This window comes from Falco rusticolus, chromosome 3 (genome assembly GCF_015220075.1).
Source record: "Falco rusticolus isolate bFalRus1 chromosome 3, bFalRus1.pri, whole genome shotgun sequence".
In the NCBI taxonomy this organism is placed as follows: Eukaryota; Metazoa; Chordata; class Aves; order Falconiformes; family Falconidae; genus Falco; species Falco rusticolus.
The window spans coordinates 5,621,607-5,693,695 of record NC_051189.1 but is presented as its reverse complement, the minus strand read 5'-3'; positions in this window follow the sequence as shown (position 1 = coordinate 5,693,695).

Below are 72,089 nucleotides of genomic sequence, written 5' to 3'. Positions count from 1 at the left end.
ATCTGCTTTTCTACAACAAATGATTTTAAAGTCCAACCCACAACATACTAATGATGAAGCAGAACTAGATCAAGCTTAGGATTGATTCTGCTATGCTTTACATTGATATGAAACCTATATAACACTATTTGACATCAACAGAATTATTTCGGATTTGCAAAACTATATATCGGGGCTCAATAAGCAGAAAATTAGTAAAGCTAAGTGTTTTAAGTACTTTTTAAGTTCAATGAAAGGTCTGTTATCTCACAAAAGTGCTATTATCTATGAGCTTTGTCCAGTTCCACTTTAAAATTTGCTAGATCACAGATGTGGATTAAGACTACTTTGAAAACAGATCCATATTCATTGAAGAGACATTTTTAATTTCCTTCTTTTTAATGTATATTTTCATGTTCACATTATCTGAATCTCTTTTGTATAGTTTATTCTCAAGCAAATATTTATGAAAATACAGGAAATATTTGTGCTGTATGACAATAAAAAAAAGTGGTTGATTTTACATCAAGCAAGACTGTACAATTTTAGTATTAATCTAAAATGAATTCTTCCATGTGAAAACCAACTAAGCATATTCCCATTATAGTATTTATTCACAAAATGAAGGAATCAGTCATGCTAAGTATGATGTCTGCATTAATACAGAGAAGCTAACTCCAACTTCATTAATACCTTTCCTAACCTTTATAAAGGAAGGCTACATTTTTTCCCTAGAAACAGAATGCCACCTTTCTTTCCAAAGTAATTTAAAATCCATTCCTGTGTAAGAATTTATAAACATGGGGTTAAGTGTTCATGCAGAATTCTAGTGAATGAAGCTCAGGGAATTATACTGAGCACATTTTCTTTCAAGAGCTAGTGGATTCCAGTGTTACTGCTTGATATGTCCGTTTGTCCTGACATTTTGCTGTGTTGCAAAGCCAAATATAGATTGTTTTCAAAACTACCTTTGTTTCTTTTTCTTTCAGAAACTTTTAGGTCTCTCTCCATGTTTCCCACTCCTCTTCTCTTTCTTTCAATGACTTTTAATGACATTTCTAATTGGATTCTGATACTTTCCTCATAAATTCCAGGCAGATGTAACTACAAGACTTACTACAGGAAACTTGAATGCTTATGACATTGCCACGGGGTAAAGCCTGTCTAAAAGTATTGCTTGTGTGAGAGACACCTGGAGTACATCTGTTCATTATAAATATTACTCTAGTATGCAGAGGAAGGAAACAAAAGGAATTAAAGAAGCAGGAATGAATTTTGTTAAATAACCATTAGCATCATTATCTTCCTGTAACATCATTGATGTGGGAGGCCAGAGAGCAATAGTAACCCAAGTAAGAACTGCTGGTTGGCCTTAGAGATGGAAAGAATCGGAGAAATAGTGCTAGGACCACATGGATAGTGGGGTTATTCATGGTTTATGCTGAAATTCTATGTGTGTGTGTGTGGAAAAAAGTGATAAATAGTTGAAAAAGCAGCCCCTTCGGGGAGGTGGAATGTATCACTTGGTGTGGAACTGCCCTGGGCTGCCAGCCAGGAGTTTGAAACGTTGAAGTGGTCTAAACTGGGCTGGAAGTTCTGGGGTTTTTTTTGGTTTTGTTTGTGGGGTTTTTTTGTTGGTTTTTTTTGCTTTTTGGTTTGGTTTGGTTTGGTTTGGGTTTTTTTGGTCTAGGTTTTGTTGTTAGAATGTATGAAGACTGCAAGATAAAAATCTTAAAATAAAAATTGCTATGCACCTTTAACATCTATTCTGCTTAATAAATAAAATTTATATGACGTGCCATGGAGTGGTGTCATTCTGGTCTTGTGCCTGCTCCATCCGGATTTCCCTGTGTGAGACATTTTTGGAGTGTTTTTAATTAATACAGTTTTCGTGATTGGGAATGGATCCAACATTTGGTACAAGAATCAGACTAATAGTTGAGGCAAGGTCTTTTCCTACTATCAGTGTAGAGAAAAGACTTTAAAGAAAACATATGTTCCCCAGAGACCTACTAAGACAAAAAGCAGGTTCTACAAATAAGGACTGAAATACAAAGTGACCCTGACCTCATTCCAATATACAGTCACTATGGAATCAAAGTAAGACTAAGTCTATGTTTATTACTGGGTAAAATTAGAACTGGGTAGGAGCTTTTCTGATAAACTAGAGACAATTTTTCTTCATCTCTAAAGATGATAAAGAGAACTTAGGTTTTTTTATTTAAAGATCCTAAGTAGACAGGCATAACTGGTAATTTATTAGTTTGGACTAATTGATAGACTAAGAGCTTCATTTAGTTTAATATTTTATAATAAACCTTACTAGAAAAATCAAAGTACATGGTTTATTAGGAAAAACAAGTAGCTTTGAATATTTTCTCTGCTTTGCAACTATTGACATGCAAAAATAAATATCCTTATTTGGTTGTTTGGTCACAAAAAATAATGAAAAAACCATGCCATTTATTCAAGGCTTTGAATCACCTCCACTGAACAAGCATCTGCTGCTCTTTAAGGCAGCTCCCAGGCATTTGTTATTGCCCCTTTTTCAGATGTTACTGCACTAGTAGTAGAGTCAGCAAAACGGAGTATGTCGGTGTACTTCAGCTGTTCAATTTTAGTTCAGCAAATTAGCTTTAATCTTTGATTAGGGGACTTGGGGCAAGAATTTGGGCTGAGAATGGGCGTTGCTTTAGGGTTAGCATATGTTGAGTTCTTCCATAAGATGATAGTTTGTTACATAGATTCAGTAATGACTCAAACTACTATAAAAACATAACCAGATTTCTTCGGTCAAAGGTCTTACAATTTAGTGACCAATATTCTATCAAGATAAGCTTTATTAGTTTGGGATTACATACTTTAGTTTGTCGGGTTTTTTTAATGGGCAAAATGATCGTGACTTTATTAGGCAGAGCTGAAATGCTGTGATTCAAGAGTTTTATTCCACTTTTCTCAAGTGTTAACTTTTTGTGCTTCAGGTGTGGCCTGCTGCCAAGAAATCTGTAAAATAACTTTATAAGAGAGTTGTCATCTTTCGTGTGCCTGTGTTCTCTGTTGGTGCTGCTGCCCACTGAGTTTCCTTTACTCATCTGTTCTGCCTCCTGGAAATGTGGTAATCTTACCATACTTAAGATGAGAAATGAAGAGAAAGTGTAAAAAATTATTTTGTGGAACGCTGGAAAATTTTTGAAGCATTGTTACCGATTCCTCATCACTACTTTGCATTTTAGTAACATAAGAAAGTAATTTATAATTGCTGTTAGAAGTATGAAAATTATAAATTTACAAATGCATACATATATAATACATACATATATTACGTGTTTTACAAATGTGTAGGATAGGACTATTGGCTTTTTTGAAAACATGGGTACATATTAATGCAGTGGCCATTTAACTCAAAGTTACAATTGTTTAGCATAACAATGGAGGAAAACGGAGCAGCACCAACATGATCTGTTCAGGATTTAATAGGGTATTGCAGTTCTTACAGCCCAGTATATGAGAGCGTGCAAGCCAGCAATAAATACACAGTTTAAAAAACTCATAGATATTTCCAGATGGTGTGATTATGGTGGGTCTGGAAATTCTGCAATGAAGTAATCTGCAATGAAGTGTATTTATTTATTTTTTATACTAAAGTAAGTTCACTAACATATTATTTTCTAATTAATAAAGTAGTAATATGCTCTTCTAAAAAATAGATAATAAATGATTTAATAATAAAGTTGCAAATACATACCTGAAGTTTTGTAGAAGGTATGTTTTCAAGAACACTAGAAGTCAAGGGGAAGAATGTATTCCAAAAATTCTGCCTATACTGAATTAATGAATACATATGGTATTTCTGGGCATTTTTTACTACAATAGATGCCCATCTTGTAAGTGGTTAATTAAGGTATTTTTCTGTATAAATAATTATAGAGAATAATTTTATATATGCTGAAAATATTTTTATGTGTTTGTTAAAAATTTTAACATAATTTCACAGTTTTCCTTCTTACACATACCTGCCTTAGGCTATCAAATCCAACTATTAGAGGCAACCTCATTTTTTACAACTTCGAAAGAATGGTTAGTAATTATTGGGTTCTCAGTTGATTTCTGTGAGGAAAAAAGGATCAGGTGATACTCACTAAACTTTCTTGGTTTGTAATTGTATATGATCCTGTCCTGGTTTCAGCTGGGACAGTTAATTTTCTTCTTAGTAGTTAGTACAGTGCTGTGTTTTGGCTCTGATGTGAGAACTGTGTTGATAACCTCACTGATGTTCTTCGCTGTTGCTGGGTGATGATACTAAATCAGGGACTTTTCAGTTCCTTGGGCCCTGCCAGCCTGAGGGCTGGAGGGACATGGGAAATGGGGAGGGGACACAGCCAAGGCAGGTGACCCAAGCTAGCCAAAGAGGTATTCCATACCCTGTGACTTCATGCTGAGTATATAAACTGGGGGAAGAAGAAGGAAGTGTGTGTGGGACACATCTGGCATTATGGCGTGTGTCTTCCTGAGTAGCTGTTAGGTGTGCTGGAGCCCTGCTGTCCTGGGGATGGCTGAGCTCCTGCCTGCCCATGGGGAGTGGGGAATGAATTCCCTGCTTTGCTTTGCTTGTGTGTGTGGCTTTTGCTTTACCAATTAAATTGTTCTTATCTCAACCCTTGAGTTTTACATTCCTTTCTGATTCGCCTCCCCATCCCCTCTGGGTGGGGGGAGTGAGCATGCGGCTGCATGGGGCTATGTTGTTGGCCGGGGTTAAACCATGACAGAACCTTTAAAAAAATTGAAAATGTTGATCCAATCATTCATTATGGAATCATAAACTACAGGCAGCTCTGGATCACTTTAAGCTTCCCATTTGTCACTAAGATTAAAATACATAATATAATTCCTACTCCAGTTGGAATTACCTTATGATTATAACTACCCATCTGAAGTACTAATGTCTGAGCAACAGACCCAGAGCTAAAGATGACCTTTAGATGAACCTGCCAACTGAACATTTTATATATATATAATCCAATTATTAGCAACATATGCACAATCATTAGTGAAGGATGTAACTTAGATATATCTCAAATATAAAATATATTTTTTTTAAAATAGATAAAATCATTAGTAAAGATACAGTGCATCCTTCCTTGTTCAAAGGCAGGTGGTCAAGGCTGTGAAACCAGATATACGGTCTTGTTTGCAAACTGGTGGTTAAAATTAAGTAGATGAGGGAAACTCCATTGGTTCCTCCCTGAGCCCTGGCCAGGCTTCCGGTGGGATCTAAGAGGAGAGTGAAACCAGATGTTTCTGCATGTGGAATTAGGTGAGCTTGCTTATTCAATAGTATAAAAGCTGGGCCCTCTTGCAGCAACTTTGGAGACCTCACCTACAAGTGGATGCACTGTGTAGGACCTCCCAATTACTGGGAAAGGTTCTCCAAATCCTTGCTGTAACCTGGGCTGCCCAACAACTGTGGATCTGGATGATGGTAAAGTATTTTTTTGTGATTTGGCAATTGGTGATGTATCTTTCTTAACCACTATAGTTTGTCATATGTAGTAGTGATTAGATGTGTTACCTTGTCTTGTTTTATTCTTGTGTATTATTTCACTTACTATTTATTTTACTTACTATTCTATTGCTTTAAATGTAAGTAAAGATAAACTCACTTCTTTAACTAGGCGTCTGTGTCCTTTGTGCTAACCCTATCTATTGGCAAAACACCATCCCCAAGATATGATTCTTCTAGCTTGGAGCGATTGGGAGGCTGTATTAAGAACCTCCACTTTCCTCTGACTTACACTTAAGCCAAGGATTTAAAGATAATTTGCCATTAAGTCTGTGTAGCATGAAAACTTTTTCTTCCTTGTTTGTTCTAAGACAACGTTCAGTTAGTATTGCAAATATAGTGTGCTTATATTAGGTCTATTAGCTTGCTGTTCATGTAGCAATAAGTATTGGGAATGCTCTGTAATATCTTAGTCTGTAACTTGCAGCCAAATAGCAGGTGCAGTTGTCATCACACTGAAAATAAGTTTCTTCCTGCATTTACTGTAATTTTCTTCTCAGCTCAATCTTTATTTTCCATTTGCAGAATATCAGTCCTGTAAGGGTTAAAGTTCTTCCTATACCTTTGGCTGTGTTGCCAGTTACTACACATGGTTTGCCAAATTAAGAAATTTGTCCTACCCTACTCTGAACACATTTTTTTCCCCTGCATATTATAAGGCTTGGTACAAATCCAAAGGGCAAAATCTCTTTTGTTCAAAGTTGATTTTTGCATGACATTGAAGCTTGATGATGCTTTCTGTTTTATAATGCTGATGATCTTTAACTAAATTCTCCAGCTTACTGTTTTACACCAACACATTCTCTTTGTCCTATTTTTCAGATCTTTTCTTGAGGAAAACCCTGGTCTCTGAATTTTCTGCTGCTCTGCACTTGGTGTTTTTTCTGAGAGATGGTGCAGGGTTCCTTCTGGGTCTCAGTAAGAAAGGCCAGACAACAAATGATTTAATAAAGTAGCTGTTTAAATAAGGTAGAGTTAAAAAAAAAAAGGGGGGGGGCAAGTAAGTCTTACATCCCTTCAGATGCTGGGCACTCTGCATGCATGCAGCATTGGACAGAGCATGGATGTATTTCCCAATAGTATGCTGCATAGATCCCATCCATGGAGAATTGTTCTCCGTTTTGGCCATTCAAGCTGTTATATATAATTTCCTTAAAGAAAACAGTTCATCATTGGTAATGACAAACAGAATGGATGTTTGCTTGCTGCACAGTTGGCTAAAAGTGGGGCCGTGCAAGTGGCATATTTGCTGATACTGAGTGGGTGGGAGCTGCCTGCAGGCTCCTCAGTTGCAACCAGCTGTCTGAGTTCATCCTGCAGCCAAGAATCTGTGCAGCACAGCACAGCCTGAAGGCCGTGGTGGACGTGCAGTCCAGTGCAGCACAGGCCTGCGCCTGTTCAGGTTAACTGTGATGTAGATCACCAACTCCTCCATGGCCATCAGCCTCCAGATCAGATTGACTTCATTGCACCCTTGATCCACATAGGCTTTACTCTTCCCTAAGATACCACAAATTATTGATTATATTAGCAAACTGTTCAGCTAACAGAAAGTTCCCTGGCAGGCGGGGATGTTGTCTTTGTCATAATACTCACCAGCACAGCACAGGCTGCCATGGGGCACGCCAGCAGCTTCCCCTTGTGATGGTATACTCTGCCTCTCCAGTCCTGATCTTTATTTCCGTAATAATTCTCAAGTGATAACCACCAGTGGTGGTCATAATGGCTGCATTGACTTAATGTGGATTCTGGGGAGACTGATAACAACATGTTAGGCAAGGGCTAATGTGAACAATGTGCCCACCTAACAGTGCTGGTCAATGTTTGACTTAAGCCAAATTTGAAAGAAACTAACTTTTGTAGTTGGTATGCAAATACAACTATGAGTCAGTTATCTTATTCTGTAGTGGACAGCCCAGAGCCTGTTGAGCTGTCCTGCACAGTGGTGGGCTGCATGACAGGATCTCACCTTGAATAGGGATGCCTCTTAATGTTACTCCTCGAGGCTGAGAGATTCCTTGCTGCAACAGATTATCAGTAAGTGATTAATAGCATGCTAAATTTGAAATCTTAGCTAAGTGGCATAAAGGATTGATTGTGCAGATATAATCCTTTAGATATAAACCATTAACCAAGTCTGAGACTTAAGTCTGGATCTAGCCGCACCTAAACTCCCCTCTGAGAAGGAGTTTAGAACACAAGGGAGTCCTTTCTGAACTCATGACTCAATGGGTGGGTCTCCCTGACAGTTTTGTCTGATCCTGTCCTTTGTGCAGTAAATAGAGTACCTTGCTATTGAGTATTGTTAAACCGCTGTGATATTTACTATCATAATTAGCTAAACTGCTGTTTTATACCAATAAACATATTGCTGCTTCTCTGTCACGAGAGAAGTGCATCACTGCATCCATGACAACCTACAGTGGTTGCTCATGCCAACATACAGACTGCTCAAGCCCTAAGTATGAGGAACAACAGAGAAAACATGGTTGGTCCAAGGTCACTAACTCTCAGTATAATGTCTTCTGCAAGGCTCCCAATACAGCTACTGAGAAGGAATCTTTTATGTAGCATTTCCTCCCACACCGTACTCTGGTAACTTTAGGTTTGTACTTGCAGTATGAGGAGTGAAGACATCCTGTAAGGAGTACATATAAGGGAACAGTTATTGTAATGTCCCCAACCATACAGGGGAAGGAACACCAGGCTTATCTGAGAAAAAAAAAAAGAATTAAATGGACCCAGTAAAATATTTCTGTGATTATTTTTTTTTTTCTGTTGGAAAATCCTACTTCAATGAAACAAGGCGTGGAAACGTTTGCAGGGATGTTCCTGTGGGAACACGTCAATTGCAATAACATTATTTCTTTGGCAGGGAAAAAAAAAAAAGGCAAAACGGTAAATTTGAAACAGCCTCTTTCTACATATTTTGCTTGAATTGCATAGATTTCTCAAGCTTAAGAACACTTTCAAAATATTTCTGTGGATATCTAAAGATGAATCAGTACTATTGTCAAAATTCAGGAGTAACTGTATATAACTTGCCTTTAAATTCCCATTTTAAAGTGGTTTCAGAATTATTCCATTATGTTCTATTTTCTTCAAGAACAGTTGAGCAGGCACAGGTGTTGGCTAGATATGGAATTGTGTTATGGTACATGATGGACGCTGTCAGAAGGTCAGCCATTTTCATTAAGTTCAGATGCCTAAGCCAAGACTTGCCATGCTTTCTCCTAGACCTGTAATAGGCCAGAAATCTTACATGAGCAGGATCACGAGAGCCATTCAAAATATATTAAAAAACAAATTTGACTTAAGGATATAAAAAGTTATAAAAAGTGAAGACACCAACCAGCAGAAAGTAGAAGGGGAAGAAAATAGGTAAGCCCAAAATTTATGTACCAACCAAAAACCAGTGGAGAACTTCTGACATATCCCAAAATAAGTAAGAATCTCAAGAAGTTGGAAAATTATTAGCCTTAATATGGAACACTAACATTAGCAGCTCACTTACTTCATGGTAAGAGAACTTTTGAACATAGGATAAATGTATGGTTGTTTTAGAGGCATGTGATTTACATACAGAGATCTTGTTAAGTCCATACTACACTGGCAAGAAAATTCTGTAAAAGACTTCCTACACTTAAAGAGAAAAGGAAAGGAGGCATCTGTGAAAGATAATGTCTTTTTTTGTACTCCAAAAGGAAGACTTCCTTAAATTAGGCAAAGGACTGTTTGAAACGAAAGAAAGTTGCTTTGAAGGAATGTGCCAAAGCTGTTAAGGTGTGTTGACTCTCACAGATGTGGTCTATTGATGGAAACTTCAACCTGTACTTCAGCTTTCTGTATACCAAGGCACCCAGCCATTGTCACAGAAACAGTCAGGAGTGCAGATATTTTCAGCAGGATGATAGAGGTGACATACCAGCACAATGCTAAAAGGATGGCTGTTCCTAGCCACAGGCTATAGAGGTTGTTAACACCAAAACTGTCTTAGTGCTGTTAGAAGAGTTTTCTAAATGCCTTACAAAATGGAAGCACAGATTTGAAGCTTTCTGCAAAAGAAGGCTATTTTTTTTGTTCGTTTGTTTATTAGCCAGTAAGAAAACTGGAATGTATTATTAAAATATGAAGACTATGTTTTGAATGTGTGGTGGTACACTTCACCCCTTTCTCTGGGCCACTCTGACCTCAGGAATCCCAATTAGGCCTTGACATTTGTGTAGTGAGTTGGGCGCTCCTTGACCATACCAGCGTGGCTAAGGTGGGGAACAGCACTGTCTGTACCAGGAGTGCCTGTTGCCTAGCTAAGGTAGGGAATGACAGCAGGGATTATGAGTCATTCTCTGACAGTCCTGGAATAGTCCTGACCCAAACTGTAGCCTGAGTGGAATCGTAAATTAGAAAAAATATTACTGTCTCAGGTTATGGCCAGGATGGAATTTTACAGATGAGTAAAGCCAGTCATCTCATGGCCTTGTAAACAGCGGTCATAAGTGAGACCCTTTGAGCTCTCCTGATCCACAGCAGGCTGCAGCCAGCATCTCCCTCTGAGTGGGATGCCACTCAGGGCTTGCAGACTCCCAAGTGTGCAAAATTGAGGACCATCGCCAAAAAGTTAATGATGGAGCTTGGGCTGATACCCCAGGTCCTTGAGGCTGAGTGCTTTACCCATTGAGAAATGCAAAGGCATTACACACAAGTACTGGTGGGCAACTTTCAATGGGTATACCTTTGCACACTTTTATAGGTATATATACACACACACATTTCTTTGTGTTTGTATGCATGTGTGTGAATTTAATTAGCTACCTCATAGTAAGTATAGTGTATTACTATTGCGAATCCATAGTTAAATCGTTGTTATAACTGAAGTAAATCCTATTGATTCACTTGGTAAATGTTAAATTAATTAAAGATTAAATGCTGCTAAAATCTTATGATCAACCTCAAACTGTGAGTAAACCTTAGACATCCTTTAGATACGAAACTGTTGTCCAAGTCTGAGACTAAGATTGGACTAGTTGCAGCTAAACTCTTACTATGAGTTAAGAAAGCAAGGGGGTCTATTCTGAACCTTGTGACTCAGTGGGAGGGTCTCTCTTATCTATTTGTCCCACTCTCTGTATCCTTTAGACAAAACCTGTTGACTAGGTCTGAGACTCAAGATTAGACCTAGCTGCACCTTAGCTCTATGAAGAGTTTATAAAGCAAGAGGGTCTACTCTGAACCTTGTGACTCAACTGGAGGGTCTCCTTTACCCTTTAACATCTTCGGTATCTGTGTAAATCATTCTAGCTCAATTCTAATTTGATACTTCTTTGCATGTTTCATCCATGTAATCAGTAATAGAGTGAACTTTGCCATCGAACTTTGTGAAGTCACACTCCCACAAATTCTTGTTAAAACTATTTCACTAATACCTTTGGTAGTGATTCTTTATGGGACCTAAACCACTCATTTGTGACAGTAGGGAGTTCAGAGAAAAGTGTCGATGAGCAGGAGGCCAGAGAAACTGGGAATAAAGATTAAAAGAGGAATTGTAAACGTGCAGGTATCACCAAGAGACACTACACACTTGCATCCTTATAAAACAGTATTATCTCAAAGCTGCCATTACAGTCATGTGTAAAACAAAGGCTTGGTGTACACCTGATCCATGATGCTTGTAAGTACTTATTTTAGTAGCTTAGATTTTCTTTTAACCACTCTGATTTATCTATGGATTTGTGGAACTGAAAAGGAGCCTTTTGAAAACCTTTTATTTTCTTACATGTCCCTATAAAGCCTTACTTAGATATTATACTGCAGACCACTCTAGGAGAGGTATGTCCAGCAAGTAATGCAATTTAGTGAACCTGCTTGAAGGAGAGCTGTCCTTTCCCTCTTCATTCCACCAACTACAATCTTTGCACTAAAGTTCAACATTAATTTAAAGACTGGAGTTCTACATATGTGTTGAAAGCTTCTAATAAATATTTCTAAATTAAATATTAATGCCACATATGTTAGTTCAAAAAACAAGAGAGGCAAAGTGAAGCTTTAAAACTCTGCATTTCTGCAATACAAGCATCATGGGAAAGAGTTACCTGCTTTCTAACATCCCACCGAGTAGCCCCAACATATGGCATCAGGGGTTTTGGAAGGAATGTACAGTCATAAAAGATTCTCAACGGAGAGTCCAAGTAATGTTTCACATCACTTAGAGCCCTGAACAAGCCTGCCTAGCATGGATGAGCTTTCGGGATTGCTGAAGGTATATTGTCAAGTGGGAAGCAGACTAGACTGATTAAAAGGTATAAAAATGGCTTCAGATTTTGCTAGCTCTTATTTCCTTATGCATGTTTAGTTTCAGTTAGGCTATTACAGAACCTTCCTCACATGTATTTTGAATTTAACATGCATCCAGCTTTCCATTTGAGTAACTTATTTACTGAATATCTCTGTATGACGTCACAATGTCAGACATGGCATTTTCTATAAATAGCATTTTTAGAAAGGGTCAGAAATGTTCAGGTACAGATTCTTTTGATAATGTTATACATATAATATATAATTGCATAGAATTTTCAAAGTTTCATTTGTAGTTTTATGGTTTGGTTTTGGGTTGTTTTCCCCCAGCACAAATTAAAAAATATTAAGCTCTTTATTCTTTATTCTGTATTCACTTTCCTTATTCCCTTCTTCACCTCAGACTCAGGACATTGACTTCTGTACCAGAGTAAAGACAATACCTAGCAAACTGAAGGACATTCAGAGACTTTTTTTAAAAAAATATTTTTTATTAAAATTTTAATGTTTAATGAAACATCAAAACTTCTAGCTAGCTAGAAGTGTAAGGAGTTTCTAAGTAGATAAAGCTTTCAGAATCCCACATCTGTGTGACTTTAGCTCTAATTGTTTGTAATAAAGTGATTTTTACTGAAATCCACCACAATTTTAAGTTACTCAGTTCATAAGGCACATATGCTTCCTACCTCTGAAAAATAGATGTAAACACATTAGCTCTGGCAGGTTGTTATCAATGTTTCACAGAACCTAAAATCAACCTAAAAGATAACCTTCCAAATTTCAGAGGAAAAGACACACTTTTGAATTTGCCTGTCAGTCTATCTCAAAGGAGACAAAGCCAGAAAAAATGTCTCTAAAAGTGATGGACTTCTATGATCCATTTCTAAAATTGTGTTTCCCATTGGACAGATCTTTTATCAGAACAAGACAAAGCTTTGTGCTGTCATGTCTGACAGTGAAGCACATACTTTATACAACTTGCTGCAAGGGTTATCTCATTTAAGCTACTCTGTGATCAGTAACCTGTTTCTCCCATGGGGCTCTTCAGAGGTGGCTAGTACTCAAAACATGAGGGGAAAATAAAGCATTTGCAACTACTTTTTTGACATTTTTCTGTATTTCTTCCATCTCTCTCACCTGTCTATATATGGGGATAATAATTTCATACCACCCAGAATCTATAAGAGGCCAGTCTGTGGTTCAGCACATTCATAATTTGTAGTACATTTTGTACATACACCTCTTCACTGTGCATCCAAAGTGAAGCTAGAAAAACGTACTTTGGGATTACGTTCTTCAGAATGTTGGATGCTGAAGGAAACTGGACTGTAAAGAATCTTTCAAAATGAAGCAGAATTCAATATATGTCCCTGTTCTGTCTCCTAGGAAAGTTCCTCAATATAATATTGAATAATAAGGCTGCTTGTAATTTTAACTCATCAGAAGACAGTTGGGCCTTAATTAAAAAAAAAACAACAACCGAGCAAGATTTTCCTTTGTTCCTAAGCCACTCTCAGTGGAATAGATTTGGCTTATTTACTTTGGAGATAGAGGTTCAAGAAATGGGACAGAAGGGTTTATTGCAGTTCTGCATTGGTTGGGAATATGGGGAACTGGGTAGTGCCTCATGTCTGTAATACCAGTGATACAGAAAACAGGGCGCTCTAATCCTTCTGAACTCTCTGGTCTAGAGGTGTTACATGGTAACTTCAAAAAACTATTGGTATTTGTATTAGTAATTACAAGTTTTTTTATCTGCACTGAAATCAAAATTACCATCATTAGCAATACGCCACAGAACTTGGAGAATTTATTTTGAAAGGGATTCATCCTCTTTTTAGTCACAGTGTCACTGTTGGATATTTTCACTTCTGTAGGTCTCCAACTTCATGGCACCTAGACAGCTGTACGTAGGGTCAGGAAAATCTGGAACATCTGCAAGACTGCTCCATGCACTCACAGTTTCTTGCAGGACTTTGGAATGGGAGCTGATGGAAAGACTAGTGCTTGAGAGCTGGGCTGGTTTGAATGTGTTCAGGTAATGTGCTCTCATGGAACTGAATCTGAGACTAATGTTGCCAGGACAGTCTTTTGGGGACAGGCTTTTTAGCTGGGCCACTACTGGTAGGCCAAGGGGTAATGGTTTTAAACTGAAGGAGAGTAGATTTAGATCAGCTATTAAGAATAAATTCTTTACTGTGAGGGTGGTGAGGCACTGGAACAGATTTCCCAGAGAAGTTGTGGATGCCCCAGCCCTGGAAGTGTTTAAGACCAGGTTGGATGTGGCTTCGAGCTACCTGGTCTAGTGGAAGGGAGTTGGAACTAGATGATCTTTAAGGTGCCTTCCAACCCAAACCATTCTATAATTGTGTGATTCTGTGAAATAACACACTTCAACTGATGATGATCAAGCAATCCTGAATAATGGCTGCATAATGGGAAGAAGTCTGTGGAGTCTCAAATGATGCGAAATAATTTACAGTGCTCTGGAAGCGTGAAAGAGCCTGAAGTGAATGAGAAATACTCATATGTTAACAACACATTTATATATGTTATAACATATATATAACAAATAATAATAACAATATTGAGGCTTTCATTCCAACTGAACCACCTTTAGGACTTTAAAGCCACCTGTGCTATAGCGTATGGGGCTGCATTACAGGATTTTTTTGAATATGTTTGACATTCACTGCACTTTCCAAAGTCTAGATGGAGGATATTGGGAACCTTTGCAGCGTACCAGATGGTGCACTGAACAAATATCTCCACAGCCTCTCCTTTATTGTGATTATGGAATTGGCTTCTCTTACCATTAGAAAAACACGAAAATAACTGAAAATCAGGCTAACTCAAGGTAATTCAAGACTTCTGCCAAAATAAAGCAATCTTGTTTGCATCATATTTTGCAGTAAACAATTCTGTGAATCTAATCCTCTCCTCTCCTCGCTGTATCATCTTTCTCCATGCTAGTATCTTCAGTTTTCTACTCATTTCATTTTTATTGAAACAGTGTAAAATTATCAGATTTAAGTACCCATTAGCTACTAAAATTTGAAGCCAGCTATGGCACACAAAAAAAATAAAGTATCAGTCCCAATTTTCTTCTTATGGCTAGTGCTTCTGGCAATCCCTTGTGAGCTTTTAGTATGATGAATAAACACATGCTGAATTGGTTCATTAGGGTGGAACTATAGATCTCTCCTGATGCTTCCTTTATTTGTGGGGGGAAAAAAAACCGGCTTCATTGTTTCTATATATTTGGCTGTTACAGCTGTGATACTGCAAAGCAAAACGAAGTGCCATCCAACAAAATGCTTCTCCTTATAGAAAATGCAAAAATAGAAAGCAGAAAAGATAAACGTGATGCAAATTAAATGCTTTATCTTGCTGATTGCCAGCCATATTTTCTCGGAGGGAAATTCTTCCATCATATGTGGAGTTACAATGACTTATTGGAAATATGTTCTCATCAAAATCACAACTTAATATTTAAAGATTAAAGTGAGTGCTGCAGTTTAATATTTGTTCTGCCTGGAATCAGATACAATAGTATTAGTTCTGTATTGTATCTATCACTCCCCATCTGAAGCTGTCTAAAACATTTTAGTCAATTAAGCTTCACTGCACATCTACAATGACAAAGTTTACTCCAGCCATTGGGTAGATGAGGGAATGTTACTGACAAACATTAAAATGCCCTTACTTGAACATTCACTGACAATATCCTCTTTATTTCAGTGGTCTTTTTCATGAAGAGTGTTCTATGGCACTGCCTGTCTTTGAAATTAAAGTAACATTTTTTTTTCTTTTTACAGTGTTAGTAGATCACTATTACATTAATTATTTTGACTTATGTAGTGCCTAGATATCCCACTAGATGCATGACAGTCCCATTATTTGCCTAATCCATGCTGAGTGTCACTACCTCAAGACACCTTATTTGTTCAAATTAGAATCATTGAATCATTTAGGTTGGAAAAGAACTTTAAGATCAAGTCCAACCACTAACCCAGGACTGCCAAGTCCATCACTAAACTAAACCATGTCCCTAAGCACTGCATCTATGCATTGTTTAAACACCTCCAGGGATGGTGATTCCACCGCCTCCCTGGGCAGCCTGTTCCAATGCTTGACTACCCTTTCAGTGAGGAATTCTTTCCTAATATCCAATCTAAACCTTCCCTGACATAACTTGAGGCTGTTTTCTCTTGTCCTGTCACTAGTTATCTAGGAGAAGAGATCTACCTCCACCTGCCTACAACCTCCTTTCAGATAGCTGTAGAGTGCAATAAGATCTCCCTGAGTTTCCTCTTCTCCAGACTAGACAAGCCCAGTTCTCTCAGCTGCTCCTCGTAAGACTTGTGCTCCACACCCTTGACCAGCTGCTTTGTTCTTCTCTGGACATGCTCAAACACCTCTACATCCATCTTGAACTGAGGGGCCCAAAATTTAATACAATATTCAAGGTGAATTGAACACAGTATTCAATATGCAAAATAAGAGAGAATAAGTTTGTGAAATTGGAGAAGAAAATTTAAAAAGAAAATAAAATCTCCTGATGGTTTCATAGACAAGGAATGCATATATCCAAAGTGACCCAGAAAGTTGACTCAGTAGCCTGAGTCCAAAGCAGGTCCCATTATTCCCAGCTCAGCATTCTAGCCAGAAGACCACACATATGGATTCCAGGCCTTTTACTGATGTTTTGAACTAAATGTTTGCCAAGGTATGAAACCAGTCACACTGTCAAAGCAAGCGGTGTGTAATTTTTGAAACTCACAAGCATGACCAATATTTCAGGACAATCTCGTATAAGCATAAATGAGGACAGAATGTGTCCCTGTCCCTTTTTCTTTCCCTCAGGTAAAAAAATCGTGAGAACATAGTCTGGCTTTTCAGTTACTTGTGAGTGGAATTACAGAACACACCATAAACAATGCTTTTACCACAAAGGACTTTATGTAGTACTTCTGCTTTGAACAGGGATTTTTCGTTTAATGCTAAAAATGCCATACACATTTCCATGGCAAGGTATACAGCTTTGCTGCCAACATTGGATATATGTAGTTAATGAGTCCCAGTTCTTATATTTCAGTGCTCTTCATATTATTCTGCAGAAAGATATTCCCTAAAATGACTGAGCAACCTGCTGCAAGTGCTACAGTACTGCCAGAACTTTATAGGAGATTCTGTAGCGACAGGCCAGTATGCAAGGTCAATTAGTGAACAAATATCCATTCTAACATAAGAAGGTATTGTCCTTCATGGAGATTTTTGTCCTCATGGGAAGCTAAGCTGAAACCTAGTCATGTTCCCTGTTGAATGACCTGCTTCACAAATTCCAGGTAGATATCACTGTTCTGCCTAACTTTTCACACATAAATCCTATTTCAAGTGGACAGAGCCTTGCCTTAAATATTGTGTTGCATTAGCCATTGTGCTTCATTCCAGATATACTTACATTTTAGCTGATGAAAGACTACTTATTTATACTTTGAACAGTGCACCAGGCTGATGAAGTGCTCTTGTTTTTTTTCTGAAGTTTGTTGGCTGAACATAATAAAATTTTCACTTACACTTTTCCTTTACAAATATTTTCTATGAATACATAGAAAAAAGAACACAGAATCAGAGAACTGCTTGCAGAACAAACAGAAAGCTGGAAGCATATGTTGATAACAGTGGCTTTAAGTTTTCTGTTTATGAAATCCATATAGCAAACAAGCAACTGTAATGCAGTAATAAACATTTTAATGTCCCACTCTGACACTGCAAAAGATCGATTGAAAATATGCATATATATACAGTAGCTGTCAGAATTTTTTTCCTCTCGATTATCAAAAACAGTATTTACAATCATGTGATTATAAGCCTATGAATGCCAAAATGTGTTATTGTTGCTCTGAATTTTGTGAAGGCTTACTGTCCAAGAGAGATGATCCTTTTAATTTCTAAAATGGAAGTCTATTTTTGCTATTTCTGCAACTATAGTGAATTTATGAGGGGACCAAATCAACAATTTAATCTTCACAATAAAAAAAATGTTGTCACCAAGAGACAATGATCTTTAACAGCAAATAAAATACCCAAAGGGAACCTAATGTTTGGTCTAGTCCCTGATACTTGCTTGTCCATTTCAGCACTATTTGTAACCTTTACAAACTTTTTTGTATACTGGCATTACATGACTGTGTGTTTCACTCATTAATGATTGCTGTTGACTGTTGGAAACCAGAACAATGTAGAACTTAGTATTTCTGCATACATTAGTATCTAAAGTTTCAGTTCTAAATTGCACATTCAGTCTTTGATGCAGTTCGTGTAGGGTCAAGTGACACAGCCTGATTATGGTATTTCAACAGAAGGCTTATTCAGATGCGTTTGGACATTGTAAGAAACAAAAGCATTTTAGAAAGACATCACAGTTTACTAAACAGTGTGCAAAACCAAGTGTCATTAATAGGAACAGTGATGGAAAAGGTTTCAAAATGTTGTTAAGCACAGTCATACAAAGCACACCTGGTTTATGGCTTACAAAGTAAATTGCTATGAGCTGCAAATGAAAAATCCTGGGAATCAGATTGTAAAAGCTAAAGCATAACTACTATGACTACTTAGTTAATCAATGTACAGCTTTTGCTCCAGTTAAGCGTGACATTACTGTACAAAACTTTAAGATTATAAGCAATAGCATCCCAAGAATGTCTATAATAAGCACTGAAATAATGATGTAAATAGTGTTCTAACCCATGCACCCTGATAAATCTCTCCTTCCCTGACTTAAACTTGTTTCTTTTTTCCTGACTTTTTAATTTTACTTTGAACACAAGGTAATTCTTGAAACAAAGGTAAGGCAATACACTGGGGAGCAGAGGATAATCCAATACTTCTTTTTTAACTTGTTTTACAAAATTGCAGTTAGAATAGAATGTATCCCTATGCCAGAAAATCAAACATTATATATATATGCGCCAATTAAGTCCCACTTACCCAGACAAGAATTGCATAGTATGTAGCTCTTACTTAGGGCTCATTTTTACTTTGAGTCTGCAGTCTTGGAAAAAAATTACTTTCACTTTGCAGTTTCCATATCATCTCATTATCTTCAGGCTAAACAATTAACATCAAAGAAAGGTCTCTTTCTGTGCCTGTGTGAATGGAAGGGAATGGACTGTGAAGAGGGATGTTGGATGTGATCTCATTACATGATACAGAAACACCTGCCCCTGGACATGCAGACCTTTTCCCAGCACGCAGATTAAGGCAGCATGCTCCTGCATTGGGACCTACAACATTGTGGAGGGTATGGTTTGAGTGGCAGCTATGAAGAAACCCTACATTTTGTTTCATGCACCCTGTAGCAGATTATTCAGCTTCCTGTGCTTGGTGAGTAAGATTTCACTAGAGAGAAAAGATATGGTGGGAAGGGACTGAATGAGTGAGCTCAGGCACTGAAAGCAGTGCTGGACATTGAGGTTACTGGAAGCCTAGACTTAGAAGAGATCAACAGAAACATGAAACGGCTTCCTGCTTTCCCACTAACACTGCCAAAGCGTAGTAATTAGTATGTAGTTTGGCATAGGTATACATAATGGAGTATTAATACTGTATGCTTGTATTATAGTCTCTCCTTGCCATCTTGGTTTAAAGTTTAATATGGCATGGGCATTCCTTCCAGCCAGAAGACAGTTATTTTCAGCCTGTTCCTAAGAATGTAATTTTTGCCATGGCCATAGCCAATTTCCGAAACAAATACCCTACACAAGCCAGGACATGTGGAAATCTGTGAATTTTGCACATACTAATAAACAGAAAAATATTTTCAAATACATTTTATTCTTTATTACTGTTGCAAAGCTTTCAGAAAAATTGAGGTCTCCTTTAAAGGTTTTCTGTTCCACATTGTTATGGTGTTCCTTTTATACAAATTAGTAGGAAGAGAATAAAGAGAATTTCTTGAAAGGAGACTTTCAAGAAAAAAAAAATAACCTATTACTAGGCCCTTTAGAATATGTTTCAATTTCAGGAAATGCTTTTTGAGGTGTAGCAAAACCACAATTTAATTGAAATTGTTTTTTCCAGGTATATAGAACTCACTCATGTCAACAGAAGGGTCATGGCTATTTCAAGTTAGTTAAAAAGCAACAAGAACAACAAAACTCCTCTCTGCACTGTTCTGTCTAGCAGTTTTGGTAAATGCTAGCACAAGTTAACTACTTTTTGCTTGCAAACATGGGAGAATAGTAGTGATTGTAAGGAAAAGAACCATTAAATGAGAACTAAAATGACCAAGAAAATATGTTAATAATGTGTCAGTTATACAAGTTTTAATGACCTACATTCAATCAATAGTAGTTACTCTTCTCTGTAGAAATGGAAGATAAGAGGAAGAAGGAATCCTTATCGATGTCTGGACATAGCCAAGAGTGAAGCAGCTTTCCACTTGTGTAACACCACATATACTTTCTGTATTTTTTACGCTGTTCTCCAGTGTCTGTCCAGTCAGCTGTCTGCACAGTGCAATTGCCAAAAAATAAAAGTCAGTACTAGATAAGATAAATGGGGCTGTCATTGAGATCTAAAGCATTAATAAGTACAGGTAAGCACTAATAAGACACATTCCTTTCAAAGCAAGGAGGAGATTTTTTTTATTGTTTTGATGCCAGTTGTGCTGGAAGAGAAATAGTGACAGAGAATGTGAAGAAGTTCATCTTCAAGAGCTACTGTCAAACACTGGAGCATACTTGATTTCCAGACTGCCTTACCAGGAGCTTGAGTAGCCCTAACATTGTCAGGTTTTTCCTTTCTTCCTGAACAAAAACTGCTTTATCTTCTAAAAGGCAGAACAGGGCTTGTTCTGCCTCAACCACTGTCTGCATTGTACATAGCTGAAATGGAGGGAAAGAGAAAGGCTGTAATACTTCCTGCCATGCAATATCATCCTGTGTGTGAATGGCGTGGCAAAGCACTAGGAAGTTTGGCATGCACAGCATCATCCACAGTTACACATACACCTTTTTGGGAAAAGATTTGCCAAAGGACAGATAAACTTCCAGATATGTCCATCTGTCCTGGTTTTGGCTGGGATAGAGTTAATTTTCTTCTTGGTATCTGGTACGGTGCTGTGTTTTGGATTTAGTATGAGAATAATGTTGGTAACACGCTGATGTTTTAGTTGTTGCTAAGTAGTACTTACTCTACATCAAGGACTTTTCAAGTTTCCTGTTGCTCTGCCAGTGAGGAGGTACACAAGAAGCTGGGACGGAGCACAACCAAGACAAACTGACCTGAACTACCCAAAGGGATATTCCATACTATAGAACGTCATGCTTAGTGCATAAACTGGGGGCAGTTGGCCAAAAGCGGCCGATTGCTGCTCAGGGTCAGGCTGGTTGGGCATTGGTCAGCAGGTGGTGAGCAATTTTATTGTGCATCTCTTGGTGTTTTTTTCCGTTGGGTTTTACTCCACTCTCTCCTTCTCCTCTTCATTACAATTATTATTGTCATTGTTCTTGTTATAGTTATTATTACTTTATTTCAATTATTAAACTTATCTTAACCCACAGGTTTTACATTTTTTGGATTCTCCTCCCCATCCCACTGGGGTGGGGAGGGATTGGGGACTGAGCTAGTGGCTGCATGGTGCTTAGTTGCTGGCTGGGGTTAAAACATCATACCATCTTCCTGATCCACTCCACCTTTTTTGCCTTCACTCATCTTAAGAGCTGATTTGAGCTAGCATCACCTGCTAAGCTCAATGCTAATAATCATACACAGGCAACAAAACAGGTAATATATTCTTTTATTCTAATACTACTCAAGTGACTAGTCCTTGCTGTTCTACAGTACTTGTATGTTAACCAGGTCTAAGAATTGTCTTCTCAGACTCCAGTGGTCATTGATAATTTTATTCTGCTTTCATTGTAATGCTTATGCTATTTGAAATGAAATTGAGCCATTAGGTAGCAGAATATGTGAAACAATTATGTTCATAGAATTGGACTGTCTGAACTTTGTTTTTAGAAAACTAGAATACGGATCTTGACAAACACTTCAAAAATACGTTCTGAGACATTATCATGAAGTCTAGCATAAGAGTACTAACCTTAATTAATTTTTAATTTTAAATAATGTTTAATTTTACTCATAAATGTTAATTGATTTGATTAATCTGTAGGACTAAAAGTCAGTCAGTTACTTCAGACATGATGTGTTTCATGTCCTCCATAGATCTATGATTTGCATTTCAAGCAAAAGTATTATCCAGACTATGGATTGTTTTCCCTCCAGGAAAAAAAAAATTAGAATATGTGTTGATTGGCAAATGTTACATTGCCAACAGAACTTACTCTGGCATCTGTCCATTAGCTCAAAAGGAAGAATTAGCATTGTCCTGCTTGACAAAAGAAATTAGGATCAGAGATTTGGTTGTCTCAGCCATTACAGAACTTCCATAATTGCAGCATTAAAAAATCACACACACACACAAAATCCATTAATGAAAACAGAAGCCATGCAATTTTTTGTCTCAAACCCCTTGTTTTGCCCAGCCTACTCAGACAAGGACAGTATGTATGCATTACATTAATTTATTAGCTTGTGACCAATATCTGGATATTTTGGTCAAAAAGGATGGCAAGTGGATTGCAGATGTTGTAGCTCCCGCCAGACTTCCCACAGGATGAATATTCACTCTTGACACATATAGCTCCCCAAAAGAGCTATGAGCTGAAAGTGATGTCCTCTGTTATCATCCAAAGGTGAGGATTCTTATTCTCAGCCAACAGAAGTAGCAGGCTGCTGCCCTCTTAAGCAAAGAGGATGCAAGGACTAAACTATGAGCCACCTGAGCACCACCCAGCCTCCATGGTGCAATCCTATTTTGAATATGCTGCAACAAGTGCTGTCCCTTACTTTGGGCAATGTGTGCTCTTCAGCTCTGTGAGCTCTCATACTGTTAGGCACAAAATAGCACCTCTGCTAAGGAAAAGACACTTCTGTTTAGGAAAGGTTCTGGTGCTCACAGCTTTGCTACATTTAAATTAGGCAGGCAGTAAAATTTTCGTGGGGATTTCTTGTTAAAAATACAGTTATGTATTTAGAAAGAAATTATTTGCTGGAGTGTCAGTTAAAAATGAGGATGACAATCACAAACAGTACAGAAGGAACAACAAAAAATACAATGTATTGAAGAAATTAGTTATTTATCTGACAGAGACTTATGTAGAGGGCCAAAAAGTACAGTAGAATGAGGTTGCAAAGGCATCAGCTTTAACCCACTGGAAGCAATTAATGTGATACCAGAGTAAGCTGGGTTTATAACAAAATGTAACCTCCCGGACCCAGAGAGATTAAAACAATGACCAGAATTTCTGAGGTGGTAGAATAATTCAAATGTTAAATACTCTGTGAGGGAATGTGAAGATTCAGTTCATATCAGAGGAAACTGAGATCATTTAAGCCCAGACACTCAAAGGTACTTAAGGGCTTAACTTTCCTTCCCTCCTGGCCCCAGCAGCATTGATGTTTTTCTGGATCTGATCATCAAAATCATGTGCAATTAGGTTCTCTACCATAAGTAAGATTTTATTAGCAAGTAGTAAGCAACAGCTTGACTACTGTTGCATAGACAATGGGGGACTTGTACTTGATTTTTTTTTCATGAATTCATCAAAAAATGAAATGTGAAATATGACTTGTTGACCAATATACCATTGAAATGTCTTATATTTTTTGTCTAAGCAGAATTTGTTACAGATACAACCATGGTAGCGACTAAACTATAACAAATCCCTGTTCCAAAAATAATTTATGTTGGGTTAATAATTTAAAAATAAGTGAATATGGACATTTTAAAATCAGTGTGTTTATAAAGGGACAGTATTTTTTGTTCTACCATTGCAGTGCAGTCTTTCCTTGTCTTTCCCTGTCCTTCAACAAGGCCTGTCAAAGAGGAAAGCTGGGAAAAAAAAAAAGTCTGATCTATGGAAACCACCGTGTACTTGGCACCAAGTACGCAAGTGGAGGCACTGTGTAGATTCTATGCCAGTCAATTAGTCTGGTTTTCCTATTTAGGGAATCAGAAGCCCTTTAACTAAAATTCAGTTTGACACCTTGCTCAAGTGTCTCACTCATCTACAAGAGCTTTCTGAATATATTCTGCTTCCAGATTTGTCACTGATAAATTCAAGTAATTTTGTTTTCTTGTCCTTTTGTTTCACTTTCTTTAAAAAGAGTAAAAATGTTGTCATAAGGAAACTTGCAGAGATGATAATGTATTTGCAGTTTATTTTGAGACCTTTGGAAGTAGAAGTTTTCTCACACTAATTCACTTTTTTTTTCTCTCTCTGTACTTTCTGCTCGAGATATTCACCCAGTTCCATATTTTTGCTGGAAATATCCTCATGAAAGTCAATGGAGCAGGAGTTCTTCTGGGGCCAAAATTTAAAGATAATGCCCCAAATGCCGTGATTTGGTTTCTGCAGTGATATTTGAAAATATGGTGAATTAATTGTGTTTATGGACTCTTTGCTAGTGTAAAACCTTAGAAAGATAGGACCTCCCAGACAAACATTGTAACCTCCTCATGCTTAACTGTGTATAAACAAGGCAAAGAGAAAGTAAATGAACAAGACTAGTCTAATTATTTTTCTTGTCAAACCAGATCTCTGCTGTAAAACTTCTCAATTTTTGTGTTAAAGTAACACCTTATAATGAGGACAGTCAGATGTAACTGAAATAATTCAAATACACTAGTTAGCTGAGCTTACATACAACACCAAACCAAACGAAAAATATCCTAAAATGTGCTTAGATACATACATGTACAACATATTTGGGTGATGAAAGACAAATAAACATTTGCATATTAATCTTTCACTGATATTGTGAATCAAGCAGGGTGATCGTAAGTCAGATTTCCCGTAGGCCTCCAGGTCAAAGTTGTTCCCAACAAGGTACCTGAGCTTTGGCACAAAGAGCACTTCTTTGTGGAAGTCTGAAACTGGACATGCATGCAACAATTCCTTTGTTTTAAAAAGACCTTTTTCTATTATTATTTTTAGCGCAAGAAACAGAGAGAATAGTTTTCCCCTGCAACGTGACAATCTGTACTCCTCAGTTTAAATAAGAATTTCTTGGGGCATCCAGAATTTCCCCCCTGGAGCTTTTTCTTTCTTTGTTTCTTTGCCTAGCCAACTATGTCACTTCTTCCTTGACTAGCTCCATAATTTGAAAAAAAATATTGGAAAGCAATCGGTCATGTTTCTCAATATACACTTTCATTTCTGCCAAAAGAGAGAACAGAATCTACACTTACAACATACTCAGTGAGAGACCTGTTCCATTTTATCTTATGTTTCTGCCAGGTGACTTCTTAACACTTACCACTTCATTAAAACTTATTTTCACCAAATTAATCTTGAAGAAATGGTTTGTCTTAGTAGTAATCTTTTGGTCAAATATGCTCTGTTTAAACGCATGGTCTTCAAAGGTGCTATTCCTAAACCAAGCACAGTCATTTCTCATGCTCCCCTTCCCAGTATCCCATTCAGTGAGGAGGCAAAAGTCAAGAAAGAGGGCAGATACTCTGAGAGAGTTCAAAAGTGAATATAAGAGTGTAAACACAAAGAGAACTTAGTGATAAGGCAATAGAAGTCTGTTCAGATTCTTTGAAGAGCACCCATGAAATCAACATAGAGAAGTGGATATGTTTTGCAAAGAGTCTGCGATACAGGTAACTCTTTTGACATTGCTGCAGACTCTGCCTAATGAATGTTTTGACCTCTGCAGTAAAAATTGTTACTAGCATCAAAAACTATATTTGTGTGTAAGTATATGTATCAAGGTTTACATTAAATAAAACTCCACTTGGGTAATTTGTTATATTTGGTCAGGGCATATGGATAAACGTGGTGTATTTTTGCTTCTTTTAATGATACATTAGCCCATCACAGTTAAGTAACAAGTAAAAAACATTATTTACATTACTTTTTGATTTTATTCATTTACTTATTTTTCAGAAAAATAAGGTGGCATGTCTCATGTAAATCACACAATCAGTATTCATCAGAGTACACAGATTAGTTTGTGCTAAATAAGGTACTTACTCAGCTGGCAGGAAAGCAAGCAAGCTTATAGAGAAGCAGAAATTAAGGAAGGTGGTGGGATGCTGATAGTTAAAAATACAAGGTCTGGAAATGAGAGTATCAATGAGAGTATTTACATTTCTTGATTGTTAGTTGTTATTTCTTCTTGTATTTAATTTTTTGCTGACCTATTTGGGTGGCAGTGATTCAGGGTAGAAAAAAGGACTTAAGAACCTGAAACTGTATTTCCAGCTGAGTTACACACCTGCTTTTTATCTCTGTAATTAACTTTACTGTTGGAAAGACTCCATGAATTCCTTAAACAGGATCCCTGAACTGCTTCAGCATACATTCTTAAAGCTAATCACATTTTACACTTCATGCCATGTGTTTTGCATATTTATTCTTGAAAGTACATTGTTTCTTCAGAATCCTTCATCTGATAAGCAAGTGGAAGTCCGGTTTCATAATGCTGGCTGCTTTGATCAGTTTCTTGGTCCTACTTCATTGTCCCCTTTGAAGCATTTCTGTGATGGAAATGAAGAGGAAAACTATCTAAAATTTCCCTGTCTCCTTTTCTTCCACCATGTAACCTTAGGATGGTATATAAGCTTCTGATGCATCAGTGCTATTTAGGCTGGCCATAACAATACCCATGGCAATACCCAAAAAGAGGATCAAGGAAACAAGTTTCCTGACACTAGTGCATCCTCCTTTTTGCTACAAAAGATGATTGTAGAATACAGAGAGAATCTGGCCGTTTATAATTCAAGTCATAGGAAAAGTAAGACTCAAAATGTGAAAAAGTTATACGGTATTGTGTTTACTTGTTTTATTTACTTTGCTTGCTTTTGTTTTTAGCCAAGCATAACTAGCATCTGGGGTTTTGTTTGTTTTGTTTTGGTTCTGATATTCCAATTAGCTTAATTAAGGAGCAGAAGAGCAGCCTAAAAAATCAGAATTTAACATATTTTTGAAATAGTACAGGATCTTTTTAGATATTCATTCTAAGCCAAGGATTTAGCCAAGATTACACAATGAGCTAGTGACAAGAATAAATCCTGTCAATTTGTGTTTTTCTGTCTTTGGCTTTCTTGTAACATATCAAGGACCCAGGACATACAAACCAGTGGTTTTAGCATTAGTGCCATTTATTCATATATTATCCAGTAAGCTAAGTGAAGAAATCATGATATTGTAAGAAGAAAAAATCCAGATTTTGTATGAAATCTGTTGTGTCTTTATAATTGAAATTGAGTAATTCTTCCTTTTCACTTGAAACGTTGTTGTTCTGCTAAATATGTGCATCTTAGAATATAGTGGGGAACAATGTACATGACTTGTTTTCTTAAAATATTGACAAAATGAGGTAATGATCCAATATTGTAATTGCACTGCCCCATTAGAGAAACAGTAGTATTTATGATATGAAAGCAAACATTCTTTACATTCTCTCCTTGCATGCTTTTTTTCATAGATCTAATTCTGTCATTGAGAAAGGCAAAGGTCTGACTTTATGTCATTAAATTCAGCTATGATGTTTCCCCTTTTACATGGTATTTTTTCTGTAGTTTGTGTTCAGAGGAGGTAACTGCCACCCTTTTCAGAACAGGATAGTAGGAGAAGCAATCAGTATTTCCAAAAAAGTCTTAGGGAACATACTGCTTTTGTGTATCTTACAGTGTCTTTTGATACTCCTGAAGAGTGTTTGTTCTCTTTCATAATCTAGCCAAGAAGCTTGACCCTATCATTCCTTTAAAATGAATGAACTTCTTTATTTCTTCTTTTCTGAGCACTGTTGTGTGGGAGCAAATGTTTTGGGTATATGTGATGACTGAAAATGTTCCTGAACTCTGTGCAAAGGAACTGCTTCTTATGTTTGCTTTGTGATATGTTCAAGGAAAAAAGAACTTTAAATTCTTTGCAAATACATAAGATTGAATAAAAAATAATGGACAAAACCAGTTCCCTAAACACCTAACTCCACATTCAATTTCTTCATTAATGGAAGTAACCTGCAACCTAATCACAGGTATTTTAAAAACTACTTCTTCCTGTACTATTATGCATTGACTGAATTGTGAAATGCTGAAGCAGGGTAAATTAGCACAAGCAGAAAACTTCTGTAATGTAGAAGTGCTGCTTCTAGCGCCTATCTTGTTTAGAGTTACCCAAGATACTACTGTATGGCTTTGTATTGTTCATCTTAAGCAATCAGTTAGTTATATCAAAATGTAAAAAAAAAAAAAAAAAAAGTATATATTATTTAGCTCCATCTGTATTCTTATGTGTGGTCATTCTTACATTATTTCTGTAGTTCTGCAGTGGCCTGGTGGATGCTCATCAGCTTAACAATTGTTATTAGCCTCAGAATTGTCACAATGTTAAATTTCACCCAGCACTTCCAAATCTAAGGAGTTTCTAGTTTACTGAAAAATTACTTCTGTTCAACTTAAATTGAAACTAAATTAAAAACCAGGACAAAATAAAACACACTGTAAACAATGAAATTTCTTTCAAAGTAAAAAAAAAAACTTTTTAGACCAACTATTCATAGGAAACAGTGCTCATATGATCACCTTTTTTTTTCCCGAGTACTCTTACGTCTTTCAGCAGATGAGTGTTGCTTTGATGTTCTTATTTTTTATCTTTCCTTTCAATATGTCATGTCAAACTTCATTTAATGCACACTTCGCAATCTTTGTGCTGAATAAAAATATGTACATTTTCTCACAGGAGTTTCTGTGGTGATCTCATTGAAAATTTTTAAAACTTTAATGACTGTTTTGTTTCAATGTCCATGTAGTACACATTGGTATTATTTCAGATTAATTGCTAGGAAACTGGAGATTCAAGACAGCTGATGAAGTAATTTGTTTTGGTTTGCCAATATAAGATATCTGAATAGAATCTGATTTCTTTAAAGTTCCTGCTGTTGGTAGTGCACAGAAACAGCACCAAGGATATTGGGGTATGGAAAATCACTACATTGTCTAGTTTAACTGTCTAGGTTGTGAGCTGAGTTTCTATGTATTTGTCATAGAATCAAAGTATTGTAGAATATATTAAGTTGCAAGGGACCTGTAAGAATCATTGACTTCAACTCTGTGCTCATTGCAGCACTACCTAAAACTAAACTATATGACTAAAAACATCATTCAGATGCTTTGAACTCTGACAGGCTTGAAGCTGTGACCACTTCCTGGTGAGCCTGTTCTAGTGAATGACTGCCCTCTCAGTGAAGAACCTTTTCTTAATGTCCAGTCTGAACTTCCCTGATGCAGCTTCACTCCATTTCCTTGTGTCCTGTCGGTGGTCACCAGAGAGGCATCAGCACTTCGCTCTCTGCTGCCCGCCTGGAGGAAGTTGTAGACTGCGATGAGGATTCCCCTTGTCAATACAGACCAAGTAGATCCTCCGAAGAGACTAGCCTGACCATGTTTATTTTCTTTGTCTGCATAGTTATTCTAAAATGTCTCTGTTTATACTATTTTAACTTTCCTTTACAACACCTTGTTAACTGGTGTTCAGGGAAGTCCATCAGCTTATGTAGAATATGCAAGTCAAGATCTAGGTAAGTTGAGCTGAGCATCCAGAAAGTAAAAACGTATCTTTACCAAATCATGCATAAAAGACTATTTAAGTGATTTAGCATGATGACATAAACCAAGCAAGTCTTAAATTCAGATTTTTCAGAATAGCATCTAATCTTGACATTGAAAATATTTTTTCATACTTCACACTTCTCAGTGTCTTCAGTATAGGGGGCACAGGTGATCCAACTTAATTCTCTCTACAGTCCTTATTCATTACGGAGTTCCTAACATCCAATTCACAAAATAAGACAGGGATTTAACATGTATTATCAGCCTACAGATAGAATCAAGGTGTGTAATAAATGAGACAGGCAATTAAGAGATTGTATATGTGATCTGGGTTCTAAAATTTACAGAACTTTCCAAACAACCCCAAAGGTGTAAAGGCCCAGACCCACGCAGATGGCCACCTCATAAGCGATCCTGACTTTCCTGGCATCTGCCATAGCTGCAGAAATCCCAGTAGGCCCACAAATTCTTGCTAAGTATCTCTGGGGATACTGAGGTACCATACCATTGGGTTCCTCCCCCTCCAGTCAGTTCATCATTCCTACTTCTTCCATTGGTTTAATCTATACTTTCATGATAATTTGAGTTACTCTTCTGCTGCTGGAGTCCCAAAGAAGTACAAAACCATTACGGATTTAATGAGTAGCTCTTCTCAACATATGAAAAGGTTCTTTGACATCTGAAAGCACTTTCTTTCTTGTCATATTCTAGAAATGGTTGCAAAGAAGATGCTATTTTCTACAGAAGAACAAGACTGATCTATTTTTTCCCAGTGTTTTCCTTATTATTACAATCTCAAGAAAAATCACTGTATCTTGAAATAGATGTAATCGACTAAACAGCAGCTTTTTAAAATTTCTGCATCTGAACCTGCAAGCATTGTTTTTGTGTATAAAAAATTATAATACTGATTATATAGAGGGAACTGTTTCAATTTATGGCTGTTGAGCAGTTTTTTGAGCTATAAGGGCTATCAAAAATGTGTGCAGCTGCACATGATTTAGCAATTAGCAGTGTCCAAAGCATGTATCTCTGGCAGATGTTTCAGAAGCTGCTTATTTTAAAGAGCATCAAAAAGAATCTTACAAGACAACTCTTAGGTCTTGTGAAATATAAAATTATTAGCTTAACTTTTGAATTTTTTTAAAATAATTGGGTTTTTTTTTAGTAAAAATGTTTATTAAAAATGTTTGACTAAGAAAAAAATCTGTTGTCAATAGGAAAATTAAATAAGGTTGTATGTTCATGTTAATCTGTATTTGCATAGTGGTTTCTTTTAGTAAGTGCAAGAAATACTCAGTTGTGAGGCTTCATATACTTAGTCGATGTGTCTAACCTTTAACAATATAAAGCATCTCTGTGATTCTAAGTCTTACTCTGCCTAAAGTCTACAAATGTTTGTCAACATTTCAGACAAACTCCAGACCCAAATAATCATTTCAATCTATCTTCAAGAGACTGTGTACAAGTCTCATGTGCTATGACCTTTATGCAAGAAATAAATGAAAAATAAAATATATCTACTACAACTTGAATTTGCTAATGATACTAATGCAACGATTTCCATAGCAATCAGGTGTTAAAAGGCCAGTACAGGATGATTTGACTTTCTGAGATGGACAGTTTGCAGTCTTTTAGATCAGATTTTGGTGTTAAGTGTGTTGATGCATCCTTTCCTCATTGTCATTCAGTGACTAAAGTGAGAAATCTGTACTAATACTGTTTGAACTGGTTGTGTATGTGTTGGTTTGTTTGGGGGTTGTGATTGGTTGCTTGGGGTTTTTTTGGTTGTGAATCACTGATGATTTTCCTGAAAGTTTCATGGGGTTTTTTTGGTTGTGAATCACTGATGATTTTCCTGAAAGTTTCATAAAGAAGGGAAAGATGCTTTTCCTTAATTAGCTGTATTCTATTCCAGTGTCATGAGGCAATTTCTGTTCTTCATGTGTTCATTCTTATGAATTTTGACATTGGTGTTCACTGGGTTAAATCCAGCTAACATTAACAACATTAAACGAGGTTTATCAAGGCAATTATACAGTACTACTGCCAGAAAACAACTTTTTAAAAAATGAGCTTTTATACTCCAATGAATCTTTGGAACTTCTGTTAATTTGTGCTGAAGTAGCTACAGCACTATGTATGAAGCTAGCATTTTTTTCTATGTTAGGGCAACAGGGCAACAGCAAATTCTGCAGTTTACAGTGTACAGCAAAATAATTTATTTTTAGATTTTTGGGATACTTCTAATATTTTATGGCTCCAAGTACATTATTACAGTTCAATACAGGACATGTGAACATAAAAGTCAACCTTTTCAAGTCAGAATAAATGGCAGGAAATAAAATTAATTTTTTTAACCAATCGAATTTTCACGTTTTTGACCTGACATCCCTCTGGATATTAATTTCTGAGTAACAGAGGAGAAAGTTTGGTAGAAGAGAATTAAGGCCAAAAGCATTTAAGAGTACCTTTCCCTTATGATTCACTAATATTGGAAAAGGGTTATCTTAGCTCTAGATTACATCTTTCTGAGGACAACCTTTAATTCAAAGAATTGAGATAAAGCATATGAGTAGTTAAGCAACAATGCTATATTGAACATGATACATTCATTTTTGAAAATTGCAGTTTATTAATTTTCTTCTTACTGAAAATGAGCTTTCTGACCCTATTAAGAGGACACTCAACCCATCTGTGTTAAACTTTCACTATCCATTCTTTTGTTAGCTATTGTAAATTTCATATGTAAGGCGGTGTGTAAATCAGGTTAGTTTTCTGACATAGGCTGCCAAAAAGAAAGAAAACCAAACCAAACCCCCTAGTATAATCCCGTATAGAGTCATTATCTAGCTGTCTGCAAAACAATCATGTTCACACAATATTTGGTTACTTTTGTATTTATTCTAATTGATATGTAATTAAATTAGTCACATTCAAAAGGTAAAGTATATGTTACTTTATTTGGTATGGTCATTAAAAATATTACAGTCAAGATATAGCACAAGACATTTACACTTTGATAAATCAGAAGTAATTTAATTTCAGATGTCTGAATTATACTGGGGTTAACCCACTCCCATACACAATTCAGAGCAGGGAACTGTATAAAAGGTATGGAGTATAAACAGCTCATATCTTCACTAGACTGTGCATGGCTTGCTTATACAAAATGTTTTATTTTACATCTGTCTTCTTAGCTTTTGTCCTGATTTCACTTCCATTGTGTCTTGCTGCATGCTATCTTTCAATATGGAGAGTGAAGATGAGAAACTACTGGACCATATGCCCAACTAGCAAAAGCCTTCATCTGCAGAGTGGATACAACTGATGATAATCCTTTGGCTCTGGTAAGAGCTCTCTGCAGATCCACAGAAACCCTAAGCTAACCTTACTAAAGAACATCTTTTTCATCTTTATTTACTAACAAGAGTTGCAGAGCTTCTTTAAGGACCATGTTGTTCTTAGTTGTGACCCTTACGGTTTAGCCAGCCTCTCCAGAGAAAAGGTGGTAAATAAAATTCTCTAAAATATCAATAGGGGATCTACAGAGCTTGCTTTAAAAATAAAGAATATAAAGAAATCAATATTACATGAAAAAAAAATCCTAAAGATATTATGCAGTTTTCTATTAAAATATGTAAATAAGAAAAAAATTAAGTATATTAAGATTTTTAAATAAAAAATATCAGCTAAACATGCAAGACTAATTTGAAGACAATGTTTTGTGTAGACCATCTCATAGGTCTTTGAAATCCCAGAATTTGTATAATTTAAATTCTGCTTTCACCCTCCAGTTTTTCAAAAGCTTCTGTGTTTTTCTTGGGGTTTTTTTGGGGTGTGTGTTAGAGGGAAATAATTGTTCACTCTTACCTTTTACAGCATTCATTTTGCCTTGGATCCAGCTATTTTTTTTTCTTTCTTTTCATTTCATATCTATCTATCTATATATATATATAGTCTGTTTTAATTTGAAGGTTAGATTTAAGAATATCCAACACCTCAAAAGAAAAACAACAACAAAAAAACACCAAAAAACACTCTACCCCCAAAACAAAATAAACAAGAACAAAACAAAACAAAATTAAAAAACCAGCCAGCCTTCCCACCAAAACTCCTGAGTTTGGTCTGGTTTTATACCAAATTAATAAATCTGTAAGAAATGGACATACTATTAAAAATTCTCAATTTTATATCATATTTCCACAAGCATGTTATCTAGCCTGAATGGTGTGTGTCTGCAACCTGGTAAGCAATAGCAGTATATCTAGCCCTGTACAAGACATAAATTGTGTATGTTCTCTGTCCCATAAACTCATAGCAGTATTTTGCTGAGCTCCTGACTTAAAAGAAAACCTGAGAATCTTAGTTTTTCTGTGAAAATTGAACACACTTCTTGCTATAATCAGTTATAGCAGTGACAGGCAGGTTGCAACACAGATAACACTGTCTAGTTACTGTAGCTACAGCAGTGTGAGCTTTATAGCACTCATGCAATTGTGTGAACATCTGCTTTTATACTCTTCTACTTCCCTGCTTTTCAAAATGTGAACCTTTTTTTCCTATTACGTTCGGTATTGAGCAAAACCATCAATTTTAAGCATCTTTTTCACATTTGCTGAAGAATGAAATAATTTTCTTTTCTCATCAAACAATCTGTATAATTAGAGTATTTTATAGCTATCTGTATCGAACAATTAGTGTATTAATTGCTGAGGGTTGGACTATACTAGTGAGCATGTAAGCAAAATGTTATAAATGCGATTACATTGTTGAAAGTGTAATGAACAGGAATGGCATTTCTATAGACAATGAATCCTTTTCTCCAGAACCCAACAACAAAGCTTTCTGATTTTCATTATAGATTGTCAGTTGTTTATCCTCAGGGGATATTTCCCTTTTCTATATCTCAAATTTTCTCTTTAGATGTGAAAGGTCTAATTCTGATCTGGCTTATTTAAGTTTTACTCTAAAGGAAATAAATTTATTTTTAAAAGTCGATCTGCATTTATGAAGCCGTAACGGGTAGGTTAGTGTAGCCCAGAGTCTTCTGAGCAACCTCTGAAGGTTCAGTGAATGTTATTTTGTCTTCCTGCTGTGGTTTCTTAACAAATATATATGGGATGCATAGCAGCAGTTTATCTGAGTTTGTTGAGAAGTACTTAGCATATTATACTAATCATTTGGGGGGTTTATGGGGGTTTAGAACACATCTTATGGGTGTCATGCTTTTGTACATACATGGCCTGTTAGTTAAATTGACGGCTGTATTGTGCTTCCAGAGAGTCAGTCTGGCCTTCCCTTGCAAACTTACAGCTCCATAATCCTCCAAAAGTATGAACTGTGCAGTCTCACCTGTGACAGGTCAGGATCACAAGCAAATACTCTTGACACATAGCTTTGCTTGCCATGCTGACAGTTTGGGGTTCGTTAAAGCAGAAATGCCTGGCTGCTCTACAGTAATACTGTGACTGGCTCATGAAGAGGAAGAAGTATATCTGTCTGTCTTTACAGTGTGTTTTCACTGTACATACTTTTTAATCTTCAAAAATGAAATTATCTTTTTCAATTTTACATTTGGTGTTCCGTAAGCATGCTAATATTTATTTATGTCTTCCTGAATGAATGACCAGCAAGCTAGAGCTCTTTTCCCTGGGGGGTGGAGCTCTGCAAAGGCCCTGTCCGGAAGGAGAGCATAAAGGACACCGTACTCCTCCGCCTCTGTTTTGATCTCTTGAAGTGTGATGAGTCAGCTCGAGAGAGAGATAGGTGGTCCCATAAGCAATCTTTGCTATGGGACCTGAAAGCATTACACAGATCCTGCAGATCCATGTGCCTTAGGCTCTGCACTGGGATGAGGCATGGGTTCCCCTGTAAATGAAGTTTAGGTGTGAAGGTTATACAGGAGTTGCAGACTGTTCAGAAAGGTGATTAATTTGAATGAGAAAGGGAACAGCACTGTGAAAGATGCAGAGAAACAGGCCTAACCCAGAGTGAGCACACACTCACGAGCAGTCTTAGAAGCACAAAGAAAAGCATCTGATAGTATGTAGTGATACTTAAAAAAAGACTGTCTTCACTACATTTAAGAAGAGACTGATAGCAAATTGTGGCAAACGGAAACTTGCTCAGACTAAAGAGAGTTCTAGCATCTGACAGAAGTGATACGGAAAAATACGTAAAAAATTGGGATGCGTGTGCATAAAAGAAAGCTAATCTAGATGCATTTGCATAATTTCATGGAATATCTGCAGCTAGGTGCATCTTTAACGGAAGTTTTCCATGTGAAACAATTGGATCCCCAGCAAATTCTTGAAACCACTAAGGATGCAGTCCAGAAAAGCTGTTCTACTGAGATATAGGTCACACTTAAAACCTTTGTTAACTTTGTTTGAGGATGTGAAAATGATGGAGTCACCCAGCCTCTGAATTTACTTGGTAACTTAGCAGGTGTCTTTCCCGCCCCTATTTTTGTCAGTGAAACAAGTGGGGCTTGAATACAAAAAAATAATGGGATATTCCTGAATGGAGACTTATATCTCTAACTTCTGCAAAAAAGAAAAAGCATTATTATCATTGATCATGTTCCATGTAGCAGTTTTATATCATCATTGGGTTTCAGTTTATCACTTTTTATGTTGTAAATCTCTAATAAAATATCACACTACTATCCAATTTTAGGAAGTAAAATTTTTCCTTTTAACATAAAATACTAGTAGAAATTATTAGATTATACACTAGCATTAATTATACACCTGACTAATGATCCTCTGTTTTTGGAAATATTTCAGTTTCAATTCAACTGACTACATATACATTTTGTACAATTAGCAAGCACCTATCTACTTATTAATTGATAGGTTTTATTTTTACTTGCATCGTAACCTAGCATAAGCAAAATATATAGTATAACCAAAATATAATAATTGAGCCAAGGGATTCCCGTTCTAGATGCTAAAAAGTATGTACTATAAGGGAGTATAATTGACTGTAAGGGAGACTATGAGAGCTCATGGAAAAGAAATCTGTTTGGGGTTTTATATATAACAGTGCCATCTCTTGCTGAGTACGTGCCTGAGCTACAAATTGTTGAAAACTGGACTACTAAGAAACTCTTGCTTTTTCTGTATGAAGATAAGGAAATTTGTACAGGATTCTGTAAACTGCAAGTGCTGGGCTGGAGCAGCTTCTGGTCTGTTGCAGGACTATCTTCCTTACACTATTATTGTACTTTAAAACCCATATGAAGTAGTACTATCACTACCTTCGGACTGGTTGCTAACATTTTTCTTTCTGTATGGATGGCAAACTAAGAACAACCATCATTATAAATAACCACAATCCTATAAAAACTATTAGCTTTACTCTGCTCTTACATACAGCTCACAGACCAGCCTGAAGAACACTAGAAGAGTGATTGTCAGGAAATAATATTAGAAAAAAATTCATCACTAATTTGGGCAGCCTGAGTCTTGAGAAGTTTTTGTATTGTGTATTTGTAAAGAAGGAAGGTGAAGCAGAAACTTCCATTAATAAGGTTCTCCAAGAAGTTCATTATCTGTGGTATAGGAAATTTTATTGTTATGGCTAATTCTCACAGTGTCCTTATGAGCTTAAACTGAATAGTTAGATGTGATCGTAGTGAAAATAAAAGTGCTCAAATTGTCACTGGCTATGTTTTAACTAAATTTAAATTCAAACTTGTGCGTGTCTGCCAGGCCATTTCTTCCAAAGCAATTTAAATTACAAGTTTACACCATGTTTACCTCTTCTCAGTAGTGGTATTTTTCAACAATGCAAGGCACACAATTATTGCAAAGTTCCTTTCTCTGCTTTGTACAAAGAAGTCAGTGTAGTGTAAATTCACATACTAGCCTACAACACATTAACTTCTTTGTAACAATCGAAGGTAACAGTTGAAGTAGCAGGATTTTCTCATATTGGCAGGTTCCGAGTTTCAGTTAAGTTTCAGAAAATGAAATTATTGATGTCTAGAATAATTCAAAGCTTAGTGAGGTGAAACGTCACTACAGATCTAAACCTTGGAAAGTCAGGCCTCAATAAATCACATTTACATGTTCTAATTGGAATTACCCCAGCTATCTCAGAAAACATAAAAATGTACTGTCTTGATTAAGTAACTCTTTTTCTCAGCTGATATAAAATTGAATTCTGATCTTGCCCACATCAGAAAATATAGACTATGCAGGTTTGATACAATTCAAACCAATAATCCTGTTACCACTAACTCCAGAATGTTTAGATACAAAAGACTTTCTTCCCTTTTGGAAAACTTGTGGATTTTTAAAGGTGTTTGGATAAAACAAAAATCAATTGATAAACCTGCCTTTAGGAGTCTGTGGAATTTAGTACAACAGATTTATAGGTAAGTGTTACCATTAAATTGTATATTAAAACACTGTTGTGAATATGTAGTGTGTTAGTAAAGGTATTCTGCATGAGGGTCTACCTACAGATACCAGTAAACAGCTGATTTTGCAAAATTATTTAAGGTTTAAACCAGAAGGATTTTTATTTTTTTCCTTTTCATTCAATATCACTTTAGCCCAGTGAATACAATTTCTAGCAGTCCAAGCAGAAGCTGCAGGGGTCTGTGGGACACAAGGTCTGGGATGCGGGGCTGGCCCGGTCTGGGTGGTGCTGGCTGCCCTGGCTGCCTGGGGGTGAGTGAGTCTCACCTCCCTGGAATACGCTGGGCATGTGTGATATGGGTGATGGTATGGGCCATGTTGAGGAAAGATAGGAAAATAAACCTAACTGGACCCAAGAATGAAAAGGAAGAGGTCCCAGTCATGGACAGAGAACAACCCTGGGTGACATACTGGAGACACTGATGGTTCTCTGAGGAACGCTGGAGCTGCCAGCCATAGGACCCTGAGGGACAATGGAAGGGTGAACGTAACACTAGAGAAGAGGAAGGTGGGGGTAGGGTTTTCTGTATAATAATGTTAAGGCTTTTGTTGTTACTAATGAGTTTTTTTCATTATCAGTGTGGGCTATGAGTGTTAGTACAATTGCAATCGGATTAATGAAAACTTTTGTTAGCTTTTGATTAGATCGTTAAGATTAATTAGACTAGTTATAAATTCTTGGCTCCATTCCATAACAATATTTTGAGTATAAAATTATGTCTGCTTTGTCTCCCATATAACTATTTATTTACAATTCCTTTTTTAAGTGAGGCACTTTTAGCGGGTCTAGTGCTTCACATAAAGAATTTTCAACTCAACTAAAATATATTTAATCTGAGCAACTGAGCATCTCCTGTAGAATACATGCTTTCATTTTTTATGTATTTAAAAAAATGTATCAACAGATGTTCCCGTCTGTGAGACATACCTTCTTAAAGTAGTCATTTGTCATGATGGATGTTTTATGTTTCATGATGGGAAAGAATGTGCATTGTCAAATGCATCCAGTTCTGTGGGCCCCATCTGAGATACCCTCTGGCCTCAGTCAGTATACACAGTTGGTTAGGTTTCCCAGTTTATTTGGAAGCTAGAGGAAAAGACAGGATGGTTAGGCACAGTTATGCAAAGGTAAACCTATAAGCTTAGATGCCTCTCAGAAATGACTGTAGAAGTATTTGATGAACAAATAAATAAAATCATTTCATGGACACTTATTTATTGTGCTTCCCACCCACCCCACCCCCCGCCATTCCCCCATAACATGCTTAGCAGGACAAAAAATGGCAATGTAAACAAAACATCTTAGTGACTACAGGGATAGAAGAAACTGTACATACAGGGTTTTTCAAATGTGCAGGCAAATCCATTTCTAGTGCTTTTCCCATATTGGTAAAAAAAAAAAAAAATAACAGGGAGGGCAAAGGCAAGAACTACTCCAAACAGAAAGTGTTTCTAAAGCAGAAACAGTTGGGATTTTTAGGTTTCTTCAAGATGCAAGCAGTGATTTCAGTAAGATGGAATGACAATTACGTTGTTTGGAAGACAGAGGCCAGAAGGTTAGAACAGAGAATAAGATACAAAACAGTCAAAAGGGATGAGAGTTCTTTCAAGTTTTCAAGAACTAATGTGAACAGAAAATAACAAAGAAAAAGGTAGTTGTTTGTCTGGCACTTTTGTTAATAAGTATTCCTATTTTGTCTTTTCACATCTACAAATAGTGTTCGCATACTCTTAATTTGCTGAACTAAGACAAATTATTTAGAACATGTTTCTGTCAGGTCAAAGAAAATATATGGAGCCCATATTAAGAATTTATCATGTAGTGCAAGCATATACATGCTAAGTGTTCATTTGTGAAGCTTATCTGGACAAAATAATGGTAAATTCTTCAGGTTAAGCTAAATAACATCTTAATTAAAGCCCTTAATTAAAGTCTTCAAGAAAGTAATTAAGTTCTTTTTCAATATATGTAGGTGCTTCTTAGATTTGTTTGCAACTATTTTAGAAGTCGTCTTCCACTGATCTGTAACTCACGTTCAGGAATTTCTAACTACTTTCAATACAACATTCAATTCTACTTTTGTAGTGCACTACACCAGTTGAAGATTAATGTCTGTTACTAGAATTCTAGAATAATTTAGGTTGGGAGGTACTTCTGGAAGGCATATGATCTAATCCCTGATTTACAGTGAAGCCACCATCAATGAAAACCCCACAGTCTTTCTGGGCAGCTCTTCCATTGTTTGACAACCCTCATTATCTACATTTTTTTTCTAATTCCTAGACAGAATTTTCCTTGTTGCAACTGGTGTCTGTTGCCTTTTGCCCTGTCACAGAGAGGCAAGCTGAAAGACTTGCAGATTGCAGTCCCCCCCAAATTGCAATTCTCTGTCACATAAGTAAATCTAGAATTCTATATTGGTATAAAGTTTATTCACTATTATAGTTAACAGCTGTCCTCATTAAAATCACAGCTCTGCTGGTATTTAATTCACATTAAAATTAATAGTGAGAGAATTTCAGCACTTCCTGGAGGTGCAGCTCCATCTCTGTCTTCGGTTTCAGTAGTTGTAGATAACAAGAGATGCTTCCATAATCTTCTCTTTTTGTTTCTGGACAAATCCAGTTCTCTCACCCACTCCTCCCATGTCATGTGCTTGAGCACTGACCATGTTAGTCATCCTTTGCTGTTCTTGTACCAATATGTCAATGTGTCTTTTGTAGAGGAAGCCCAAAATGAGACATAGTATTCCATCTGTGGTCTCATAAGGGCCAAAGAGAGTGAAAAGGGTTATTTTCTTTGAATTCCTTCTAGGACAGTTTAGTAGGTACTTAGTTTTCTTTGGTGCAGGGGTGTGCTTCTGGGGTGGGGCCGAACAGCAGAATCCAGTGCCCTGGATGCTTCTTCTTGTACTCCTTGAAGATGGGCTTGATGTCTGCCTGTTACGAAGGAAATGTCTGTAGGTAGGAAAAAGAGGCAGAGAAAGCTTTTTTGGCTAGGTTATGAAAAGCCATCAAACACTGGCAGGGTTGGGATTATAATCTGTTATTTTTGATTTCTCAGCCTTGGTAGAGTTCATTTGAATAATCATGGCGGATTGACCCTGTCTGGCAGGTAAGCCCCCAACCAGTCACTTGCTCACTCCCCCTCAGCAGGATAGGGGAGAGAATAGGAAGGGTTTTCTTACAAAAATGAGGGGGGGCGGGGGGGAAATGTAGGTCGAGATAAAGACAGTTTAATAAGTGAAAGGAAAAGAACAAAAAGAGACAAGTGATGCAAAAGCAATCACTCACCCCCAGCAGAATGAGGCCCAGCTGTCCTCTTTGGTAAAACTTCCCCCTACTCCTGCCTTTTATTGCTGAACATGACATCGTATGGTATGAACATCCCTTTAGGCAGTTTGGGTCAGCTGTCCCAGCTGTGTCCCCTCCCTAGCTCTTTGCCCACCCCCAGCCTATTTGCTGTGGAGATGGAGTGAGAAAGAGGGAAGTCCTTGACACTGTGTAAACCCTGCTCAGCTATAGCTAAAACATTGATGTGTTACCAACACTGTTTTGGTCACCAGTCTAAAGCACAGCACCAGGTGGCTGCTGTGAAGAAAACTGACTCCATCCCAGCCAGGCCCAGATCAATGCTTCTATGTTGATGGCTTCCCATCCTCTTCTCTGTTTATATTATTGTACCGGAAACACACTATGCCGTTTGCTAGACCATATTTTATTGTGTAAGCTTAAAATTTCAACTTCTGCATGTATATCTCTGTTGATCATCCAAATGTTCTTCAGATTTCCTATCGTGTGCCATTTTGCAGACTAAAGAAGCCAAAAGCTGTCACAATTTTCTCTTGATTCTTCTTTCCTGTATTTATTCTCCACCCCCACCCCCCTGTTTTGTTTTGTTTTGTTTTTTCCTCTTCTCCTCAGTATAATTTGGCTGCCAGACACATAGAATTAGAACTTTACTGCCATCCAGGCACCTGATTCAAAAACCCCAAGATAATATGTGACACTCACAGTCAAACTGCATTTGCTGAATCAGCAAACTATGGAGACATAGACCATCATCACATGGGAAAAAAGGAAAATCTGAGGATGATATTGCAGATATGTACCATATGGAAAAGTAGTGGAAGCTTGATCTCATTTGTGTATCTGAACTTGGCAAGTACCCTGTGCAGCCAATGGAAGAGAAAATAGCATAGCAATCAGAGACTCAAATGTAAACATAGAAAGCAACAAAACAAAACAATACAAAAAAAAGTCAGTGTACCCAATACAGAGGTTCCAGAAGGTTTCTGATGGTCACTGTATGTCATTAGTCACATGTCTCTTTCAGTGACTTGTCCTGACTGGCAGATTTCAGAGTAAAATTTTGTAATCCAGTTTGATCTTGACTGCATTTTCATTAACATGGGTCTGTACTTTCCGGTTCGGTGTTACTTATTCACTTGCATTTGGTGTGCTTTATTCTCTCGCTATTGAATTTAATGGGAATCAGATACCAGTAGAGCTGTCATTTTAATTAGGACAGTTACCTATAACAGTTAATACAACTTTATTCCAATATATAATTGTATATTTACCTGTATGATAACTGCAGATTTACTGGGGTGATTGCAGTTTGTAGTTCTTTCTGCTTTTATTCTTTGCAGTGTGCTTAGTCTTTTTTGAAGTTCCATGTATTTCAAAATAACTTGGAAATTGAAATTCAGGGCACATCTTCTTGTCAGAGTGTACTCTGTGTCAGAGATTCTTGCACAAGCTTGTAGCAGGCTGGTACAGCTGCATCACAGGAGACTTCAGCTATGATGCAAGTGACAACAGGGTTGTGCCCCTGTTTTGAGTCAGATGAGGGGGTGGACTTGTAGGATGAATTTTAGTAGGAGAGTAACATAATTTTCAGTCCCTGCACAGCAGCATAGCTTTTGTTTTCTTTTATCTAGCCCATAGCTCTGAAGTCTTGGAAACAAAACCACACCTACCCTTCCTAATAAATCTACACTTAGGTTACATGCTGTGTCTGGGGAGCCCCAAGCACAGATACTAGTTTAGGCCTCGATTAAAACCATTTAGTGTGTCACTTACACAGGTATGTTGCTATAATTGTAAACAAAGACGGGAATGTCTGCAGTGCACTGTATCATTACAGATATGCTCTCTGTTTCTGCTACCTGAGAATTTTCTCCTATTTTCTTTGCTATTCTTTACCTCAGTGTCACTAAATGACGAAGTAAACTGAAAAATCGGAATTTTGGAAAATGACATGTTTTGAAGATGTTGTCTTTGAGAAAGCTTAATAGGTTCTGATTTTCAGAGGGAACATGGCTTTCATTTTGTGTATTCAAAACTATTAACAATTAGGAGGTCAAAACCTTTTCTCCGAAGCAGTCCTGTGAAAATTGACTTGTCACTTATAGTGGCCCTCATATGTAAGGTTCATATTGCTCATATTTGTCCATACTTACATATAAATTTGTGTATAAACCTACTAACTGGAAACAAGACTTTATCTGAAATATAGTGTTTCTTAGACATGTTTCTGAAAAAAATGATCCTTCTGTCAAATATTGAGAGTCCTCATGAAATCCTCATTTCTTTTATTCTAGAAATACACTTGGGAACAGAAACAGATTGGCTGTATCAGTCCCAGCTCAGGAAAATAAGGTATGAGGACATAGACCACGTCTGTAAGGTCAAAATATAGGAAGAATAAAGAAGTATATGAACAATGTCTTGCAAGAACAGAATACATCATGGAAAGTCTAAAATGTAATGTTTATTTTTAACTGAACAGTGAGCAGTGCAGTTCAGCAACAAAGTTCATGTCCAGTGGAGAAGCAGAACAACTCTCTAGATGTTAGCAGTGTTTTCATTTGGATGAGCAAGTGAAATATGAGCAAGAAAGAGATTAGCTCCTTATTTCAAAAAATTAATTTCTGAAGAACTTAAAAAACATTTTTGACTCAGCTTTATTTCCTTTATCTTCTCAATATTTTCTTACAATTTTTATTTCTATTGATTTACCTTTCCTTATACAACTTCTGTTAATTGTTCTATTTAGCCTTAACTGTAAGGGGTTGTGTAACTAACCTACTGAAAAAAACAACAGAAGAAAATAGCAACAGAGGAGTAAAGCTGACATGGCTTCTAGTAGAAATATTTTAAATGAAATTGAAATGTAGAACACTAGAATTCATTTAGAACAGGAGTGTAAGTTAGCAATTTTTGACTCAGTTTCTCATCTTCAGATGAAATAAAGTATGTTCAAAATATTTTAGCACTAGAAAGTGTTTTAAGCATTTCACTAAGGACATAATCAGGTAAATATTGTGCTTTGAGGTATATTAATATTCTGCAATATGATAATTTTGAGTTCACATAAGTCATTACTAAAGAGAACTACTTTAAAGAAAAACTGAGATAAATACTTGTGTTTAAGAAAAGACACATTAATATCGTAATGGAACCTGCTACCATAGTTTCTGTATTTCTGTGATCTCTGCAGAGAACCAATATTTTTGACAATCATCATCTGATTGGAATGAAAATTGAATACAACACTACATAGTGGTTCAGTTCTGACATATTATTATTCCACAATCTGGTACTTAAAAAAAATGATTACTTTATATTTTAGTACTTTTTTTTTCTCTTGTGACAATACATTATATCTATAATAGGGATCCTTCTGATTTCATAAGAAAGCTCATTTCATCCAGCTGGGACAAAATATTGAAACAAATTATGGCCTGTTTTACTTAATTTTTTTCTTGTAATCAGAGAATGTGATTTGTGATAACCTTTTGCATTAGAAGGAATGACTTATTTTAGCTTTTACATAACTGCTTGGAAAATAAAATTACTCTAACTTCATTTAGAAATATATATCCTATTTGATTTTTATTCCTATGGGTTTAGACAGAAGGCAGCTATTATTTAAGAAATCTTACTTGCCCTTAATGAAGGTAACAATAAAGTTAGAAGGTTAACTGTCATGAATTTTGTAAAAAAACAAGATAAGAGTTTTTATCTAAATGAAATTTTGTGGAGAATGGGGTAGAAACTGGTAATTCAAAGTAATTAATAAAGAATAACATGCTTTCAGTAGTAAGATAGAGTTTTCATTTGGTTTGGCTTTTCTAGAAAGCCATCTTTCATTGATGAATTGTTTGTTAGTGAACCCTTGTACCCATGCTTTACATTTAGGTTTAACAGAATTCAAGCGAATAGTCCCTGTAGATATTAGCGTAGCACTTCTTGTGTGTAAAAGAAGATATGTGTGCATTTAAAGACAGTAATTCAAAATGGAATTTAAATTTATGTTTTAAAAATCTGAGCTTTAAATATGTATTTCAGATCACAGCTTGTGTGGGCAAATGCAGCCAGCATTAATGTTACTATGGCATACTTAGATCCATCTAGAGTTCCAGCTGGGAAAGTTGTCACACAGGAAAATTCAGAATGCCCCTGGTGCAAGGATTACTATTTTCTGTTATATTGCCGTCCTGGTTTCAGCTGGGATAGAGTTAATTTTCTTCTTAATAGCTAGTACAGTGCTGTGTTTTGGCTCTGATGTGCGAACAGTGTTGATAACACACTGATGTTTTTAGTTGTTGCTGGGTGATGTTTTACTGAATCAAGGACTTTTCAGTTCCTTGGGCCCTGCCAGCCAGAGGGCTGGAGGGACACGGGAAATGGGGAGGGGACACAGCCAGGGCAGGTGACCCAAGCTAGCCAGAGAAGTATTCCATACCCTGTGACTTCATGCTGAGTATATAAACTGGGGGAAGAAGAAGGAAGGTGCGGACAACTGGCATTATGGCATTTGTCTTCCTGAGTAACCATTACGCATGATGGAGCCCTGCTGTCCTGGGGATGGCCGAGCACCTGCCTGCCCATGGGGAGTGGGGAATGAATTCCTTACTTTGCTTGCATGTGCAGCTTTTGCTATAGCTATTAAATTGTTCTTATCTCAACCCTCAAGCTTTACATTCCTTTCCAATGCTCTTCCCCATCCCTCTGAGTGAGGGGGAGTGAGCAAGCGGCTGCGCGGTCCTTGGTTGCCAGCTGGGGTTAAACCATGACAATTGCATAGATTTTTAAGACATTTTATTAAATCTAACATAATCGGAAAACATGTTTCTGAAGGAGACTTCTTCAGTATTGTTGAAAACAAACCAAAGGCATATTCAAAACTGGACAAAAGCTATTAATTTTGATTCTATTTCAAGGCTTACAAAATTTTTATTACTTTAAGTGCTTTGACGTTCCATAAAAAACTTCCACACATATTGTGTCTGATAATTTTAGTATTGTCCTAGTTCCTTCTTCTACAGGTAAGCCTTCATTTTGCTCAGTGGATAATGATCACTTAAATAATATAACACAGAAATTACTTTAAAAAAATCATATGCCACCTACTAATTCTTCCTGTTCTTAAATTTAACTATTACAAAGGTTAATATAAATAGAACCAGTTGAATGCTGCAGGCATATGTTTTTAAAAGACAATAGCTCGGTGTTAGTTTTAAACAAAACCATATCACCCTACCAAAATATTTCATTCTTTTTTCACATGCTGTGGAATGACAGCAGATTTTAACATCTCTCTAAAAGTCTGACAAATCCATTAGAATCACCGCTGCAACGCTTTTAAAGGTGCATTTGTAGCCAACCAATCACTCTCTCTTCAGAAGGAGAATATCAGAACGACTCAATCTGAACATGGATTCTCCCCAGCTGATGATACCCACTAGACCTGCTGGACACGCATGTACTTTCAGCTTAATGACTGTAGCCATGGTCCATCTCAACAGCTGGCAGCTGCAAGCACCTGCTCTGCTTAAGACAGCATCTGCAGTGTACTTAGTATGGGAGTGCACACCCAGTAACAAAAAAAAAAAAAGGAAACCAACCAGTAAAGTCTTTTTTATCGCATCCACCTTGTGCTGTTCCACTTATTTGATACAGCTTTCTACGAATATTAAATATATGTTTTATAATTAAAATAGTTAACCCCCTTATTGAAGGAAATATCTTAATACCATTAAAACATCAGTTCATTTACAGAAAATACTGAAGATTCAAATTACTGTGGAGCCAAAACTCAATAATGACATCACTAATTAAATCAAATGTCATCTCTGCTTTCCTTTTTGTCATTTCCTTGTAAGAAGGGCTTTTAGGGGAGTTTATTTTTCTAGTGTAGGATTGCATTTTAAAAATTGTACTGAAACTATAAAAAGTATGACTGTAAGGAGTATATTTGGGGTTTGCTGCTTTTTAACATTATCCAGGAAATTATTTTCCTATAAAACAAATATATTGATATTCCCATTTAAAAAGTCTTCCATCTAGAAGAAAAGTGATACTTGGAAAAGCACATTATTTTCTCTCAAAACCCAGTGAATTTGTTATAAACATTTATTGGAACCAGCCACATCGCATTTTCCACTAGTCCTTCTAGAAGATAATTACTGTTTACTTGTTCTGCTTGAACGTTAGTCACCTGCAACCTGTTTCAAGGTCAACTCTTGGAAAGAAAAGAAACTACAACAGTAACAACACTCAATTACAAGCCTCATTTTTTCTGCCCTAGAAGGCCAAGGCTAAGAACATCTTATTTGGAATGTTCTGAAGTGTTGCATTCATATGTTTTTATATATATATGTATACACACACAATAATTACATTACATTACAGTGTTACATATATAAAGTACATTAATAAATCTATAATTTAATTTATGCCAGTCAAAGCATGTCAATATAAAGTGTGAGGTAATTACTCTAAACTATACACATAATTAGTATTATAGTATTTAATATTATGTCAGCCAATATTATTTAATAATAATTTTATCATAGAAATACACTGATTTCTTAAACTAGATTTCAAAGATTTTAACTTCAGCTTTTGTGAAAAGATCATGCTAAAAAGAAATTCACAGAATCACACATGATTTGTGATCTGCTTTGTAAGAGCCAAAGTACGTTATATCTATAATTCAGTGTTACAATCTATTTCCATGTTGGGTTTTAAGTCATTTTGCACTTTCACAGCATCAGTGTTTATTGTTACTAACACTCATTTTTCCTATGTAAAATTGAAATATTTCATCTTCATTAGTAATTCATACATTTCAAAGTTTACACATTTAGATATCTAAGGAAGAAAATGCTTGGGATAAATATTTTATCTTTTGAAACAGAGCTGTTCTTTGAGATCCATGATTTTTGTAACGCCTTAAAAAAAAGACTTTCATTTGTCAGTCTGATGTAAGTACCATGTAATATCAAGCATACAGGGTGAGCTGGACTGGAAGAGGGGTGTACACATTGTGTTAATACTTCTGAATCTTACTTAATTTTTGCCAGCTCCTGGCAAACCTGAAACAGCATCCTTGCTTTAGAGGCCAGCTATGTTGCAGTCTCTCCATCTTTATAGTCACTTCAGTTTAGCCTTAATGTTGACCATTTGTCTATTCCTGCTTTTTAATCATGTGTTCACAGCTTGCTGAAGACAATAAGGTTATATATATATTTATAGACACACCTGAACAGTGATACACAAACATAGGCTGTAACGCTATGGATGAAAACTGGGAGTAATGTAACACATACATGCTTACTCTTCTCCTTGTCTTTTCTGTTGTGCTTGGAAGGATTATTGCTCTAAAATCCAATATATCACATGGATTTTTCTTCCATGTAGGTATGATAAATTAAAAGATTGATTATATGAAAACCTGCAAAACAAATGTATTTTCTTATGATTTGATTCTTACTTGGTTTTCTACTGCAATAACGAAATACATTTTAGTTTTGTCAATCCTATTAAAAACACATGATGAAATAAACCCCATATTTAAATATATGCACAGTCTGATTTCAAAATATCCACCAGCAACCACTGACTTTTATGGGAGATAACAGGTACCAGGAAAACCTGCACACAAAAAAAATCACAATCTCAGATATTACTGTTTAACTTTATTTATGAAATAAGACAATTTCAACTACTTATATTGTTCTAGGAATAAAAAGATCAAAAATTGTTTTAGAAGTTTTATGAAATGAAGGTATTTTCTTCTGACACACTTCACCACAGAGGAACATTTAAGCAAACTTGACATGTATAAGGCCATGGGATCTGCTGGGGTGCACCACAAGCACTGAGGGAGCTGACTACGTTAATGTAAGGCCACTCTCAATAATATTTGAAAAGTTATGGTGACTTGGGAAAGCTCCCAAGGTCTGGAAGAAAGCAAAAATCACTCAGCTTCAAGAAGGGCAAGAAGGAACATCAAGAGAACTACATGCTGGCCAATCTCACTGCCATTCCTGGGAAGGTGGTGGAACAACTAGCCTTTGAAACCGTTTCTAAATGCCCACAATTTCCCTGGATTGAGAGGAAATCCGAGGCCAAGTGCTGTGGAAAGTGAAGGTGGTCAGGCTGCTTTGGAGCTGCCTGACCCTGAGCAGTTGGGCGCTGGCCAAAGCCCTTGCCTGCAGTTTCTACATGTGGGCCTCTGCCTCCTCACTAAGCATAGAAGTGCTCATACCTTCTACCTCCTGGATGTATCTGGAGGTGTTGCTCTTGCCCCAGTTCTCTGTACCCTGCAGAGCAGGAGCTTCCTGGATGGAGCTGGAGCTGCAGGTACTCACATGGGAGTACTCACATGCCCCCTGGACACAGCTGGAGGTGGGACTAATGGCCCATGCTGCTTCATCTCCACAGGGCAAGGAGCTGCTCTGCTCTCCTGGGGTGTCAGGAAGCAAAAGGTTGGTGTCCCTGCTGTCCCTGGAGGGAGAACATGCACGTCATGTCTTGAGGTGGATGCAGTACTTTCACTTCATGGGGTTGCAGATGGGATCAAGGGTCCTGCCTCCTGGGGGCATCCATAGTGGGCCCCAGATCACCTGGCACCAAACTTTCAGCCTTGACAGGGTCCCACTTCCACAGCTGCATCCTAGGGCCATTGCCCCATGGGCCTGGATGGTGATGATGACATCTCCTTCCTGGGAGCTGCTGTCTGTCATTATCCTTCACAAGACCAGGTTCATCCCCCTGCAGGCTACATGACAGAGTATGATTCTGTGGACAGAGGGATGATTCTCATCCGACTGTGGGGACATGTTTGCTGACCTCATCCTCCACCTCATCTCATCCATTCTGCAGCCAAGGGAAGTAGTTGCAAGTGTGGGCTCAGCACAGCCTTTCTCCTGTCTCCCCATCCCATCCCACCCAAAAAAAAAACCCAACCAAAAAACAAACTAAAACATGCCAGGAAGCTGTGGCCTGCACTGTGAGAACACAGAGCAGCACAAGCCTCAAGCAAGGACCTTGGCTCCAAAAAGGCCATGTTTGACAACCCAGCAAAAAGAAGTGAAGCCCCTGAAAAGGTCACAAAACCCAGCCAAGGAGATGCCCCAGAAGGAAATTTGATCCAGTCCCTTGGTCACAGAATGACCTGAATGGGCCACCCTTTGCCTCCTCCAAATGTCAGGCCCAACCCTCAGACCACACAAGGCCCAGGAGGAACAAGGCTGGTTCTCAAACCAACTGATTTTAAGCTAATGGTAAAAAGATTTTTTCCTCAGAGTAATGTGTTGATTTATGTTTGTAGCTACTTCCTGGCAACCAAACAAAAAATGCAGCTCAACAACACGTTAAATATGCTTTCTGTGAACTGCTTCAAGAATTACAGTTTTTCAGAGGGAATAACAACCAAATACTATCTTTTTACTAAAAGAGGAAAACTGCTTTCAAGTGAATACTTTAAAAAAACAAATGGAAGCTCCTGAAGGGTATGCTATGATAAATGTGCCGAACAGCCTTTAATTCTTTTAATAACACCTTTAAGGATGCAACTATCTATGAGTAATTGAGGTCAGAAATCATACTGATGATGAGACCTCAATGAGAGGGGTATCTGGGTGAAAACAAATCAAACTTCAATAAATATCAAAGCCTTAAGATACAGTGTCAATTCCAGCTTCTTATAAGAGCTGTTCTAAGTTCTGCTTCCCTAGCTGATCTTTTCTTTGCTTCTGTTAGCGTAGATTCAATGACACAATGGTTAGTAACTTCTCATCTTCATGGAGGTACATTAAAAATAGCAATTATGTGTAGTAAGTGTAATAGCGCACACAGGAGTGTTGCTCTGCCCTGATACATTCACACAATTTGTGTTCAAGATTACTTTTAAAGGAAAGATTCTATTACAAGCCAGCTGCATTCTAGTGTGTGTAGTCTTCAATGCTAGTGTCCTGTTCCAGATGTTACAGAAGACTTCCATGATGGACACCATTCAGTTGTGACACTCATAAGCAGCACTCATTAAACAATGCATGACAGCTTAGTTATATTATGGTGGGAAAGTTACCTCACAGGAGGGTTAGTTCCAAACACTTTGTAAAAGATTGCTACAGTCTGTTATCTGCAAGCAGCTGAGCAGATGATGCAAAATCACATAATTATAGCTATATATGTAGCATGTGTCTAGTTTATTACTGATAAGGGATTATAGGCTAAGAGGAAATGAAATAGCAGATCTTTATGCACAGAATTTTATATGTGATCTTATATACTTTATGTTCTGCTATTTGTGGAGCTCTAGTATTTGATACAGTTCTATATTAAGATGATTAAGGATATATTTTTAAACATATTTTTGAATCTGAAGTTAGACGAAAGTTTAGCACCAATTGCTAGAATTTCAGAAATTATTTCTTACTTCTACTTCCAAGTCTGAGCAGCCTGAGTGATCCAGGTACAGCAACAGAAGTGTACATTTCAATGAGTAGTCACAGCATGAGTAGTATTAGCCTAAAGCCATTACAAACTAGTTGCAAACAGCCTACAGAGCACAGTTGACTTGTCACATGGTTTACCATTTATTTAAAATTAAGAAAAAGGTTCTTATGGGTTTGGATTGATTTAGAAAAAGCCAGGTGAATTAGTTTATTTTGCAGTGAAACCATGTGACTACTTCACAGATGAAAGCCTACAAAAGGCTTTTTAATTCTTCTGTACAGGGTGTACCACATACCTTTCCCTTTGCTTCATAATTAGGAGAAGCAAGCAGATAAGCAAGCCTGACTGAGCAGAATAAAGGGATGTCCTTTTAACTAACTACACAGTTAATCTAAGGTAAAATCCTTATAATGATATTAATCACCATATTTCACAAAAGTTAAAGTCTGTAAGGAGAAAACAAGATGTATTTTGACTTCCTGCCTTTTCTGATATCTACACATAAAGGCAGAAATAGTTTTTTCCTTCATGTTAGATTAGCACAAAAGTACATTTTCACTTTATACATATATATTTGTAGAAACGTGGATGAATTATTTCTGGATTGTTTAATTTTTAGCTCCCTGTCTCCCATGTCTTTGGTGACAACCTGATTGTATCACCTCAGCTAGGTATGAATCCTTCTAGCAGTCGTCCAACATCACAGTTGTTAATACATATATACACCAAAGAATGAAATTCTGAAACCATGAAAAGATGTAGATTATATATTTCTGATTAGAATGTTTACTTACTAGATTTAAAACATTGTTAAACTATAGATGCAGGAAAAATGGCAGTCAAATTAAACAATTCTAAAAATACCTACAAGGTGTGGGTGTTTACCCCAAGCCTCTATTTCTGCATTAGAGCTGAAGTCACTTTAAAGCTATAGTTTTGTAACTAATATCTGTAAATTTTGCAGTTGCTTAATGAGTTCTAAATATGCACTATAATTCTAATCAAGTGCTTAGTGTTGGTTTGATATGAATACATACTTACAAAGTTACTGATAGGACAAAGGGGCACCAAAAAATGCAGCTTTTAGGTCACACATGTATAATACGGTATGGTTTTTTAGATGCAAAGTGAAGGCATGAGGGTTTACGTTTCTTTTTTTTAAATCAGTAGGTTTTAAATGAAGTAAAAAAAGTACACTAAACACATGGAAAACTTAGTTACTTCTACACTATCTTTGGCTGGAGTGAGACAGTGTAAAGTTATCACCCCATTCTTGTGGAACTGGATAATAAATACCTTCTTGGGATAGCAGTCTTCAAAAATTAGAAGATTGACAATTACTATTTCTTAAAATTCCCCGAGACATTCATGGCTGTAAAAAGAGGAAGGGGTGAACAGGACAGTAAATTCTGGCTTAGTTATGCTGAGGTAGAACTGGGCTTCACTTTTGTCTTCAGTATTGTTTAAATCTCCACAATATAAATATGAGCAAAATTTGATCCTCAGTTCTTTAGGAATATCTGCTTTGCAATACCTGTATTGCTGATTGTTGTGGTTTAACCCCGGCTGGCAACCAAGCACCACACAGCTGCTTGCTCACTCCCCCCCCACACCCAGAGGGGTGTGGAGGAGAACCTGAAAGGAATGCAAAACTCAGGGGGTGAGATAAGAACAATTTAATGATTTAAACAGAATAAAGAGGTAAGAACAATAATAGTTATAATGGAAAGGATAAAATCCAAAGGAAAAGAGAGAAAGGAAAACAAGTGATGCACAGTACAACTGCTCACCACCCACTGACCAATAATTAGCCAGTCCCCAAGCAACCATCCACCCCACCCCAGCTAACCCCCCAGTCTTATATGCCAAGCATGACATCCCATGGTATGTCATACCTCTTTGCCTTGTTCAGGTCAGCTGCCTTGGCTGTGTCCCTCCCAGTCTCCTGTGTCCCTCCAGCCCTCTGGCTGGCAGGGCCCAAGGAACTGAAGAGTCCTTGACTGAGTATAAACATCACCCAGCAACAACCAAAACCATCAGTGTCCTATCAACATCGTGCTCACAGAACCAAAACACAGCACTGCACCGGCTACTAAGAAAGTTAACTCCACTCCAGCCAAAACTAGAACAGTGATTACCTATTTTCTCCTTTTATGGAGAAGAACATAATTATTTCCAACCAGCAATTACAGTGTCTGGTAATGTTTGTGCTGAATTTATCTTAATATTTACACTTTAAAATGTGATCCACATGGCTAACCCTATTACCAATTTGTCCCACCTGCTTCTTCTGTTTACATTATGAAGCCTATGAGTGAGCTCTTTTCCAAGCCAGTAGTAATACTGTTAAACAGCCTTTTATGGCCTCAGTGAAACAGCAAAACACAATACAATATTGCACTTTTCTTTCATCCTTGATCTAAAAATCTCGCAACACTTATTAAAATTTAATTGAATTTCACATGGAGCCTCTATAGTGAAATTACTTGCTTAAAGTCACACAGGAAGTGTATGGTGGAGTTTGTAGCAGGACTATCGGTCTGCAGCTCTCATGTTTTTGATATATTGCCCAAGCTGTAGCCTTGTAACAAGTTCCACTTATTGAAGTCCAAGAACATCATGGTAAGAAAGCCTCAATGCAAACAAGGCAATAGTTACTCTTCCTGCCCAGAGTTAGGAGAAGTCCATTTGTCTTGTTCCTGTTTGCTTGAATTTATTTCACTTTCTTCCTTTCCACTCTGCCTCCTCCTCCTGCAAAATATACTGTGTTAACCCTTTTCCTCCTCCATTCACCTCTCTGCTTTGTATTGACTGCACTCTCATGCATTTTCTTATTCTTTACTTAACCTAGTATACAATAAGTTCACTTTAAATGTGGTATCATCATTAGTTGTGTACTTCCTAGGTCTGTCTTCTTTTAGCTTTCCCACACTCCAACAAGAGCATACACTTGACCTCATCTTCATTAAACATTGTGTGGGCCTTCTGGACTGTCAGTTCAGTTCTTTCTGCAATATCCACCGAGTCATCTTTTGAATCACTAACTTAGTAAAATTTAAAAAAAACTTCTAAGAAAAGTTATCATGAAATACTTCAATCCAAGCTTAAAAAAAATTACATGTCATCTGTAGCCCTTCCTTTTCAATAAAAAGTACCAATGTGGCCTTATCAAAATGGAAACACCACTCTGAAACCCAGTCCCCTACACTTTTAAGAGACTACTTTACACAGACTTCCACTGCACTTGGTTTCTCACTGTTCTTTGGGTTTCATACAGCAGACTGATACTGGTGACTTCTTTCAATTCACTCCTCTTTGGCTTTTACCCATAGATACAGCTGATCCTCTTTATAATTTTTATAATGTTTTATGTTTTGCCTTCTTAATCCTTTTATTTTTCTATAAAAACTTATTTTGACAAAGTCATAATTTCCAATATCACCTTACAGAACTCCTTAACATCAAAGGCCAGAAAACTGTGAGGAAAAACCCATTTTATATATTTGTTCATACCTCCTTCAGTGTTGCTGCTTCAGTGTGTATTATGTTAATTGAATTTCATATCCTTAGCACTTGTTTTCCCCTAATCTTTACTCACTTACAACTCATTCCCTCATCTTTATTGCTCTGCACATAATTACTCCTTTTTTTTCTTTTCTAGAATACAGTATTATTTCCTCTTTAATCTCCTTTCTCCTTGCTCTCTATTGCTCAGTGGAAGCCTGCTTCAGTTTCTCCATTTTCCATCCCTTACTATCAAAATCCTTTCTGCCAGAACAACCAGACTTCATAAATATTTTATCAGAATGTCCCCCAAGTAGAAATAACATTGTATTCCAACAGATTAATCCATACAAAGACTTTATTGTCTTATTCAGCTAAAAAAATGCAATGCCCTTTTATACAAAAAGGAATCATAGCTGTTCTATTCCCTGCATGACAGACCTCTAAAGGAATTCATTTCTTTTTACTTTTATTATGAGACTTGCTAAAATCTTGAAGTGGTCAATGCTGTCTTTCTCTTCAAATTTTTTTCTTTTAATATCTTGTAAAGAAAAAGTGAAATTTAAAGAAATTAAAATCTACCTTCCAAATGCCAAGTCACTAAGGACTATTGAAATACAGAGAATACAACAGCTAAACAAATTTCAATGCTTTTCTTAACAAAAGAAAGTGTGAAATTGCCATTTTAGCTTATTACTTTGATTTAAGTGAAATATATCATATAATAGAACCACTAAGAAATAAAGAACCTATCACCAAATTCTGAAAAAGTAACTTTTAGATTCATGTTCCTGATTAAACTGTGCTGTATATTAAAACTATTTTGGTACAATAGAGGGCAAACAATTTTTCAGAAGTGCAGAAGAACCTAATGAGAAGCCAACACCATATGTAGCTTGTACCATTCTCACTCCTGGGTGACTTTACTTCTGAGTGACTGTGTGAATGAGAGAACAAGTGAAAGCACAGATAGCCCCATTCACCCAGAGGATCTATACCTCCTCAATATAGTGATTATAATATCCTAAGCCGCTAATGTATCATGAAGAATCTTAATCACAGAAGAAATCAGTTTAATTTTTGATCTCCTGACTAACCCTAGTTACAGCTATGATGGTTCATTCTACATATGATGTGTGTTTGCTGAAGTGGTTGTGGCTATTAGTTATTCTCTTGGGTATATTTTTCTCATTACATTCTCCATTTCATTTTTCTCACATTTAATAAGCAGCCATACCATAAGTAAATTAGATAGCATTTTAGATATTTGTTGCCTGAATGCAAAGGGAATCTGTTTTAGATTGTCTTAATTTATATTTGAATTCTCACTAGCTACAATTTTGTTAGGATCTTACCTATCGTCAGGCCATCAGAACCAAAATATTTCACCATCTGCAATCATGCCATATAAACAGGTTAAGTAATGTCTTTGGCCACTCTTCCACAACTCAAGAAATTCACTGGGAAACAGCATAGAATTAAAATACACATTAGAATATCTAAGGTAAGATAAAGTTCAGAAGGCTTAGAAACAAGTAGAATTTGTTATTGTTCTAGTCAAAAGACTAAATTTGATGCCTGATGTATTTTGTGAAAGTAAAAAATATGTTCAGTCCAAGCACCTCAGAATCTTGATTGTCACCGCACTACCCAAACTAGCCAGCTGCAGCAAGGCTTTTACTATCCCATACCAGGTTAACTTCAATAAGCAGTTCCCACACCTTGCCCCAGCACAGCCACCAATCCCTCACAAGGTTTCAAAAGTTCACCTACTGTCCATGCTGTTTATTCATCCTCTTCAGGCCAGTCTACTCTGCTTCTTGTCTTTGCTGCATCTGGATTCTTCCTTCTCTGGGCGCCTCTTCCAGCCAGCATCTCCTTGCCTCATCGCTACCCAAGACACTCTCTGTTTCTTCTGGGTCTCTCTTAACCCAGCACACCTTTTCTATACCCCTTTGAGCTATTTAACTACTTAGCAGGAACCAGCCACAGCTGCACATTATTCACGCCAGCCAACCCACTGCCCCTGAAGCAAGCCCACAGCTGTATATTATCAATGTTAATTAACCTGCCTTCATTCCTCTACAATTCCCCCCTTCTTTTCTTTTTTCTTTTCCTTTTTCTTTTTCTTCTTAACATTTCATGCCTTATCATCACAACCTTTTCACAAATAAACTTCTCATACAGTACAGACAACTTGTCTGTGAAGTCATACACATATTCCTTGACTGCATTCTTTGCATCATTGCTTTCTTTCTCCAGTTTATCTTGCATAATCCTCTTTCCCTCTGTTTCAATATACATATTGAGGAAATCCTTTCCTAACTGCCAAACCAAGTTAGCTTCAATAAGTAGTTCCACATTCTTCACTTTTATCTTGGGCTTTTTAGCTTCTAGGGGCTGATCACCTTTCTTCTCATTTGTTTTCTTGATGTCTGGGGTTTTGTTTTCTTCAGAGGGAGGTTCTAACGAGCTTGTAGTACCTTGTCCTTTCACCTCCTGGGTCACACCAGACAGTAATCTGAGTGAGCTTTCAGCAGCAGCAGATCTAGAATACAGCACTAACACATCATTCTGTGTCCTGAAAAGCTTCTTAACATCCTTGTGGTCACCCATTTCTTCTATGAGTGAATGCACCTTCAACGAGCACGTCAACACTGGCAAGAATACCGCCAGGCTGAGCAGCAGCAGCAGCAGCAGTGGGAGCCGCCCGCAGCACTGCACTTCTCCAGCGCCTTCTCTCAGCGCAGCCATCACTGCTGTCTACCTGGACCCACTGTGGATCCACTGCCACTGCTGTGGGCTGCTGCCACATCTGGCCATGAACTCCACTGCTATCGCCCCTTACCCTCAGTCTGTTAGCCCCATGCTGGGCGCCAGTTGTTGCAGTCTGAGTTACGGCAGTCAGGCTTCCTTCTCTTTATCCCCAAGGGTTCACCTCTCCTGGTGTCTGATGCGGATTGCAGGCTATCCCTGCCTGCCTCCACTATGTTGAGCACCACCATCTCCACTCAAAATTTCAAATGTCCCCCAGCACAGCCATCACCACGGTCGTCGCTCATTACACTTAGTCTCATAATCTGAAGGTCCTAAGTTCAAGCGTCACATGGGGCACCAATTTTCGCAGCACTATCAAAACTACCTGGCTAGTTTTGATAGTGCTGCGACACTTGATGACTGATTTGATCTTGCATATAGAAATATAGGCAAAGTACAAGGGTGAAAGTGTTTCGTTTAACATGTGCTTAGTTACTGTTAAATGGAATTGTTAAAAATTAGATGCATCCCCTGGGCAACATTACTTAAACCTGAGAGTTCTTGTACATGATATTAAGAAAATTACATTAGAAATGGTCATTCACCTCATACCTCAGTGCTGTGGTGCATGCTGAATAGAATTAAGTCTGTTATATAGATCGGCTCTCTGAGTAACAGGAATGGGAGCAGTAAGTAAGCCAAGAATAAAAGATAGGGGTCAAGTGATGATCTCCTCAGAATACTATCTCTACTCTTGTTTATAGTTTACATTTCTGACATGCTATGACGGAGCTAAGTTACTCAAGAAGAAAGGTAAATTTGCCTGAGTAATGTTTAGTGCTTCTACAGCTAGGCCGCTTCTAGTCCTGAGCAGTTCATTGAGAGTTAACATACTTAGAGAACTCCCTGCGTCTTTGAAGCGTTCATTGTGGAAATACTGTCCCTGTCTCAACATTCATCACTATGAACTCAGTTCCTCCTGAGGATTTAAAGGTAAACAAAGATCACAAACGATGTGTTTACCTTCTGCTCCTGTCTTGTGGGTCTTATTTTGGCTGATGGGCAGGACATTTAGATGCTGTGCAGTGGAGCTGTCATTAATGCATCATCAGTTTTTTCTGTTCTCTCTTCCCTCCTGCAAACCACAACCGTGTAAGATCAAGACCTCCGTTATTTTTTTGGTTACCTGTAAATTTCCTGGTTCTCTGCTGAAAGCATCAAGCGCTGCAGTTGTTTTGCCTAAAAATAAAAGAATAAAATTGACTGTGCTGACATAATTGTAACAAGTCAGAGTCTTAGCTCCCTAAATCAAGTAAGCTACATTCCCACTGAGTTGTGATATCTAGATGCTTGAAATGTGCTTTTTAAAATAATGAAAACAAATCCAATTGTGGTTATATTTTATTTTCAGATAGTATTTATGCTGTGTTGCTGCACAGACTCTTTACTACCAAACACCCTAATTCCACCAAGACAGATGTGTATCGTAATGCAAATAATGTATCATGAACCTGACTGGTAACACCGAAGCTGAGTTATAGAGTGCCATAGATAAATCTGAGGTTGCTTCTAATTTGAAACTTTAGGCAAGTTGACAAGAGGTCTTTCAACATATGTTGGGAAAGGGTCTTTCAGAATATGTTACCAGTTGTCCAATCTCATAAAAAGGAGGGAGCAGTCTAATAAGATGGAGAAGCCATTAAGACATGGCAAGTAGTAATGAAAAGAAAAGGACTGAGGGGAAGTGATTGAGATACTCAGGCATTCCTTTGGATTTACAGTGCAGTCTCTTCTCACCCTACACCTTCAAGTCTCAACAACACATAAAGCAATTAATTCCTCAGGTTCTGTTCCTTCTTTTTTTATGATTTAGTCCAGGCCTGAATTCAGCTCTGTTAACTCCCCAAAGTTTCCATAAGCTGGTAATGGGTTCTCAGATGTTGTAGTCATTTCTTGCAAATAGGCCAGCTTCTGAGATGAACTGGGACAGTTTAGGTGACCAGCTTCAGAAACTTTTCATTCTAAGGGCTCTTACTGTGGGAAATGTAGGGCAAAACAGTAAATTGCCAATGACTCGTTCATACAAAAGCCAGTCAGCAGCAGTGGCAGCTGCACAAAAGCTGGTAATGGCTCATTAGAGTTTGGAGAAAATGACATTGCTTGAGAACTGTGTTGCTGTGGAACAATAAGGGCAGACAGAAAACATTTAATAGGATTATTTTGTTTTCTTTGGTAGCAGGCTTGAAAAACTTGGAAACATTTTGTCTGAAAATGTTGTATATATTCATGAATATGTTTTGGGGAATGTGATCACAAAATATTGTCAGGCAGCTTGGCACAAATCCGGGTGATGTGTCTGAATGTTTTGCCAGGCTTAAACTAAAGAGTTCTCCCAGCCTCCCCTTTCTCCAACCAGCTGCATAGAAAGGGGAATACGGCCACTTCAATACAGGAGGTAGAAGGGTGTATTACCAGTAGTATTGCTCCCTTGTGTGCGCTCAGTTACAGAAATGTCATGTCTGAATTGTGATATTGTGATGGGATTCCTTTAGCTTCCTGTTCCCTGTAGAGCTGAACTACTAATGTGTATGATGCAGCATCCTTGTATGACAACAGGAGCACTGCTTTAGTAACATCCAGGGAAAACCCCTCCAACTGTTTTGCCCACCTTTCTTTCTCTTGTTCCCTTCATAGCGCGTTCATTCCTAGCTCTCGCTGCCTCAGACTACATGCTCACCCCTCACTCGTTCTTTTTCCTTTAGCTATATTCTCAAATGCTCACCATTCTGTCTACTAAGGACTCTCTTGTTCTCAGTGTCTGGCTGGTACCCAAACAAAATTTTTCCTGCACCCCCAGAACTGATGTAGACAGTACCTCAGTGCAACAGAAACCATCACTGGAGCACAGAAATTACAGCTGCTCAACATCCAATCCCAGGAATGGGACTATGTCATAAAGTTTTCCCTTCTGCATTTGCTTCTTATCTATTTAGTTTGTCTTTCAACATTTCCATGGATTCTGGTATTTATCTGTTGACTTTGATGGTTCCAGCATTGTTTCAGTAAAATTAGAGGCTGGCTGAAAGGAGTTTGCAGTAACATTCCGTGGCATTCATAGGCAAAATGGACATGACTTGGGGGAACATTAATTTATTGCCAATTAAAAGTACAGTTGTATGGTAAAAAAAAAAGAAAAGAACTAAACCACCTTCTCCCTATGCTCTCCTTCTTCATGGGCTCAACTACACCCCTGACCCCTCTACCTCCTCCACTCCAAAGGGATGGGGTGTGGGTGGCTGTGGTCAGTCTGAAACAGCTCCTTTCTGCAGCCCCTTCCTCCTCACTCTGTGCCCCCACTTTGGTGTGGGCCCTTCCCAGGGGCCGCAGGGAACCACCCGCCCGCCGGGGGCTGCCCCGGGCCCGCGGGGGCGTCTGTGCGGGGGCGCCCGGAGCCCCCTGCCCCCTCCCGCTCCCCCCTCGGGGCTGGCCGGGCTGTTTCTCACCCCGTTGCCCTCAGCCCTGGCTGCCGGGCACCGTTTTGCCCTTTCTCAGCCCGGCTTTCCCCGAGGCGCCCGCCCGTGGCTGCGGGGCTCAGCTGTGCCCTGCGCTGGGGCCGGTGGGGCCGCCTGGAACCGGCTGGAACCGGCTGTGCCCGGCTGGAACCAGCTGGAACTGGCACGGGGCAGCCCCGGCACCGCCTCACGGGGGCCACCACCACAGCCCACTGCGCTGCTGCCGCCAGCACCTGGGCACCTGTACCCAGTGTACCTTCAAATGCCCAGGCTAGGACTAGATAAGAAAAAAAAGGGGAAAAAAAGAAAATATTCTTATTAAATATTCTGAAAAAGAAGCTGAGATTTTCCTCTTCTGTGGGGATTAACCTAACTAACCATCACTGAACAGACTGTCAGATGGAAACCATGACCAGGGATGTCTCAACACCTCCCAGTTTGGTACTACCAGTCAGCTCCTCAAAGAGCCTGAGTATTTGTGTACACAGTGTCTGCCAGACAATATGCCTCAATATAATTCAATCAGCCTTTTTGTTTTAATTATGTGATTAAAATGTACAAGTTTCTCCAGCCCCAAGGACAAGACTTATGTCCTCAGGGATTATGAGTGCACCTGCGAGCCGCTGGGTGAGAAGAATGATGTCAAAAGACTGTGTAAAATGATGGCAGCACAGAAAGATAAGGGGCAGCCCTTTTCCCAGGAACACATTCCTTTGTTGACTACTTGCTCTCTTTGCTGCAGCACTCAACTTCGGTTGGTTGGTGGGGGTTTTTTCAGTCTTTTTGTTCATATTTCTGGATTTTACCATTGAATTCTGGCTGAACCAAGCACATGCAGTCTTAATCATTTTACAGCTGTAGCTCCTAGTTGTACTCTTTACCTAATGCAGGTAATTATCCTTTAATATATGTTTATTTTCCCTGTGCCTTAGAAGACAGTATACTTTAGAACAGAAATGTACCTTAGTTTTCTTCAGATTCCTGCTGATGGGGATTCTTGCCTACATGTAAGCATGGGGGTTTTTTTCTTAAAAAGGAAAGGGGGGGTGGAGGTGGTGTTGCGGAATTTGAATAATTTTAGTCAGAATTGAAAAAACTACTTGCAGGACAACTTTTATGTTCACTACATCATAAGTGATTCTTCTCTCAGGAGTTGTTTTTACTTTCTGGGATTTTTAGCAACAACAACAAAAAAAAGCAGTCTTCCAAGTTGCAGAAATGATAAAGCTTCCCATTTTTAATGTAGAATCTACTTTTACCAAATAGTTTATTCCTTCTGATTAGTTTCATATTCCTTATTGTGAAAATGTGCTCACATTGAACAGTTATCTGAGAAGAAAGAAAAAAAAAAACCCATAGGAATTACTATAATAATATTGATGTAACATTCTGGACTGAATGACCAGTAGTTGATATGGATATTCCAGGAGCCTCGCAGGCACGATTTATAGAATTTGCCATCCAGAACAGAGTTTATTTTCTTGATCCTTACCATTTCATTATTTTCTTAATAGTGCTTATATATTTGTCTAGATTCTGCAGCAACTCTTCTTGGTGCATAGGACAAGGAAAAGAATTGCTATGTTACCAAGATGTCCTACTTCACAAACAAAAGTGAAGACAAGCATTTTTACTCTGCCCCTCCTCTGGCAATTAACCTGAGTCAGAAACTTCTTATTATGAGCAGTTATTTCTTCTCTTTCAAGTAATCACCAGCTGATAAGAAGTTCCTTTCAAAAGCTACTCTCCAATGTATGTGGCTGTGTTGCAAACAGCTCATGTATCACTTGCTATGTTAATACTGATAGACTCTTCCTGCTTTAAGGGACAGATCAAGGGTAGGAATTGCAGGCCAGCCCCTTTCAAGTACAGGTCAGTCCTAGTTTATCAGATAAAGAACACTTGGAATACGTTGTCAAGACAGGCAGGTGTCCAGCTGCAGGAGTCACAGGATGTCCTGTAAGGTCAAAGGGAGGGTAAGCATACAAGGGACCAGTCTGCCTTATTCTCCTGACCTCTGATTTCTCATCCTTCACTCCAAGTAAATGCCATTCGAATGCTGAAGGGAATGAAGTGATATGAGGCAAGTAAGGGGAAAAATAGTGTCTTTGAAGTCTGCCCTGAGTCCTGGCATGAAAAGCAAGTGAAGCTTTCCTTTCACTATTCCCTGCTTTGTGACTGGTGAGGGCTTGGCTGAACTTTCTTCTCTTCACACAGCCTAAAGATTAAACTCCAAGGATAGCTCTTGGAATGACATTTTGAGAGAATTTTACATTGTTCCTTAACTATGTCTTTTTATTTATTTATTTGCAGAGCTGTATGCGTGTGGATGAAAATGGGGGAGGTTTTCTGGCACCCTTCTGCTCAGGATTTTCACTTACTGTGTTGGCAAGATCTGTAACCGAGCCGTTAAATTCCACTGAACTTTTCTGATTCGGTTTCTGAGATTGTGCTGTTGTCCTGAGTGTAACTGCAGAAGAGCGAATTTAAGGGAACTTGTATATAATTTTTTTTAAAAAAAAAAAGTTTAAAAATAAATAGTTAAATAACAATGGAATGCTGCATCAAGACAATGGGGTTTTGTGGGGTTTATTTATTTATTTATTTAAACCACAAAATTTGTTTTACTTTTTACTACTTATTTTCTGGGACTTTGAGTAAGATCTGATGCTTAAACAGGTTTAGAGTATATTTAGGGATAATGCAAAATAACATACTGTATGCTTTTATTGAAACTGGCTTGCTATATGTATTTGTTGTACGATATATTTGTGATAAAATCTCCACTCAATAAAGTCAGTAAAACGCAGTCCAAATGGGATTGCGGTTCGGCTCAAAATTTATCCTGAAGGCTGACTTCTCTTTTCAGGGTGTATAGTATCTGCATGCCTCTGTAAGTGACATACCCATGACCTTTAATGAGATTAATAGGTCCTCTTTTAAACACAGAATAGTTGAAATCTAAATGGAATAACAGAGGTACCTGTGATTTAGAATTCTATATATTTATACATTCTGTAACTTGGTTATTTTTTTTAATATCTCATAAGAAACTGAATTTAGATTTTTTTTCTTTTTCTAGATTTATTTTGAAACAAGGGGATGCACAATATTAGAATTTCATATCCCTCATAACAAACTCCCATGTAATGCTCCTTTTATAGCAAGCAAATTCTCAATTTATCCATTAAGTTCTTCTTCACTAAGGCTTTTGAGCTGAGCACTTGAGTGTTTGTACTAATGTAAATAAAGAAGGGTAGTGCTAGTAGCCTTTCAGTTTATTATTCAAAGCCAAATATAAATGTGATGGTAATAAATAGTAACTTGATATTAGTGTATGAAAATTTTTATTATGAATTGTGAATCATGTCTGGAAGAATCTGCCTCATAATATTCCCTCAATTACTGGGGACATTCCTAAAGGGAAGTGTTAAGATGTAACCCCGGATGGTAATTAAGTACAATTCAGCTGCTCACTAACTCCCCCCTCACCCAGAGGGATGGGGAGGAGAATCAGAAAGGAATGTAAAACTCAAGGGTTGAGATAAAGACAGTTTAATAGGTAAAGCAAAAGCCACGCATGCAAGCAAACCAAACCAAGGCATTCATTCACTACTCCCCATGGGCAGGCAGGTGTTCAGCCGTCCCCAGGGCAGCAGGGCTCCAGCACGCATAAAAGTTACTTGGGAAGACAAATGCCATAATGCCAAATTTCTTCGTCCCCTCCTTCTTCCCCCAGTTTATATACTCAGCATGAAGTCACAGGGTATGGAATACCTCTTTGGCTAGCTTGGGTCACCTGCCTTGGCTGTGTCCCCTCCCAGTTTCCCATGCCCCTCAATCCCTCTGGCTGGCAGGGCCCAAGGAACTGAAAAGTCCTTGACTTATTATAAATAGCACCCAGCAGCACCCAAAACCAGCAGTGTGTTACCAACATTGTTTTCATGCCAAATCCAAAACACAGCACTGCACCAGCTACTAAGAAGAAAATTAACTCTGTCCCAGCTGAAACCAGGACAGAAAAATATATAATAAAAGGGGGGAAAAAATGTTTATTGTTTAAGAAAAAGGAGAGGCTGGCATGTTGTGACCTGTTGTCTCTCGATAGATTGCTTTTAATTAATATCAATAGTGTGAGAACTAATAGATCAGACATCACAGCATAAATTGTATCTAATTTGGGAGAAAAAAATGTAACATAGCAAACTATTCTGTAAAGGGCAGTAACAATGAAGTACTGAAACTATTCAAAAGCGCTTCAAATTCTGACAAAGAAAGCTGATTTCTGCTTGTAACCAACGGTATTTTGGAAAGTGAGCCTGACACTGTCACTTCGTGGGGTGATTCACTTTCAGATTTCTGCCACTTTAGGTTACAGGTCAGGAACTGAAGAATCAAGTTCATGTGTTCAGCATTTTGACAGACTTGGGAATGATAAGTACCTAGGTTTTCAAATCTGTTTTCCTGCTGCCATTTTAAAGGAGAAGATCCCAATACTCTTCTGGATCAGTGCTCTTCTGGATACTTGATAGAGCTTTCACTATTGACAAGCAAGTTTCAAACATATAAACACATACAGATTTTTCTTAACTGCAGAGTTACAATGTGACATTCAGGTTAAACTTTTGTGGTGAGGAAACAGTTCAGGAGTAAGTGTGCTTCAAAGTTAACCATGTACTATCATTATTTGATTTGGAAGGACGGAATAAAGTCAGAAAGGATTAAGGCATGAAGGATGTTGTTATAAAAAAGAGGATGGGGTAGAAAGGCTAAATCTAATATACATGCTGTGAAATCCTGACTGTTGGAAAGAGAGATTCAGATCAGGAATGGTTAGTTCCAACAGTGTCATTACTAAGCTTGCTTTCTGAGCTGCAAGGTGGTAGACAGCAGTCAACTTCAAAATACATTTGGACATTAAGTAAAAGAACAGCAGCACCGCTTACAATCTGCCCTCCTGCCTGCGTTTTGTTCAACAGACAACTGATATTTGTCACTGAATTTACCTGTAGAGTACTGTAGTATTTCATGGAAATGCTGGTGAGAAGGGATTTCAGAGGACATCTTGTCTGACCTCCCTCCCAAAGTGGGCCTATGGCCAGCACCAGGTCAGCTCAGGCAAGACTTTGTCTGCCTAAATTCTGAAAACCTCCAAGGACGGTGATCCTGCGCCTTCTGTGCATAGTCTGTTACAGCACCGCATTGCTCTGCCAGCAGAGAAGGTAGAGCTTTTCTCCTAATGTCCAAGAGAAATCTCCCAAGTCAGAAGAGACGTTGCCCTTTGTAACACTGTGCCACGCTACTGAGACATGCTTTGTTGTGTCGTTTGTCTAACCCTCCTTCAATGAGATTATTAAATCACCTGTGCTAGGAAAAAAAAAAACAACAAAACAAACCACCCAACAAACAAGCCCAGCTCTTTCAAACCCCCTTTATATAACATGAATTTTTAGCTCCTGACCATATTAGAAGCCCTTCCCTCAGCTGTTATTAAGATTTTCTCAACATCCTTGTTGAACTGGGGTTGGATTAATCTGGATAGCGTTCCAGGCGTGGCCCTCACTGTTGCTGCCAAGAGGGAGACAGTAGCTTTCCTTGATGCGCTGAAACCTTTTCCCAGTGTAGCCCAGCATGTGGTTTGTCTTGCTGGCGAGAAGAACACCCTATTTGCAAACTCTCCATCACAACTTCTAGGCCCTTTTCAGCAGTTGTTTCTCAGCCCGTACTAATGCATGGCGTTACTCTGCCCCAGATGCAGGACTTTTCACTTCTCCATTTTGAACTCGGAATCATAAAATCATTGAGGTTGGAAAAGACCTTTAAGATCATTGAGTCCAACCGTTAACCCAGGACTGCCAAGTCCACCACTAAGCCATGTCCCTAAGCGCCACATCTACGCATGTTTTAAACACTTCCAGGGGTGGTGATTCCGCCACGTCCCCGAGCAGCCTGTTCCAGTGCTTGACCACCCTTTCAGTGAAGAAATTTTTCCTAATATCCAGCCTAAACATTCCCTGGTGTAACCTGAGGCTGTTTCCTCTCATTCTATTGCTTGTCATCTGGGAGAAGGGACCAACACCCACCCTGCTACAGCCTCCTTTCAAGTAGCTGTAGAGAGCAGTAAGGTCTCCCCTGAGCCTCCTCCCCTCCAGGCTAAATAACCCCAATTCCTTCAGGTGCTCCTCATAAGACTTGTGCTCCAGACCCTTCACCAGCTTCATTTCCCTTCTTCTGGACACACTGCAGCACCTCCACGTCTTTCTTGAAGTGAGGGGCCCAAAACTGAACACAGTATTCAAGGTGTGGCTTCACCAGTTCCAAGTACAGGGAGATGATCACTTCCCTTGTCCTGCTGGCCACACTATTTTGGATACAAGCCAGGGTGCTATAATTGGCCTTTTTGTCCACCTGGGCACACTGCTGGCTCTTATTCAGCCAACACCTCTAGTTCCTTTTTCTGCCAGGCCGCTTTCCAGCCACCTTGGGGAAGCCCAAGCCTGTGCCATTACATGGGGTTGTTGTGACCCAGGTGCACAACCCAGCACTTATCCTTGTTGAACCTCATACAACTGGCCTCATTCTACCTTGACCCACAAGTTTCTCAGGGCCTCTCTGAACTGAAGGTCTACTGTTTAGTGTCATCCAAAGATCTGATGAGAATGCGGTTTTTAACATCATGCAGGGCACTGATAAAGATACAAAGCAACATGAGCCCCATTATTGACCCTTAGAGTATTCAGCTTATCAATAGCTGATAGTCAAGTTATTGTTCCCTGTTTGAGACAGGGGGTCTAGCCGGTTTTCAGCCCTCGTAACCATCTTCTTCCAGTGTATATAATCTCAGCTTCCGAATTAGAATCATGTGGGAAAGAATCAAAACCTTAGTAGTGTCAAAATTTGTTATATTGTCTGCTTTCTCCTTATTCACCCAGAAAGTCATTTCATCATGGAAGAGAATCAGACTGGTCAGGTGTGATTTCTGTCTGGTAAATCCATGTTGACTGTTCCTAATTACTTTTTGTCCTTTTTACATTTTTTTAGAAATGGGTTCCATGAAGACCTGCTCCATGATCTTTCCAAGTAGTAAAGTGAGGCTAACCGAATAATAGTTTTCCAAGTCTTGCTTTTTAACTTTTTTGAAGATGGCATAACCTTAGTTTTCTTCCAGAGATCAGGATCCTACTTGAGATATTACAAGATTTGGTAGATAAGAGACAGCAACTTCAGTATCACTATCTTTCAGCAACCTTAGGTAGACCTTACCTGGTCCCATGAATTTTGATGTACTCCGTCAAAGTAGTTCTAAACCATTAATTATCCCACTTTTGGGTGTTCTTTGCAATTCATGCCAAGACTGGGAAATCTGGAAGTAAGGTTTGCCTGTGAAAACTGAGGGGGGAAAAAAGGAGTACTTCAGTTTTTTCTGTAACATTCATCACAGATTATGTCACAGATTACATTTTAGGTTTTCCTGGTATCATGCCTAACTGTTCCAAGAATGCTGTTACAGTTCTCCTTTGTGGCCTGTCTACATTTCCACTTCCTTGGTGCTTGCTTTTTGCACTTTATTTCATTGTGTAGCTCAGGTAACTAATGTTTGCAGCTTTTTTAAATGTGGTAAGAGGGAGACTTTGAGAGGTTACAATCAACTCTTGGGGCTAGAGTAAAATAATCTATTTTTATGCAAAATGATTGCATAAGATTTTCCTGAGGAAGTTAGAATACAGTCACAAAGCAGTCACAAGGAATTTGCAAAATTTAAGCAGGGGTTATTTAAACCTGGTGCTATCATAAGTGAAGTGGGTCTCAAATAATATATGAGCATTAGAGATAAGGTTTTTTGCATTGTTTCCTCATAAATTTGTATCCTAAGATCCACGCAGTGGTGAAAGGACTGGAGAAAAGTGGTTAACTTCCTGCTTCTCAAAGAATTTATCAGAAGGAATTGAACAATTGAGCAATTTTAAAACAGAAAGTTTGGGTTGTTTTTTTTTTTTTTCTTTTTTGTTCCCACTTCTTTTTCATGGAGCTTACAACTGAGAGGATGCAATTCCTTCTTACTTCAGTGTCATCTAGAACCAAAGTATCTTTTCAAGTCTCAAGTAAGATTTCTATATCCTTGACAGATTCTTCCATAGTCCTAAGCATGCAGACACTCTTTCTGAATTCAGCTCAGGGTTCTGGTGGGAGGATTCAGTGTATTGTATCTTGTTCTCTCTTGCCTTGCAAATTGTATTGCCACTTACATGAGCACAAGCAGAAGACAAAGAGAAGATAAACTGGCAGTTTTCCTGGTTTTATGTCGGCTTTCTGTCTGCTCAGGTCAGGTGCATGAAGACCCAATTGGGTAAAGGAGCGCTAGGTACTGCATGCATACAGAGTATATATGATACTTTTCTAATTGGCTTATTTTGGGTATGTCAGATGTTGATAAACTGGGGCCACTGTGATGTCTGTGACCCTTTTTGCTGTCCCAACATAGGCTGATGTATGACCACTGTAACACATCCTTTCTGAGTCACTTTGTTCAGAAGACATTTAACATGAGTGAAGTACCTCTGCAAACAGGATATGCACAGGTTAAATTGCAAAGCAGTTATTTAATGGCTGTGTCACAGAACAGGTAGGTAGAGCTAGTGAGCTATTACACTAACTGTTAATATTAAAGATGAATCTTTGCTGTCCAAGCAATCATCAGACTGATGGGAAGGGTCGGCTTCCATTACTCTTTCAAATGTGCTCATCCTCAGTGTTGCTTGCTGAGTTGCTATCTTCTAACTCCCCATTTTCTCCTTAGGATTTTATACCTTTTCATGTCAATGCTTTTCCTCTTGAATCCTTGTGCAGTTAAATATTGCTGTCTCAACAGTCTTTACTTCTTTCTGCAGTCTTACATTTCTTATTTGGGTATCTGATCTATCTATAGACTTCATAGCTCTTTCTCACAGCTTAGAATTTTCTCAGGGGGCTGAACCAAAGGTGCCTAGCTATGCTGTATCAAAACCAGAACTTAGCTCAAATACGTTTGAACCTCTTGAGAGGAGTTACACCACTAGTTCCTGAAGAGCCTGTAAAAAAACAAACACACCACATTTGCTTCCCCAGGAAGAAGAAATGTGTTAGATGTGTAAATGGCTTTTACTTTGTGGTCTCAGGCACCCATACACTGGCGTTACACAGAATGACACCAGAATTCCTGCAAGCTTGCACCCAGAAACTAAGATTTCTCTGTGCTGCCACCCACCCATTTCTCGGCCTGTTACTTCTGCTGGCTTCCCTTAATAGGTCAGGGAGCAAACAATATAATTTAATGCAACTCAAAGCATCAGTAACATATGAAGCCAACCCCAGAACAGTCTCATATAAAGCAGATAAACTCACTTGTCTTAGGTCATGATCCAATCTCCCTTCCAGGCCCTCCTCCCCCCACGCATAAGTGCCTTGCCAAGTAGAGGGGTTAATGGGGGCTATGCTGTTGCAGAGGATCTTTATTGAGTGTAAAAATGCAGTTGGCTTTTAAAACTATAAAGAAAAGTATTCTATCTTTCCCAGGGAGTCACTTTTTCCTTGAGAGCATAGCACCGTTCTGCATGAATTCTACTTATCTTTCTCTCTTGACAACGAGCAAAGAGGCAAAATAAATGAGCCCTAGAAACTCAGCCAGTTTGGGAATTTAAAAAAAAAAAATTCTTTTTGAGATGAAGATTTCAGTGCCCACAGTTTTGTGTGTGCTAAGAAGCTTTACCAATGAATGAGTGCTGAAGCGTGACCTGCATGGCCCTTTTAGGTCATCAAAGTCAGAATGATGTCAACCCATTTAGCTTTCAGGTTCTGCATTGGTCAAGTGAATACTTACTTTGAAGTAATTTCAGCTGAGATGGTTAAAGGTCGACTTTTGCAGTTATGACTTGTATGTCGCGGCTTTATACTCCCACCAGTATCATAAAGTCAGTTCTCAAGTTTTCACCATAAGCAATTGAACACATTTCTAAAAGTTTGAAATAATTCTTAATTAGTTCTTAATGTATCCTTACTCTTCCATTTCTCCCCCCTGCCCTGTTTCAGTGCTTTTAAACTGATCAAGAAGATTTCCTGTATATTATGTTTTAATTTCACCTATTTTAGGGTGATATATCTGTTTTTCAGCTAAAAGATGTATATTCTTTTCAGCTGATTTTCATATATCCATAGAAATCCTTTTCTAATGAGACCTTACAGTTAACAAAATCAGGCTTTTTTTCTATGCACTAGTTAAGAAAACCATCCAATAAAAAAATCTTTATTCCAAACCCCTTTGCCAATTATGTGTTCACATAAATATCATTCAGACTACTTGGGATCATTGTAGTGATAAATGACAAATGAAATTTTATTGCAGTCTTTCACTGGTGCATGTTAAACTAGTACAGAAGCTGTAATCTTCTCTGTTACATTATAGTTAATTCACTGCCAACTCTTTTAGTAAGCATTTTTTTTTAATTCAGACAAGATAAATTATTCACTCTTTGTTGAATGAATAAAAATCAATAAAAGAATTGACAAGTTATGATACATTTTTATGTTTATCCCTTCCTTTCCAAGTCATAAAATAGATATTTAAT